Genomic DNA, 72,089 nt, shown 5'->3' on the forward strand with positions numbered 1-72,089 from the left:
ACAAGCTGTTTTCAGTTTCCTTTCACCTTCAATTCAATAATGAAAAATAATACTGAAAGAGCTAGAATGTGGCTGTTTTCCTTATCTGTGTGAAGAATCTGGCAAACTACAGGGTCTCAGGGCAGGTTTCAGGGTTTCCTCAATTGAAAGAGGAGCTTATATCAGGAGCCCTCATGAATATTTGAAAGCTATTTCTGCAGACAATATCTTTTTTATTTTTACCTGCTTGCTGGCCCATTCCTTGCTTAGTGAGGCTGAGGACAGCTCCCTGAAGTGGTGCTGATTTTTGTCCAGAAGGAATCTGCTTTGACACATCTCACTTGTTCAGTGGCCTGGGCAGGTGGGTGAATGGCACTTTGTGAGACTGTGGGAAGCTCAGTGGGAAGCACAGGGTGTGTGCAGGCATCAGATCTCAGCAGCTGAGCTTTGCCTGGGGCCAGAGACACTCAGGAAAGGTTCTGTGCTCCAGGAGGGACAGGGCTGGGAAGCAGTGGAGCAGTAATTGAGCCAAGGTGTGCCAGCACTGCCCACAAGGTGCTGCTCATGGGGATTTGGGATCAAAAGGTGTGATCAAAGCAGCCACAGCTCACATTAAATAAAAAGGAAATAAGCACTAAGAACCTTTCTGACAAGCAGTTATGTGCTTGCACAGGGTCTGAATGGAGAAACAGTGGGCAAGAAAGGAATCTAAAGGATGTAAGGAAGTACCCCAGTGATTGCATAATTTGCCACTTAACTGGCAATGTCTCAGCAGGAATGGTACAAAGGCAGCTCCATATTTTCAGTGGAGTTCAGCTGCAACCTTGCTGAGCATTTTAATTTGGCAAAATAAATTGTAAGGTTCTTCTGTTCTTCTGCATAGGGCTGGACTGCAAAATTCAGGGAGTAATTTACAAGACCTGTGTTGATATGCTTGGTTTCAGCAATATCTATGTGAAATTTTAAAAATAGCAAAAGAGTTTGCAGAAGCTAAATGGCTTCTAATGAACACTTGAATGGTATCTAGGGCCAGTGGTCCTTAGACTGTTTCTATAACCTCAGTGTCAGCATTTTAGAGAGGATGAAATCCAAGATTCTTTGCCTTGCTGCTTGGGCAGCACATAAAAACCAGTGTTGGACCAGTTGTTCTTATAAGTGAAACTGAAACAATGATATTACTTGGCTAAGTATTGTACTACAGAAAGAATGACAAGAAAAGCACAATCTCAGAGCTTAATATTGTGAACCACTAGCTTAACATGTTAAATGAAAAGGAAAAATTTTAAAAGCCAAGTTCTTAGAAGAAAAAAAGAAAAAAGACTTCCTTTACAAAGAACAACTATCAAAGAAATGAGTCATCTAGGGACCAAGAAGGAGTTTGGGAAACAGATGTTCTTACATTTAGGACAGATGTTTTATGATAACAGTGCTTTGATAGCAGTTGCAACAAGAACCTACTCTAATTGAAAAATGTTGTGGTATTTCACAAGAGGAAAGAAAAGGAAAAGAAAATCAGCAAGTTTCAAACAGATATAGGAAGACAGATTTTCACACTTCTGTGTTGTAGTGATTATGTCTCCAAAAGGGCAGAGAGCAGGGAAAGTCCTGTCACAGTCCTGAGGAGTGGAAAGATAAAGTAAGCACTGGTACAGTAGGAGAATGAGCTGGGCTCCCAGAAAAGGCTTGCAGAGGGTTAGGTGAGAGTTCAGAAAGTAGATTGAGACTTGTGAGGGCAGTGATAATAGTTATTGACCATGTTGTCAAAAGATTAAATGATAGGCACTTGTGGCCTATAAAATACTGTAAGGGATATGAGGATAAGGAGTGAGTGCTGCTCCAGGTGAGGCAGACAGCATCACCTCTGTCCCAGACGTTTGAAGTCACTGGAGAGACTGCTGGCTTTGAATCTGGCTCAGCTGCTTAAAAGTTTGAGTAGATGTTTGTGAATGTGATAAAATAGAGAGATGTCATTGTCATTGATTAATCTTTACTTGATCTTGCTCCTTGTTTAACATTCATTAAAACCTAAGTGTGTGTGTAGGGGTGGTCCTTGTCTCTCCTTTAGCTCTTTTAAAGCTAATGCAACAAAAAGGAGAGACCTTTGCCTGGCCCCAGTTTAATTGGGAAAGCCTCTACAGCCCCTGGAGAAAACTGACATTTTAACAAGTCAATCCCTAGATCACCTCCAAAGTCAAATAGGAGATTGGTTTCTTCTCAGACAATGTGTCTTGGAGAAGAGTTTTTGTATAGGAAAGAAGGACAAATAGATTGCCAGACTCTGTTACTAGGTCAACATCTCTGCTCTCTTCAATCAGCAAGAGAGATTTCATAGTTTGGGTGCAACCAAAAATGAAGACTCACAAGATTTCAAGTAATTTTATACAAAATTTGGGGGTTTGTTTGCATATGTTAGAATATATAATTCTTTTTATTCAAGGCTATAATGTTAGAACTGGTTGAATAAAGATAGAGCTTGTTTTGTTTTTCTGGAAGCAAAAACAACAACCATGAATGCAGCAGTGCAGCTGGCTTTTAAAACTTCCTTTGCAGGTGTTTATTTTTTTAGTGTCCATTCTTGTAACCAGACACCCTGTAAATACAGTCAAGGGACACTTTAAGTTCAAGTGACAAGGCTCATTTAAGGATTGTTTCTTACCTTTTTTGAGACCAGGAGAGATATTTCTTTTGGACTTGTCTGCCAATTTCTTGGCAAAACGTTTGCAACTATCAATTCCAGACAGTTCATTTTTTTCTGAGGAAAAATCTTTAGCAACAATTTCTGGCAATAGCCAAGAGCATCCCTCCCTAAACTGGGAAATCCCCTGTTACTCTTCTCCCTCAAAGCCTGGCATGCCAAAGTGAAAATTGACCTGGACTGAACCTCATTCCTAGGATGTAACTGCATAGAATCTATTCACTATTTATTCTCCATGGTTGGTACCAAGATCTCAGAATCTCTTATTTATCATCTCACATTTTTTCCCTATTGTATATTTCAGTTTTGTGATACACAACATCCACTTTTTTCCCAGCCTGCTGGCTTGTGAAGATTTGTCATTGAAAGTTTTCTTCTTGTTTGTGTGGGTGTGAGCACAGAGGACAGAGATTAGCTTTGCTCCACACTGTGATCAGACCTACAGCCCCAAACTGGCCAAAGGTTTTAAGGCAGGTACAGTAATTTACTGCTAGAATAGGCCAGCAGCAGGTGACACCTACCATGGGTTATCCTGGGCTTTCTAATGAGCTTTAAGATACTCCAAGCTTTTATCTTGCTTGACTTTGACAATTGGGTCTGCTTTTAAGGAAGCAGCCCTTTAGATTTACATCTAACACAAGGCAAATTATGGCATCTTAATTTTTCAGAATACTTTTAATTGGATGAGCCATGAAAAAATTGAGAAAAAACTAATGTTGTGAACAAATTTTCTACTAAATTAAATACCTTTTCTCATGAAGCATTAGATTAAATGTACATGTCAGAAGAGCTTTGTACTCCTTGGCTGTCACAATGTGATGAAACATTTAACAAAGGAAAGGAACAGGAGGCTATTGTAGAACAGGGAATTTGGGGACATTAAAAAACCTGGAGTCTAAAGACATAATCTTTTAAAGATTTTCTTTTTCTTTCTTTCTTTGTTTTTTTCTTGTATGTAGGTCTTTATAATAATTTCCAGGATCTCTCTGGAAGTTCTTTAGAAGTGACTAATGTTAGATTATTCTTGTTAATGACTAATTTTTGAATGCTCTTTGGCCAAAACACAATGGGACTGGAGACAGAAAGTTTTTGATTCAAACTTGTCAACATTTACCTCTAAACTAATTATTTCCTCTCACCTGGACTGGTTTTCTGCAGGCAAAATAGAAGACTTTGGGAAGATGAAGGACAATTCAGAGTTTGCTAACACAAATTCAGGGTTTGCTAATTGATTCACATTTACTGTAAAATGTCCCCATTAGCAAACAGTAGTTGAAATGAAAAGGAAGAGTTGAAGTATTCAATGTATTGCAACATATTGAGGACTTCAGAACATGGGCTACACCAGTTTAATAGTAAAGAACCTACTTTTTGATTCTAAATAATGCTTTTGCATTATACTTCTTATTAAATTAAAAAAAAAAAAAAAAAAAAAAAAGGAAAAGAAAAAGGAAAGATGTCTGGGCCAGAACAAAGTTCCCTTAAGAAAAAAAGCAATATGTGGAGAAGTATGCTAACCTCTGAAGCAAGCTCTTGTTTATAGTGGTGAGAATCCACAGTCATCTTTTGGGTCAAGTAGAAATAAGAGAAAAACTTGGCTTATAGATAAGAAAATGTTGTCATGCCTCTGGGTCACTAAGTCACAGAGATTCTGATCTGTGTCTGTGTGAACAGGAGGGGTGACATCCTGCACCACTGAAGCCAGTGGCAAAATTCCCATAAATTAATTGAGTCAGGATTTCTCTTCAAAAGCCTGGAACAAAATCCATTGAGTAAATGGAAACACTCCCCACAGGAAAGACTCTACATCTCTATGTGTTTCTCTCTCTGATCTCGTTTTTATGTCTTTCCCAACAATAAAATTATTCCTGGATTAGTAAGAAGGGCTCATGGACTTCTTGGAAGGAGAGACTTGCCAGCATGGGTTCCAGGTACTGCAAAGGCATTAATGACTTGTAGGAAGGCACAAAAATCATTGTTTTACCTCTATTGTTCTCTTCCACAGCTGGATTTGAAAATTGAATTGATTCAATGTACTTTGTTTTATCCTGTTATTGCTAAACACTGCTAAAACCCCACATCATTTAAACAAAATATTAGTATTTTTAATTCAAAGAGTTCTTTTGACAGTGGAAATGTTTCCTTTCATAAAAGGCTGATTAAAAATGAATAAGAAACAAGCTGGGGGAGATTTGTGTGTTTAATTGAGGAAGAGAAGTATTTATAAAAAATAAGCTGAGTTTTCCTCTGCTGATCAGGAAGAATGAAATAATAAAATAAATCCAAGGTATGCATCCACCAAGGGGATACATAACAAGATGGTGTAATAAACAATTTCTGACAGAGGTCAGAAAGGTTACCAACAGTTTGTGTGACTTGAGAATTTGGATAACAAGATTTAGTTTTACAGGATAAACTATGTATTGTCTGAGAAGAGGTAAGCATGTGCACAGGATTGGAAGATAATGCAAAATCAATAAGATCAGAAAAGGGGTTACTTAGTATAAGAAGCAGGGATCCTATGGTGTAGAAAGAAAAGCTGTGGAGATGTAAAAGACCATGAAATAAAGACTGAAGCTATCCCAAACCACTAGGTTGTAGAGGAAAGAAGTAAATCTAAGGTTATGTCAGTGACAGAATTACAGTAAATATTATATTAGTACTAATGGACAATGACAGAAAGGTCATATCATATTATTCTGGTGAAAGACCTTTGGAGGCTAGCAGGTATAACAGATGTCCTTAATTCAGAATAAATGTAAGAAATAAGTACACTCTTTAGGGAATTAGATAGCTGCAATGATGGGAAACATCATCCAAAACTAAGGGTTATGCAGGACTAGTAAGTAATCCAAGCTGGATGGAGGGTTTTCACCCTGAATTGAATTCAAACACAGAGTCCAGGCTTGTGCTTCCATGAATTGATGAAGATCTGAGTAGACAAGCCAAAAATACAAAGATGTTGACAAAAATCAGTCTGAAAGCCAAGAACATAAAAAGCCTGGGTACTGGGATTACAAACATGAGAAGAGCCACAGTGTGAAGTTTTGTTCATGGTAGCTGGAAAGTGCTGGAAACTGGCCCTACAGAATGACCTCAGGGCTCCAGAGGAGACCTTGGCAGCTGCTGGACACAGCCCCTGTCCTGGAGGCACCAGGGAGAGCAGCCTGCACAGCACTGCCTGGAGCTGCTGTGGGAGTGGGAGCGGGAGTGGGAGTGGGAGTGGGAGTGTGGCACTGTGTGAGTGTGAGTGTGAGTATGGCACTGTGTGAGTGTGAGTGGCACTGTGAGTGTGGGCACTGTGAGTGTGAGTGTGGCACTGTGTGAGTGTGTGGCACTGTGAGTGTGAGTGGGCACTGAGTGTGAGTGTGGCACTGTGAGTGTGAGTGTGGCACTGTGTGAGTGTGGCACTGTGTGAATGTGAGTGTGAGTGTGGCACTCTGTGAGTGTGAGTGGCACTGTGAGTGTGAGTGTGGCACTGAGTGTGAGTGTGGCACTGTGTGAGTGTGGGTGAGTGTGTGGCACTGTGAGTGTGAGTGTGGCACTGTGAGTGTGAGTGTGGCACTGTGAGTGGGCACTGTGTGAGTGTGAGTGTGGCACTCTGTGAGTGTGAGTGTGGCACTGTGTGAGTGTGTGTGGGCACTGTGAGTGTGAGTGTGGCACTGTGAGTGTGAGTGTGGCACTGTGTGAGTGTGAGTGTGGCACTGTGAGTGTGAGTGTGGCACTGTGTGAGTGTGAGTGTGGCACTCTGACATTGATACCTTGCTCCTCCTTGGGTAGGTGGAATTTGCTCCTCTGGAGCTGCGCCAGGGATGTAACAAAGCAGACAAGAGGCAGCCCCTTGCTGCTCTGTAAAATGAACAGGGACAGAAATCTGACCCAAAGAACACACAGTTTCCCCAGACCCTGAACAGCCTTGGCCCTGTGGCTGATTAGGTCAGTGAACTTTTACAAACCAAGCTTACACAAAATCCTTGGGTTTGTGAAACTGGAGGCTTGCAAACACTCCAGAGCACTGAGGGCTGTATTAGGCACACAGTTGTTTTTAGTTTCCCTGTTCAGAGAATTATGGTTCCATAACAAATTGTTGAACAGCTTGTATAGCCTTTAATTTAAGACTGGTAATATGTTTATATACTTCAAAAGTCAGGAGTCACCAGCTATTGAGAATGGCCACAGAGCCACACTTCAACTTATGTATCAATCCTTTGTATATCTTACTAAAAACCATGGAAAATTTCTGCTGAAAATGTTCAGACATGTCCATGAATTTACTGGGAATCTTGTTTTAATTATACATCCTCAAATGTCTATGATTTTAATTCAGCTCCCAGACATAAACCTTGTCCCCAAGGCTGTGGGTGCAGTGCCAGCTGACACAGAGTGGTTGCTTTCTTCATCATGTGAGGCTCTGCTGATATAAATGAGTTAAAATTTAGCATATTAAGCACTAGACTATGTGACTTTATTGTCCAGCTTCAAAACTACTAAATAAACTAGAAACCAATACCATGGGAATGCTGATAGCTGCTGCTTGAGATTTTGGTGAGTGTTTCCTGAAAAATACTGTTAGAAAAGGGACTAGAAAGCTGGAAATTAAGATAATATTACAGAAAATCCCACAAAGAAATGAATACAGTGAAAGGGAAACCACAGTAAAAGTGGGAGTATGTGGCTGCAATTCAATAAATAGGAAGAGAATCTCATTTAAAATGTTTTATTTATAATCATGAAGTCTTTGGGCGATTCCACCATGTCAAGAACAGACACTCACTGTCTATCAAAAGCAACAGCCTAAATTCAGTTTGTAGGATAAACACAAAATGGAAATGCAAGTGAGCCAGCAAGACCTTTAATGTGTTGAGAGAGGCAGTAGAAGACCACCCACAAAAATCTGCAAGTGCAGTCCTTTCAAAAGAGTTTCCAGGCCTTCTTCTGTGGCTCTTACTCCTGAAATAATTAAAATTTGGAAGAGATGCAGATGATCAGTATCACCCCATGTGGTATTTCAGAGAGAAACATCTTGTGACAGTTTAATTTCCTGGTCCCTTTCAGTGGTCCTCACTGTAGTCTTCTTCTTGCATAGATTTTTCTTTTTCCCTATAATCTTGACTTCATGAATGTGGCTCTTCAAATTTGGCAAAATCAAAGTTGCAGCTCTACCACAGTTATTTTGTAAGAGGCAGAACCACTTTTCCAGCTGGTAAAAATGTGTTGTATATTGCCTGAGGCTGAGAAAATAGCATCCTCTCACACTGTATCCTTTTTCTCTTTTCCATGGTAAATCCATTTTCACCTTCCCAAGAGGATTTTCCCTGAGTCTCAGTTCAAGGGGATGTGGGATTCCCTCTGCCTTCCTTCAATATTTATTATTGCTGGGACATGCTGTTTTTATTTCTGTGTAATATAATATTTAATACTGTTTAGTAAAATCTGTTTAAAGAACCTAGTTATTTGTAGATTCTACACACAGAGTTTCTCCAAAATGTTCACCTGAAGTAAATGAACCACAGAAGGAAAATGGTTTGCAATGTAAAAGTAGCAACAGGCTTTTTGTCACCATTCCTAACAAACAGAATTCTGTCTGGACAACCACTGGAATTTGGAATATGGGTCATCCCAGCTTCCTTTCCATACTTAATGCTGTGAGAACTGTTGCATTTCAAATGTAATATCACCAGGAGTGTACGTCAGCAATGCTGCTATAAAATATCTTCTTTACTCTTTCATTAGAACTAGATCTGGCCAAGGAAATGTCTGTAGACTTTCATGAACTGGTAAACTATTATAACTTCATCTAAATAGAGGATAATGAAAGGCAAACAACTGTAAATAGACGTGAACAGGAAATTCTTTTCCCAGAAATTAAAAATGCATCTACCTCTTGCTAAAATTAGATTCTGCCAAAATAAAATTAATAAAAGTGTTTGAATTTGGGGCTGGGAGTAAAATGCTGTTAATCATAGACCAATGGCTCTAAATGAAGCTGGCTGAAAAAGCCAGGAGCTGCTTAGGAAAGGTATTTCTTCTTTCTTTGCCATCACTGATTTTTTTTTGAATGAAATAATCATATCACAGCATTCCTGCATTTGTTCCTTCATCTAGACTTTCTCAGTGACCCTCAGGAAAAGTGTGCTAACTGATACAGTTAGTGGCATCCATACATACATTTTCTGAATAATGATTTGTATAAGACCAATGCCTGTGTAGGCAACTAGGGAAAAAGAAAAGGCATAATTGATGCTTAAGACTCAAAATTAAATAAAATTCAATTTTTATTTTTTTTTTTTTAATAGAGCCAGGATTTTTTTCCTCTGTGCTGCACAAACTGTCCTGTTGAATCCAACTGCCTATTATGTATAAAAGGATACTGCTGAATCCTGGAAACTCAGTTTGGAACCATTCTGTGACAGCACCACAATTTCCAGGCAGTGATTACTCAACAGTAATAGTTTCCCCCTGCTTCTAGCAGAATACTGTTAATGCTCAGGATCAAGAAATGCTTGACATTATCCCATCAAGAAACAGTGAAGAGCATCAATTTCATTTCATCTTATGGTAGTGCAAATCAACACATCCTTAAGGACATCACAGCTGGCTGTATAGTTTCTGTGGATTTCATATGTTCCCAGTCCCAAGCACCTGTCCATTTGCAAAACCTTGAGAACAAATATGTATCCAGCAGTGAAAGCACACACAGTTATACCCAGGCACCAGCCAGACTTGCTCTCTGCACTTTTGGTATTAAATGCCCAAATCATCTTGTGGATATGTGAGAATTAAGACCTTGTTTCTTGGGTCTCTCTGCTGCTTCTTGCAGAGTCTACACACAGAACACAATACAGATAATTTTATGATGTGAACAGCTTTATTTACCTACTTATAAAAGCAGCTGGATCTTTACTACTCCCCAGGCTGGAGGGCACAGTAAGAGCTGACTCTTCACATTTGAAGGGCCCTCTCAGCCTGGAACATCACCTAGTGATGTGATTTGTGCACCATTACATGTGGTTTGAAATGAAAGCTGTGGGCAAAGGCAAATCTCAGCTCCTATGGCAAATAGCAGGGTCTGTTACCCTTAACTGAGTAGATTGGTGCTGACAATCCTGAGCAGTTTTGAGCAGAGCAGAGATGTTCACAGCTTTGCTGGCTGAATCAGAGAAGGTAAAGCCCATTGTATTTGTGAAAATCCAGCAAGGAATAAAAACACTATAAGGAGTGAAAGCCATTTTTTTTCAACTGGACTGTTTAATGACATTTTGTTAGAAGTGACAAGCTCTGTCTGTGGGTAGCTAAAAGGAAGAGCTTTTGACTCCTGGGAAACAAAGCTGACAGTCAGCCAAGCTGGCTGGCTGCACAGATAGCAGGATCTGTCACAGAAGCACAGAATGATGGAAAGGTTTGGACTGGAAGGGACCTTAAACATCACCTAGTTCCAACCCCTGGCCTTGGGCAGGGGTGCCAACCATTGGGTCGGGTTGTTCAGGGGCCCATCCAACCTGATCTTAAACACTTCCAGAAGTGGACAATTCACAGCTTTTCTGGGTAGCCCAGGAAAGGTTTCAGTGCCTCTCTACCCTCACAGTAAAGAATTTCTTCCTAATAACTAATATAAACTCTCCCTTTGAAGCCACTCCCCCCTGTCCTGTCACTACATGCCCTTGTCAAAAGTCCCTCTCCAGGTCTCTTGTAGGTCTCCTTTAGGCACTGAAAGGCTGCTATTAGGTCTCTCCAGAGCCTTCTTTTCTTCAGGCTGAGCCACCCCAACTTTCTCAACCTGTCCAGAGATGCTCCTGCCATCCCCTCCCTGGCTTCAAGGCTGTCTTGCTGCAATGCAGGTTTTGGGCAGGGGACCCAGGCTGCCAGCACAGCAGCTGATGTTTCATGGTAGCCCTAGCTCCATATGAGTAGAAAACCCAGTAGTCTCTGTGAACTACAAAATGGTTGTGGATCAGCCTGCTACTTTACAACAAAGAAATGAAGAAAATGACTGAAAATAACTCCAAACTTGCATGTGGCCTGAGATCTGAAATTATATTTCCTAACTCAGACCTTAGAACAAATAATCCCACTGTTTTTGTTCTTTTTTATTGAATGAGTTTTCCCCACTATACTAACATGATTTAATTTTGTTTTACTTGGCAGTAAGTAGACAGTCTTTAATATGCTAATGTTATTAATAATATTTGGCACACAGCTAATTCCTTCCATTCTTCTCATGGCCCTTGGTGAATGAAAGCCTAAAATATTTCCCTGTAAAGGCAAGCTTTAGCTCAGTGCTGCACAGAGATGCTCTGTGGGTTCTGGGAACATAACTCTTATCAGGGATTCCCACAACTTACAGCTAGACTGCAAATTGGATTAAATGCTCATGCAAAAGAGAATAAGTAGGAATGGCCTTTGTGTCTCTGTCTGCACAATGGTCACTGCATGGTGGGTAATGATTTGCTGCTTTTTTGGGGCTTTAGTAAATTAATATCCTTCATCTGGCATGAGAAGGGAGAAGCAGAAAAGAAGTGAGAAACTTGTAAACCAGCATTCAATACTATTTCTGGTCTGAAAATCCAACTCTGACCCTGAAACCATGGCCCTCCCTATTCATAACTCTGCCATGCATTTAATAATGTATGTATTATACATAGTATATAAATAAAATAACAAATATATATAATGAATTCTAATAATAAAACCCAAATACTATTTAAATCCTTTTAACTAGGCCAGGAGGACTTGTGGGTACATGGACAAGTTACCACATTCCACCTGATCCAGAGCAACTCTGTGCACGTGTCTCTTGGCCATGGTGACTCAGATTCTGTAGCTCAGTTCTGGAATTGAGAAAACCTGGGTCAAGTTGTATCTTTGGGTTTTCAAAAGCTGCAGCCAGGTCACCGAAGCAAATGGCTTTATGAACTGAACTGGAACATAAGACCAGTGTTGCCCCTGGTAGTCTGAGGAAAATGTAACATGATTTTTTATTATAAGATTATCTTTTAATGAAACCAGTAATTTTATCTCATATTTTCACCAAATAAACTTATTCCAAAGAAGAGTTAGAGTGGTGTTTTTATCTGTGTGGGTACCTGCCTATTCACTGCATTAAAGCCTTCCTAGGTTTGATAGTACCAAAAACTGGGACAGAGCCATAAGTGCATCTGCACCCACACTTTGTGCAGCCTCATGGCCATAACCATGTCTCCTTCATGACTTGTTTAAAGTCAGGCAGTTGTCTCAATCTGTTTCTAAAGGTACAAGTGTCTACCCTGGGTAAATAAATAGCAGTGTAATTACAACAGAGAGGTGCATTTTGCATTGCTGTCGTCACAGCATTTCCTCTCCAGGGCTTTGGTACAGGAGCTATTGAGCCAGACAAACTCTGGGTCACACCCTCTGCAAATAGGGCAGCACATGCACAGAATGGCTCTGTGTGGATGTGGTTCAGGAATTAAATTTAGCCTCTACATTTACCCAGTGATTTGACAATAGCTTAATTTTTCTAGGAATCAAATCTGGTTAATTAATGTATAATTTAGGAAGAAGACTGGAGAGATTCATACCACAAGGTGGCTTCAAGATAGACATTTTATATACCTAGAGTCTAAATAAAATTGTATGGTGTTTAATGAAGACATGAAAAGGCATAACTATTTTAAACACCTGTTCTAGGAACTGGAGGGGCTTTCAATCCTTTTCATATAAGCACCTTTATTTTATGTTGCATCTCCAAAACAGCATCTTTAACCAGAACATCTTCTGTGTGATGTCCTCAGACTCCAACCCCTGTGAACTTGACAAATGGCTGCAGTGAAGTGGCATTTTAGCATATGTAGAACACATCATCTTGCTTATATCTTCTCAGGTGAGAATGCAAAAGGATCCCACAAATCTTCAGAATTCTCCAGAAGTCAGGAATAAGGTAGAGATATCTTTAGGTGTCTTCGATGTGGGTATTGCAGCCCTGAATCTGCAGTGGGTGCAGATCCAGTCAGATGAGCTGACAGAGTTCAGGCTGTGATTCATGTTCATCAAATATTGAAAACTAATTTAGGATAAGATGAATTGCTGCAAAACCAGCACTGACTTTACTGTCTGGCTCTGCACTGACAGCAGTGAAGGGCAGGGTGACCAACTCTTCATACACAGGGATCTGGGCATAGTCAGAAGGATCCCACTACTACTACAGGCTAATAAACTTAGTTTTGAAGTAATTGTTTCCTGAATTATTGCTAGATGTCAGTACTACTGCCCTAAATTATTCATGGTGAAAATACAGAAATCAGGCTTTTAAGGTTACTAAAGTTTTTATGCACATATATGCTTAAATCTCTTTAGACTCACTAAAGGAAATGCTTTTCAGTCTTATGGTTTACTGAAAATGTAAAATGATTTGCTGTTACCCCACCATAAAAACCAAACTGGAAAAACCCATAAAAAAGCAAACCAAAAAACCCCCAGAAAAGCCCCCTTAAAACAACAACAACTTCCCCCTCCACTCCCAACCAAACAAAACCAAAGAAAATTCCCCAAACCAACAAGAAAATAACTGGTAATTTTTCTATTGCTCTGTCCTGTCCTTTTAGGGTTTGATCCATGGCATTCAAAGTCACAGAGGCTTCATTACACTAATATTGATGAAACATGACTGACTGAGGATTATAGTTTCTTATTTTCTGGGCTTGTGTCTGAGATTTCATCCAAGGTTTCTCTGTGTGGTCTATTTATTCATAAAACATTAGGAGAGCTTGTGGGAAAATATCTCAAAGTGGAAAAAGGATATTTAAAAAATAAGAGTGCATGATGATGTCTGAAAATATCTCTTTTCCCTTATGGTGAGTATTTTCTTGTTCATCTCAGAGACCAATCTCTCAAAGACCCCTCTGTGCCTGTGTCAGTGGAATATGTGGGGACCAGAACAGTCATCTGGCTTTGTTCCAGCAAGACCTTGATGGAAACTCAAAAATACAATGCTGGGCTTAGTTATTCTATTTAATTTTTATTTCAGAGATAAGAGGTCACTGCTCACATAAATGCAAAGTGATGTACCTGAAGAGACTTAAAGACAATGAAGAAAATGCAAAGTTAAACAAAAATGTTGTAGCATTCATTTGTTTAGAGAAGACACAGTCATGGACATTGTTGCTACTATGAGATGGTTATTAAATGCACTTGGTGCCTCAGTATTTTATAAGGCTTCTCATTACTTTCCATTGACCCCAGTTAAAAATCTAATTTTCATAAAGTTTTGATAGCCATTTAACACCAATGCTTGTTATTATCACATAATTTTAATGTGAACTCATTTCTTTTTATTTGAAATTATAAGTGCAATGTTTTGGCATAGATAATCTTTGAAACCATGCCATTAAAATGACAGTAAAATTTCTGTGATGGGATATATTACTGTTCAATAACCATACTGATGTCACAGTTCAGGAGAATCACATATGCACATCCTCAACAATTCTATAAATACCTGTAAGACAACACTCCCAAGTGCACAGTGATCTTCATTAGTAATGCCCATGCCTTCCACAGGGGTAATGAGATTCTGCAGCACCTCCCCATTATTAGAGAAGAAAATAATACCATAATTCTCTGGAAACAATGCAAAAATAATGGCTTTGATTTGTTAATTCTAGTCTGTAAACTTGCTCTGATGAGTTTAATGAGGTAGCCAGCTGTTGCTAATAAGGCTGCAATGTTTAATGTAAAGATAGAGGAGATTTGTTAATGTGTGTTGTCATTCTGGCTCACGTTATCTGATGATTTTGACATTGTCTGGAAAAAGAAGCAGGGGTGATTTACTTTCCCAAGCTGGCAAGGATTATGTCTATGTAGTACAGAGGCTGAATGTCACCACCTCTTCTTCATGGGCTTATCTTGGGTCTGATCCAATGTGTATTTGAAATTTGCAGATTTTTAAAAAATGTCCTAGTGGGATCTGAATGAGGTTTCTTGTTTAGGGGAAAAAATCAGGCAACCTATTTAAACATTATAGAACAACTCTTGTCACTCAGATGGTATTAAATGGGTTTCTGGTGTCTATATTGGTGCCTAAATAGAAGTATCCAGAAAATTCATTCTTATATTTGTAAAAGGCAATGGTTAGCCAAAGGTTAGGAAGATTCTCAATTCATATCAAAGCTTCACAATAAAGTTTTTATGGAATAGGAGTGAATGCCTTGCTCGACCAAAGCATTTTAAACATATGATTAAATTTTAGGTATAGTAATGGTTTTACTGACATCAGTGAAGTATGCTTTCAATTTTATTAGAAGGAAAAAAAGAGAAATATAGAGTCTTTGGGCTAAATACAGCAACTATTTATTTGCTTGTCCTTGGTGCCTTAATACCATCACTGCATAAATGTATGGTGTGTGCTTGTGTATAACTTGTCAGTGGTGGAAGGAAGATTTTAATGCTCCTTGTCAGAGAGACAGAGTCTTCCCAGATGATGTGTCAGGAGATTTTCTTTGAAGACATGTATGGCAAGTAGATTTCCAGAGTAAGGATGTTCTTTCAGCATTGAAAAACTGACCTAGTCAGTATGTATGAGAGGCTAAAAGCAATTATCAAAATGGTGATACATGAAAGGACAAAACACAAGGTCTATGCCTTGTTCCCCATTTAACTCACACGAAGTGCTCTGGAACTGCTAGAAAAACCAATGCTGTTAGCTATATATTATTGCCTGAGTGTGACTGAACAAAATTACATGGTTAGAAAGTCTATAAACTGGCTTAGCTGCATTTTTTGTCACTAGATGGCAGAAAAAGATGAGTTATCTTGGATGATTAAACTAGTATTTTAACATAAGAACAGGGTAAACTAAATTTGTCTATTGTAGCAGACCAGAAACAGTGTAAAACCTGCTCACTAAACTCTGACTTCCCATTGCCATATTTAAAAAATACATTCTAACATCCTGTTGGTAACTTGGGATTATGGTGCCCTCTTCTAAACATGCCTCCCAGATAGGATCATTAATGCTAAACCAGAACAATGGAGATCCTTTAATGTAAAAAGTGGCAGAGAATAGAGGAAGCACATTTAATTACTAAGTGTGGGAAAGCCCATTGCTTGTATTTACTTTGTTGGTTAATACTGACACTGGGTAACTGAAGGACCAGGGCTCCTTCCTTGCACATCCAGACACCCTGCTGAGTTCAATGGGAGCACCAAGTGTGGAAGATTGTGCCTCTATCCCAAGCATCCTCAAGCCAAGGGGAAGGTTCCCATCGGTGCTTCAGGGCTGGGATTAGCCCTAGAGAGGAGCCATCCTTGGAATAATAAGCATTCAGCACTGAGTAGCCAGCACAGGGTGCTGGGGGTCTGCAAGGAACTAAACAAATAAATTACACACATTCCATTTGTTATTTGCCCCAGAGTCACACACACGTGCTGTACTAGGAAAAGATCAGAGCTTGTCCCTGGGAGGCCAGCCACACAGAGTGAGAAAAGCCACACCAGATAATCTCTGCTTGCCCTTTCCATCAAAAGAGCTCAGCTGTAAAAGCTTCTTCACATATGCAATAGATGAAACAACATTGTGGGACAAGCTTTATTTTGTGCCCATCGCCAGATTTCTCTGTGTTTGATCCTCCAGCTTGCCCTGCCAAGGTCAGTTCCCAGCAGACTAACCCAGTAAAGCTCATCCTGGCTGGCACACACAAACCAGCACAGGGCATTGTGGTTCTGTGCCTGCTTCAGCCCTCCAAAGAGATGCACTGTCCACATATTCCCAGAAGACTCTTGTAGGACCAAGGGCTCGTGGAATTACTCTTACTCCCTGGACTGCTCTGTCCCATCTGGCTTTGGTTGCATCATTCAGATAATTCTGTTAGTTTAGCTCCTAACAGGCTTTCAGTCAGGTTCAAAGTTCCTGGCAGGATAGCCAGGTTTGGTGGATGGCCAGTTGTGTGGGTCAGGGAGCTGCAGAGAAAAAAGTGACATCCCATGAAACTTCAGGTGCAACAAAAATACAGGAAGTTTTCACTGTACTAGTTGATAAATGGCTGGCCCTAACTAGATCCACAAGGCCAAGAATATAATGAACCTAGCTTTTTTTATTATTTTATATTGGAAGAAATGAACTTGCAATAAATGAGGAAGTTCACAATGTCAGTCAGCATATACTATTACTATTTTTTTCTTTTACTATGGTACTTGTGACATTTGGGCCCAGGTTAGTGCAAAACCAAACAAAAATCTTGCTTTTAATCTTTGACTAAGATAAAAGTGAAATCAGTACTTCAGGGAATGTGATGAGCCCCCAGCTGTGGAGCCCTACAAAAAGTGCCTGTTTGTAATGTCAAGCAATCCCAACTCAAAAATACATGTCCCTTTTTTTGGTACAGTGTTTTATAAAGAACTTAAAAAATATTGAATACAATTCTATGAAAGAAAGAACTAAAAAGAGGTAATGAAGGGAAGACAAAACAACTTTTTAACTAGAATTTATTATTTTTGGTCTACAGTTAGGGTAAACACTTTTTCATACTAAAACTTTTTTGCTAATTACATTTTTCCCATCTGTTTCAGCAGCTGCAATAATCAAACAAATGAAACATAAAAGCAGCCAGTTCCCAGGGCTTAGATGTGGAAGGGCACAAGAGAAGCTCATGGCTGGTAGTGAGGATGTGGTTGATGCTGGAAATCACAGTTTCTGGAAACCTGCACTGTCACTAGGTAGGGATGTTGTAGGTGTCTTAGAACTGATATTACAGCAGCTCATTGGAAAAAGACAACTATTTCATTGAATATAATTCCTGTGGTGCTTAAACCAGGCAATTCTAGTACAGAGAATAATCAGTCTTACTACTGTTTGCACCCATTGTGTCCTAAAACACTCAAAATTCAACATTCAAACAAAACATTCAAAACTGACATCCTTTACATGTCTGCTGTGTAGAGCTGTTTTAGAAGTGTGGTTAGAAGTAATCTGCTGATGTAAACAAGCTGATATGTTGCCCACAAAGTAATGCTGATGTAATTTTATAAACATGAGGAAAGATTTGGTGGAGTTGCCTTTGCCTGCCATGGAAAAGGAAAAAAAAAGGTTAATTTAGCAGGGTGCTACACTGTTCTTTAGGAGCTGAGGAGGATCCAACTGGAAGTGCTGGAGGCTGGCATGGTTCTGTGAAGCAAACAGAAGCTGGAACTGCTGTGGTGCATCTGCACTGCACACTGCCTGTTGTCTCCATTCATGGGTTTCTTTGCTCTCTTCCAGTGTGGATTAATTTTGGAAATGACAGTCACAAACCACTTAAGTACCTTCTCCTAACTGCAAGGACACCTTTGGAAGCTTTTCCAAAGAGAATGGGACATACCTTACAAATCATAGATTTAAGGAAAACATCTAGTCCTCCTGCAAGCCAGATCCTTCTTTTGTGTCCTGTTCTGCCATTGTCCCAGCAGAGAGCAGTCACAGGGTGTGAAAAGCTGGCAGCTTTGAGCTCTTTGAAGCATCCCTAGAGCAAAGCACAGACTGGAGTGGTGACACTGCTCAGCTGATCACATCAACCAACACCACACTTATGAAACTTGCCATTGTGGAAAATGAGAAATAGATCACTGCCCCCCAGCTCAGTGAGCTTTGGTAACTGTATTATCTTCCAGGCAGTGATTGGAAATCACTAATCTCTGGGTCACTGATAAAGACAATTCTTTGACCTGACCTATCATTCAGTGAGGGCAGAGATACATAACTCAGATGAGGATATAAAGCCTTTTTTAACACTTGCTAAAGGTCTGTTAAGATGAAGTCATAATAAAAAGCAGTAGTGAAAAATCTTGTTTTGTTTCTTGATTCAAGTGCTATTCTGGTCTGCTCTCTCAGGGTGTTTGAAGCTGAAGTACAGATTTCTGCACTGAAACTGTGGGAGAGCAAATGCAGCTTTACTGCTCTCAACACAGATGTTAACAATCAGTTTATACTTATTGGCATTAATTGCTGTAGTAGATGCAAGGAGAGGGTACATTATACGTTTTATGGGATTCTGTTTAAAGATTTTGCAACCCTTTTAGTCATACTCAAGCTACTCTGTCCAAAGGCTGGAATCCCTGGTGGAGGGCAAGCTCTCTGCCAGGGTGCAGAAGTGTGTTACAGGGCAATGCACACTGTGCCTCTTCAGAGAGTTAAAGAAAAGATGACTTTTACTCAGGCTGCTACATTTGATAGAAATCATGTGATTTTACTCTTGCTTGCTAGAAAGGCATGCAGGTAAAGGAGTATTCTGCTTTTCTGTGGGCTGTCTATTATGCTTCTGATTGTCACATGCTGGCAGTTCAAAGTGATATCTTGTCTAAATAATTTATTGATTTATAAAGCAGGCAGAAATTTCACCACTAATTGCTCCAGAGGGTGTAGAAATAATGGGAAAGTCAGACTACAGTCACAACAGTAATTTAGATAAATAACTTTTGTTTTAAAACAAACTCCAATTACTGAGACACAAACTCAGAGCCAGACAAAAGAAATAAGTTTTGCAGACATTTAATGAAAGGACTGGCTTGTGTCAGCTTCAGAAGGGTTGAACCTTGACTGTGTTTGTAGTGAGACTTCCTAAGAAACATATACATGACCAAAAGCATTGCTATTGATTTAGAACATTATGTTTTCCTCACTGAATCCTAGTGTATCCCCAGCTTGAGCCTGGTAAGCTGTGAGGAGGAAAACCAGAAACAACCAGAAACTTCTGGGTGTTTAGAGCTCTGCAGTCTCTTTGTCACATTCCCATCTTCTTTGGCCACATCCTAGCATAGGCAGTTTACTGACTCCCTCTTCTTTCCTCCAGATTTTTACTTCAAAGCTTCTGTGCCATCTCTCATTGTGTACAATCTCTTTTCTTGAGAAATCATCTTTTGTGTATGGCAAAGTCAGGGTGTACACTCAGACAGCAGGTCCAGATAACTCTGTTTTCAAATACAGGTGTTCTCTGCTTTTTTGTGTTTGGTTTTGTTTTGGTTTGGTTTGGTTTCCCCTGGTGGGATATTTCCAAATAATGACATAGCATTTTTCTAATTCTTTTTCACACATGGTCATTACAAAATTCAGCTATGAGTCAACTGTTGGTGGCTCTCACACTGCCTGACACTGCCCATAGTTACTTCACCTTTTCCAAACTCTTTTATCTGAATGTAGGATAAATATATTAATACTTAAAAGTAGGCTCTAACTTCTAGTTTTTATTTGTGTTTGCAATATGGCAGGAAAGTTTCCCATCCTTGAACTAGGTATCAGAAGAAATTCACAACCCTAATTAACTGAATGCAAACCCACAAGAATGAAAATATTCTGTATAAGCAGTAGGATATAAATGGCCCATGCATCTACTTAAATATGGAATGGAAAGAAGTTCTTACAATTTGAGCAGATAGACTCTGGAAGAGCTTTCAGCTCAGGAGATGAGTTTAAAAGAGAAAGATGTATATTTTTACAATGGTGATTCTGATGCTTGCAATGGAAGTGTCTGACCTCAGCAGTCTCTTCCAGATATGTTTTAACAGATATATGTTGCTACTCCTTGACTTGCACATGTCTAAATATATATATATGTGTGTGTGTGTGTGTGTGTGTGTGTGTGTGTGTGTGTGTGTGTAGTCTCACATTTACTCATTTTCTTTCTTTTGCTTGCAAACAGTGGATGTGTCTGAAGGCAGACCTGGGCTTCTGCACCCATGTGAGAGTTGTGTAGCTGGAGCTGCATGGGAGGCAGGATATACTGCCCAGAGGACAAACTCCATGGGAAGTCACACAGAAGCTATAAAGCTTCCAGGCTGGGTTTTGTTCCCCTCTGACCAACTCTGATCATGGGCAGGGTAGCTCATGTCTGCCTGTCTTCACCCATTCCCATGCTCAAATTGCAAATGCACATACAGCATCCCTTTCTGCTGTGTTGCCAACAGGGCACTTGCTCCTGTGAATATTGGTATACATCAGGTCCAATCTCTCTTTTCCATCAGTTCATGTTACAGTGCTTGGCCACCAACCAGATCTTGCTCTATTGTCTCACTGAGCCCTGTGTATAAACAAACTGCATTAGGAAAAGGACTTGCTGCAGGACTGTTTTCTGCCTATTGGAAAGCATCAAAGCAAAAATGTTCAGAAGCTTATTTCTGTTCAAAAGAACAAATTGCTCTTAATGTTTTTCAGCTTTTGATCAACTAATGAGGCATTTCTCAAATGAACCCCTTATGGTAGATATTCAGAGCAGTTCTCTTGCTCTCTGGTGTGTTTTCTGAGCACACCTGACATGGGACAGTCAGGAGTCACAGGTGGACAGCACTGAGACTTTCCAGGTGTTTTGGAATAACTTCTCTCCTGAGAAATGAAGAAGCAACATAAGTTCAGAGCTTAGCAGAGGATCATTAGAATGAGACCTACATGTATTGGATACCTTGTGAGCTCCCCATGTGGCAGAGCAGAAGGTAATACAGCACATAATTATTTACAGTTCTTCAATGGTTCTGAAAAAGACCATTAAGCCTTCTCAATAACTTTGTTTAATTAGGAGAGTTTTCTTTTGCCTGGCAGGTAAATAACTTCAAATACAAGATCATCTTAGGACAAACTGTAATGATTAATGTCTTCTTTCTGTAGAAGAAGAAGTTTACTAAACCAATGAAGTAGAGAAAGTCTACACCACAGAGGCATTATAATGAAATACTTATCTCAGTGAAAAGCATTTGCTCCCAATCTACTTTGGCCAGTCAGGAAATCTTATTTTTCATTCTCTTGTAAAAGATCAATGTGGTCTGTCTGAAATAAAAGGGAAAAAAAAGTATGAACTTGGAATGAATGCAGCCCAAGGAAACCAGACTTAATAGTCTCACCAGGGTCTGCCTTTGCTCTCTGTTACTCCTGCGTGGGCTGTTCTGGAGACAGTGATTTTCCTACAAAATGCCAGTGAAACAACACATGGCATTTCTCCTGTGGGCTCACCTGTTTGCCAGCTAGCTGGTGGACATCTGGAGGTGACTTTGGCTGCACGAGTGCCATGTACCTTGGCTGAAGTGGAAATCACCATGTGGAAGATGTGTAAGGAGCAAGCCAGAAGTCCTCCATGCTCACATTCGGGGTGGATCCGTGCCTGTTGATACCCCCACTCGAGGTCCTGGGGGTATATCCTAATTTCCTTCACAGGAATTGCTGCACTGCAAACAGGAGGCAAAATTGTGTCATAGTTCTAATAGCTTACACATGCTGGACTCCTTCACACATACAGAGCCTTTTCTTGAGCCTCATGTAGGGAAATGTAAGAAGCCAAGAGTTGACAAAAGCCCCAGATGTACGAGGCACAAACTAGCTGCATTTGTACTTCCTTTGAAACTTTCTCTTAACTCATTTAAATAAGGCTTCAGAGAGATCTCACTGAGATGTGTGATTATCCAGGTTTATTTTCAATTCTATTTTAAACACTATATCAACATCTAATTATAACTTTTCCTAGGTGTGTAATATTTGAATTCAGAAATATCTAGAATACTTTTATATTGCTATTTTCTTTGAACTACTTTGTACTCATTACTAATTTATAAAGGTCTCATTCTCTGTGTGCGTGTATCTAGAAAAGAGGATTACTCTGCATTATTACATCCACAACACATGACAAAATAGCCACAAGCATTTTAAAGAGTATCAGAGCATTTAGTACCAGCAATTATATTGCACAATTTTAGGGAGAGGATATAAAGGACTCAGATGGCCTCTCTGGAATTGCAAAGACTCAAACCAGCCAATGAAGAGGAAAATTAATTCCTCCTCATTACGCAGAGTCATATGAACATCACAATTTCCAAGAAACAGAACTTGTAACTGAGGAAGCTAAAATGCCCAAATTGTATTGGATGGAATAGGAATTTATTCCATGTTATTCCAGGAAATTAAGAGTGGTTTTTGATTTTTTTAGAGTTTTAGTCATCATACTTCAAAGAGGAACATTGCAACATGGTAGTCATTAACATCAGTGTTTATGGGTTAAACTTAATCATTCAGTTATGGGTCATTACATTTTTTTCCCCATATGGAGTCTAAGCTAATATAATGCTTGAGAGTCAACAATGACATGATAGGAAGAGATTTTGATTAGGCAAAGAATTGGATATTATCCAGCTCTGAAGGTATATGATCAATAAGCTAACTGAGGAATGAAGCTTATAAACTCTATGAATGATATTTAGTGCTTGATAAATGCTGCAAGATGCAATCAGTGTTATTACAGAGTTGGTCTCATGTAGTGCCATTGCATAAAAATTTCTTACAGGCATTTTCACCTTTACCTGTGGGAATGCATTGATCATTACTGAAGTGGTGGCAGAGCACAGGAAGCTCCAAAATACTCATTGGGAAGAATGAGAATTTCCACAGTTTGGAAGAGAAAATGTAAACTGTGGTACTGCCACAAAACCCACATTATGAAGTGAAGACCATTATGTGCTCATGATAAGCCTGCAAATGAAAGAGATAAAGCAGGAAAAAGAAGAAATGTGAGATTGTTGCTCTCAGAATAAGTGAGAGAAGTTCTCAGTGCAGTTCTCAGTGAGCTAGATCTTATCCAGAAAAGTTAATCTCTGTTTTTCTTACCCACTCTGCGTTTTCAGTGGGGTCAGAACCCCAACCCTCTGAGCAAATATTAACATTTGACTGTGAATTATCAATCTTCAGTTGAATCTTTTTGGCTTTGGCAGGTCTCAGCTTGCAACATTCACCTTTGCCTTTGTGACCCAGCACTGCACTTGAGATGTCCTAAAAGGAAAGGGAAGGTGTGTGCTTTAACACACCCAAGTTAGGAGTGCAGCAGTGCCACACCTTTCCCTGCACAGGACAAGGTGACAATTGGAGCACAGTGACATTTACAGGCAGTGAATGCATTGCATGGAAACAGTGAAAGGGAAATTAAATTAGTAGTGGCCCCCTGTAGAGGCCTTTGTGTCTGCTCTTTACAACAGAAATAGTTCCTCCATGATGGTGTACAGTTTTCTCTTCTGGGAAACATTAGAAATTAATTTTCCCTCAGCAAATGTGAAGTCTGAGAAGCTCTGGACACACAACCAGCTGAGAGCTGATGGAGACAGAGGCAATACTGTAATTCCTCTGATTTCTGGCTGATTAAATTACTGACTCTTCATCTTATCTTACTAACTCTGGAGTGCCATGAAAGCAAAAAGCTAATTTCCAAACTTACTGTGGATCTGTGGGACTTTCTTGTGCTGAATGAGAAACCAACTCCAAGTTCAATGAATATCTAGTTGTTATCCTAGGGTAAGGTGCTGTTCAGTCTTTACACCAGGTTACAACCACTCAAAGACCAGACTTTATTTCCATCTGAAGTTTTTAGTTGCTGCCAAAGCTTGATTAGATAAAGTTAGGACTGACATGGTGCATCACTCTAAGTTTCCTTTGAATTCTCAACACAGCTCCTGTTATTCTTATCCCTAAGATTTCATTTTCATCTTTTAATCAAGACAGAGAACATAGATGAGGTAAAATCTTCCAGAAGAAAGGTTGGGTAGATGTTGGAAGATCTGATTAGAGCCTAGGGCACCCACAGAGTTTACTTTGACCCATGAACCTCTATGAAAGCCTTCAACTACTTTGTCTTCATTAGGGCTAAACACTGTGGTAGCTAATTCAAGTTAAGAATATATCTTTTTTCCTAGGGAAGACACAACCTTAACATCTCTGACTTGCTGCTGATTTATAACTCCTTTGCCATCCAGGACTCTGCTGCTTGCCTGCCTACAGGGGATCACTGTTAATATAGTGCTCAGTGAGGATTAGCAAAAAAGGTTTAAATGTGCACACTTCAAGCAACTTGTTTATTCTGTGTTATTAATTGTTTGAAACAACAGTTTGGATCTGAGCATAGCTGAGTTCTTGGGTTTTGTTTTTGTCCCTTTGTATCTGCAGTTTTTCTGTTTGCATCTCTGTGGTAGATTTGCAGAGCACACAGAGAAAAATTCACATTAAATAGAGATTTTGGCAGGAGTGAGGGAATCATGACCAATGCAGCACTGAATTTATGTTTTTAATCACTGGACTGTAGACAATCCAAACCCTTTAGCAATCTGTCTTCCTTATCATGTTTTTGGCATTTTTTAATGTTCAGTATTCTGTGAAGCCAACATTTGTTACACTAAAAAAGAGATGTATAACACACCAAAAAGCAACGTATTTTTTAAATATAAGATTTAAATTCAAGTAATTATGATGAATTCTAGAGAAAAAGTCTTTGACCAGTTCAGAAAGGGTAAAACTTAACATCCAACCTTCCCCAAAATACAGTAGCAAAAATGCCTTTTGGGAAAAAAGTGAGCATAAATCTATGGTAAAATTTAAATCTCAGTTTAGCCCAAATTCAACAGTTTAAGAGGGATGAAGTAAGTGAGTGGGAGTTAGCTATCCCTTTGCCTGGGGTGAGCATCATGTCCTGCCCAAGCAAGGTGAACATGTAACATTTCTTTTTCATAACTTATCAAATCCTAGTTTTTGCCTCTGATTTTGCATCAGAAATATCCAGCAACCTGGTGGCCCAGTGATTCTAAGAACAGGTGAAGCTGGTTCAATCAGCTGGGGTCCATGTCAGGTGTTTCCTCCTCTTGGACCATTTAGGAAACAACCCATTCAGTATTATTTATTATTATAATTTATCAGATTTTCCAATTTTTCTGTTTCACCACATTTTACAACTCAATTACAGCTCAGTTGTTAGAGCCACCAATAGAACATTACCTGGTGTTTATACATCCAGGAAAAAACTGTGTTCTCCAGGACTAGAAGGAAGCAGAGATGATTGTGTGACCTTTCAACTTCTTTATTTTTAAGCAGAGAAGTTAAATAAGTGGATTTATTAAAAGAATTCCTCACCTCCAAAAGAAGTGTGAGGCTGGGAACATGAGCCACCAGCGTTTGGCTGTTTATTTGTCAGAGACCTGGCTGCTCATGAGGCCAGTGACCGCCCGGAGCTCTCACCCCAGGTGTGCAGCTCTCTGCAGCTGCAGAGCTTCCCTGGGCTGAGGGGTGAGGGGAGCCCTGGGTGGCACAGGCAGCAGGCTGCCCACAGATCACTCCTCCCCCAGTGGGACACATGCAGGTTTCTTTATCATAGACTTTTGGATCATCTATATATACAGCTTTATTGGAAATGCCTACAATAAAGTGGGAAGGAACTTTGATAGGCTGTCTTGTGCCTGGTGATGATTTTGGGCTGTGGTCCATGACATCCTGGCAAATGGGAGCATAGATTATTTTTGTGTGGACTGTGAAAGGTCAGATGGCATCATTGTCATTGGGCCTAAATTTGCCCTAAATAAAGTACACTTCCTTGGCTGTTTGTTCACACATCTGTTCATACAGAAAAGTGGAAAACAGGTTGTTTAGTCCATTCTCCTGCTCTGAGGTAGGTTGCACTGTATGAGGATAATTCCTGACAGGTTTATCAAATTCAGAGCAAGTCTTGTGCACAGAACAGCCACATGAATTGTTTAGGGATGTCATTTTATTCCTTACTGAGTCATAAAGGTAGAAAGGAACAGTTTTCAAAATGTTAATTTCTTGTAGCAAGAAATTCTGGCACTGACAAATATAAGAAAAATGAGTATAAAGTCTAACAACAGAAACTTGACATGGCTGTGCTTGTACTTGCAGGAGAAGGGCAGTGTGACTGCACTGAGGGAAGCTGGACTATTTGGGGACAGTAACCCAGAGCAGTGACCAGCTCACTGAGATGTGCATGTGGAGGCCTGGAGCAAACCCAGCCTTGTGACAGCTTTTGTTTAGTCAGCAATCAGAGTAGGTAATTAACCTGGCAAGGCACAGGAGAAGGGCAGAACACATCTCCTTGTCTCAGGGGCTCCTGTATTTGCTGTGGTTTCTCTGAACAAATAGATTTCTTCTTTCCATTGTGTCAACTCAGCCTGGATATTCCTGGCTGCAATCAGTTGCACAGTTCTTGATGCTGGAGCTTGTATGGTCTAATAATAACTAGAGAGCAGTGCAAAAGAGATCCAACAATTATTTCTGGCTTGTGGAGTGACTTTGTGGCTCCTTTTTACCTCTCCATGTATCAACTGAAGGGGAACCCACTCTTGTTACAAAGGGGTTTGTTTCATCTACTCCAAATTGCAGAATTGTGTCATCACATACAGACTCTCACTTATAGTAAGTAGGATTTTTGCTAATTGTACCCTTCTTCAAAAAAAATTTTCAACTTGTGTCTGAAAAACATGCTTCATTTCTTTCTCACAGTTTAGAGAAGGGTAAAACCTTCCTGTTCCCTAGCACAGGAAAACAAACAAAACTTCCAGTGTGATTGATTAGAGAAACACAATTAGCTGTCATGGCTATAATTACTACATAAACACAGTCCTGGGGTAGAGAACAAGTGTGCTGGAGATCCCAGTAAACTGAGGTAACCTCTACAGACTACTCAGTGAGTGATAAATGGGGAAGGGGTAATGCATGGGGGTCCCTTTCTGTGGGGTCTCCAGGCCCTGATACTCAGTGTGAGTTCCTTAACAGAGGCTTTAAATCACTGCTTAAAAAATCCCAAAGGGCAAAAATGTTTGTAGTAATTTCTTCAATCAGTTCTTATTTTTCCCCCCTGAGAAAATCCCTTCATCCTTTGGATCTCAGCTCTCTTCTTGAAGTAGACTTTGTTTCCTGAGAATATTAGAAAGCAAAAGTTAGGCTTCTGAGAACAAATTCTACATTTAAAGGGAGCTGGCTGCTTTTGTAGTGTTAAATACTAAGTAAAAAACCCACAGTTTTGGAACCCTTCCTTCCTTCCTTCCTTCCTTCCTTCCTTCCTTCCTTCCTTCCTTCCTTCCTTCCTTCCTTCCTTCCTTCCTTCCTTCCTTCCTTCCTTCCTTCCTTCCTTCCTTCCTTCCTTCCTTCCTTCCTTCCTTCCTTCCTTCCCTCCCTCCCTCCCTCCCTGCATTGAGGCAGCCCCACCTGCCAGATTGGAAACCCCTCTTTACTAGGTGCTACCTGTTCACTGAGTTTATCAGCCTTAGAGCAGGTCCTAAGCAGCATAGAGCACCTAAGAGCAATTGTGAGATGACAGAGTTCCAGTGCTATTTTGGAAATATTGTCCAAGAAGATAAACTTAGCACGGTGCTGCACACGATAGGGGGGGTGGGCTGTACTAGGAGGTGTCTGTGGCAGAGGGGCTGCTACACAGATTTGCAGGTAGCCCCCACTGAAGTGCCTGCTGAGGTCAGTGGTGTGAGCCACCAATTCCCCTGCAGCATGTGCAGGGTGCTGCCATCGTTGCATTTGATGCCGAGGTTGTGGAATTTCTCAGGCTGGCATCTCTGTGATGCACCACAAATAACAGTGCAGAAGATTACCCTGACTGATGGAACAGAGGACTAACTTCCTTGTAACTGGGATGTAACTTACTGTAGCATATCAGAAAGCACAGAAAGCAAAGCACAGCTGCTCTCAAGACATAACTCTTTCCAAGGTTACATGAAACCACAGTTGATTTTGTTTATTTTTCAGTTCAGACTCCAAATGCAGGTTAGCTTTGAATTTCCAGATGTGCAACGTGGTAAAAAATGCCACATGTTTTCCTCTAGCATGCAGCTGTGCAGTGAGCACAGACATGATGTTAGAAATCGTGGTCACTGATGTGATTGTTCACTGATGACAAATGACACCATTTAATTGCCTGACAATCAACTGGTCTGGTCACTGCTGAGCTCACCAGCCAGAAGATCACCATCCTTTGTGATTCAGAAATCTAGAAAGAGTCACAACGTGTCCAAACTGAGCTCTGGACTCCAAATCTCATTCACCCTGAATAAACCCTGCTTTAGCTCTGTGCCTGGACAATAAAACCTTTTAATGTCAATATTCTTGAAGGACACAGCCAGGGGTGGGAGCTGGGGCACCAGGGGAATGGTGCCTGACTCCCTCCAGGCTCCCCAGGGGCTCAGGGTGCACTGGGGCACAGGATCTGGGCAGCCCATCCAGGAGCCACAGCTGAAACAACTCAGTTAGATAAAGACAGTCTGCAGAGCTTCTTGTGGCTGGTGCCTCACTTTTCCCAATGAGTACTTTGCAACTTGAGTTTTAAGATGTTGTGGATGTACTGAACAGTAGGCTGACTGTCATGGTAGCACCTTTCTTGGGATGGGCACTGCATTCCTTATGTGGCTCAAACAAAATCACCCACTCTCTAAATAATGCACTGATTTATAATCAGGCATTTTGTCCCAAAGGCAGACTCCCATCTCCTTCCCCTCCTGAAATACTCTCTGCAATCCAGAATCCCCCCTAAATTTTCCACTTCAGATTTCACATTTGGGAGCTGTACAGTCACTCTACATTTAAGCAGAGAAATCATCACAACAGTTGAGAGTTATTAACACAGGGAATTCACAACCCCTTGCAAATGCTGAGGGTAGGAGGGAATAAACACAGCCTTTCCAGTTTCCATAAAGAACAAACAGCTCACATGTTCAAAAACTGTGTCTCTACAGCTGTGTTAGCTGAACTAATTGCATATATTCCTTTTCTTTGCAAATCCTGAGAATACAACAGTTGTTTAGGTGATGTGGGAAAGACTATTTGTTTTTGCTGCTTATTTAGTTTATTTGCACTATGGTCACTAGTTAAAGTAAACTGAAACAGGAAAGGGAGGGGAGTTTCTCTTTCCTATTCTTTTTCTTAAGACTCCAATGTATGTCAACTTTTTCAACTTGTTACAATTTCTTGGTATCAAGTGTTTAAGGCAGAACATGAAGATTTGATTCTTTTTCCACTGCAACTGATGTGACTACACACTTTAGATGAGACATTTAGTAATGTGAACTGGAGTATGCTGAAAAAGAATAAGCCATTAGGGTCAATGTTTTCAAAATATCTAGTGATTTTAGGTGGTGCCATTTTCCATACTCAACTCACAACACTTGAAAGTGTCCAGACTTTCAGCAGACAGCAGTGAATGTGTTGTGGCCTCCATTTCTGATGTCTGTATTTGAGGACTGATGCTGCAAAATTGGAGAAGATTCCTGTGAAGAGTTTAATAAGGAAAGCAAAATTCAAGCATGCAAGCAGAGAAAAACAAGGAATCCCTTAATCCCTTCCCATTGGCATGCAGGTTTTCATACATCTCCAGTAAAGCAAGGTTCTGTCATGTTTAATGGTGACTTGGGAAGACAAACACCATCACTCTGAATGCCCTCCCTTTCCTCTTTCCCCAGCCTTATGTGCTCAGCATGGTGCTATATGGTGTGGGATGTTCCTTGGATTAGTTAAGGTCAGCAGTCATGGGTGTGTCCCCTCCCAAATCCTTGTGCATCCCCAAACATCACTGGTGGGGTTGTGTGAGGAAAGGCTTTGACTCTGTGTCAGCACTGCTCAGCAATGACTAAGAAATCCTTGAATTATCAACTGTTTACAGAAAAAGTCCAAACCACTGCTCCATACCAGCTACTATCAAGAAAAAGCCTATCCCAGACCAAAGCATGACAGTTCAAGAGGACTCTACTTTTGCTTTTGAGAATCAAGTCAAAACCACTGGAAAAACTCAGCAGTGTGAAGTGTCTCAGATGTTTTTAAAAACCAGAACTATCTGGTGTTTCTCAATGGGATACATGTTAGTACATTCATACCTATGGGATCTGAAGTAAATAAATTAGGAAAGGTACTCAAGAGGTGAGATTAAGCACATAGCACTGCAAGTTCATATCCTTTTTATCCCATCATAACTGGTTCATTATTTTTTATCTTTTTTATGTTATAAACAGAAGAATCTCATCCTGTAGAGTTTTAATAACATCAGTGAGAAGCTAAGTACTCCAGGATTTGGCTGTGGTTTATATTTACACAGGTAAAAGTCTTCAAGTGCTGCATTTCCAAAATGACAATTCTGAATGGCAAAACCACATAAAAGCACTAGGAGTAGTTTGTGACTTGGAGGGGAAAATGCATTCAGCAATTTTCCAGGCTGGAATTGCTAGTGTTGCAAACGAGCATTTATTCAAATCCAACTAAAACACCTTGGCAATTGCAGAGGGTAAACAAAATTTTTATCACCCTTAGAAAAATGGATACTATTTAAGTAACTATTAGCAATTTTTTTATGATCACTCTGTGGGACAACAGGAAACAGAAAATAACTAAGTTAACTTTACACGAGTGATCAGAGTGAAGAACATTGTGTGACTTTATAAGCACAGCAGGGAGGCTTCACTAGATTCTTCATCTTTGGCTAATAACAAAAATTAAGCAATTTTTTACTAGCAGGTGTCCTTGACCTCAATGAGCCTTAATTTGTAAACATCCTTTCTACAGCTGTGTGAGCTTTGAAATATCCAGCTTCTCATCACTATCCAAGATTTGACTTCAGAGTTTTCTCCTGTTCATCTTTGCACTCATCCAGCAGCACTGAAGTGCCAGTCAAATTCTGTGTTCTTGACTTGGCATCCTTATCACTGGATTTGTGCTACAAAAAGGAGTGATTTTTCAGGGATTTCAGATTCTAGAAGGCAGAGATGATATGAGATACTTAGATTTGCTGCAGTGTGTAATGTGAAAGTGGTTTACAAATTGTTGTATTTAGTGTGTGCCATTCATGCCATTCAATGATGTCCTTCACTTCTATGATCTAATTCATGTTTGTCTCTTTTTCATGTCTTTTATACCACTGGGAGCAGCCCCAATGTATTCCAAATTCTTCTGCTTGCTCTGAACCACTTTTATTCCCAAATTCCATTATGAATTAAGAGTGAGGAGGCATTACCATTGTGCCTGATGAGGTAGATGTATTCCATGCCAGCAGCTAGATAGCTGAAAGAGTTCTACATGAATATCTGCTTGATAGATGCACTTCCTTGAGTTTGGGAGCAAAGAACAAGTAGATTTTCTTCTGTAATGCAGGTATTGTGTTGAGAGTGATACATACCCAGATCAGGAAGATATTGAATACATTTTTCCTGCATCAGTCTTCTGTCTTTTCCACTTTCTTCAGAACTGGAGATATAGAGAAAACCTTGTGAGCCTCATCACTATCACTTGTGTCACCAGTGTATTCCTCCATGAGGTGAAATGTATTTTGAGGAACATATATTTCTATACAATGTTTTTTGGGCTGCTCAAGACTGGGTTAACCAGTGCAATCAATTACAAAGAAAATGGATCTGCCAACACAATGGACTTCTACAATAAATTAATTTCTCCTCAAGTACATATTGTAGCAGGTCTCAAAGTGGCTACTGAAGCAAAAACAGACTTATAGTTTTAACAGTTGTATTTTTGTCTAGTTGTATTTTTATCTTTTGTGAGCAGCAGAACTTATTCTGTATCCAGAAGCCACCTGCTGTAGAGCTAATAGGTCCTGTTGTTCCACCAGGACACAAAGTAGTTTTTGAGCCACTTTGGGGGTTTGAATAGTTGTTGTTTTTGAAATGTGACAGCCCTCCAATCTCACATCTATTTGCCAGTCTAAAGGAAGGGACATGGAAATTGAAACATGGAGTCATTGGGATTGGTTTTATCACCTGTCTCAGATCCTGTTGTCTCACCATTCTCCACATTGTCTTCAAGAAGCATAATCTCAGTGGAAATCAGTATTGCATAGGATATAGTAAATTTGCAGCTTTACCATGTGCTTGTTTTCTCACTCTTTTCTTTTTAACCTGTCTTGGTAATAGATACTAAAATCCTCATCACTTGGCTTGCCAGAACTCTGTTGCATAGTTGATCAGAAAAAAAAATAAAAAAAAAATAGCACAGAATCCCAGAGCCATCCAGATTAGAAGAGGCATTCAAAATCATCCAGTCCAACATCCACCCAGCACCACCACAATCACCCCAAACCACATCCCCAGGTGCCACATCCAGATGCCTTTTGAACTCTTCATGAGACAGAGACTCCAGCACTTCCCTGGCACCTAATTAGTCTTGTAGTGAGAATGCCTAACTCACCAATGCCTAACCAGCCTTGAAGTGAAAAGATTTTTCCTAACATCTAATCTGAACCTCCCTGGTTGGACTATCTAGCTTGGTCTAGATAGTTTGGAATGTCTAAGTGTGACAGATTAGGCAATACCTATGATATATCAATTTATGTCACATCACAACTGGGACAGATTTGGCCTGCATCAGTAGAATTTCCTCATAAAACCATAAGCAATTATGAAATCACTTGGTAGAAACTGCTGCCAGAAAATTCATCTATTACCAGTGCTGGATCACAGCCACATGCACCCCGACAGAAGTTTCCTCTTTCTCCCTCCCTCCCTGCCCAGTCACAGATCTAGAGGTCTGGGCTGTGATCAGGGAATCCTGATCAGCACAAGCAGATGTGCTGATCCTGCTCTGGCATCGTGTTTTCTGGCCTGGATGACATCTGTTGGGGTGCACAGCTCTGATTTTGATTTGGATTATTCTGATGGAAAACAACGAAATCTGTTGATGGGTTTTATACTTGGAGCTCTTGGGAAGAAAATTTTAGACTTGAAATTTGTGGGATGAGTTTTTGAAAAGGAAAAATTAGTCTTACTTTCTTCCCAGTTATGTTATTTCATGTTCTTGCTAATTCAACATACAATAAATGAAACTGGGGCACACTCATATCTCAAATCAGTTACATTTGTAAAATGTCTATAGACATATATTTCTGTGCAGAAAATCAAGTGTGAATCTAAATGATATAACACATTTTGCATTATGGACTGCATGAACAGATCTGAGCTGCCTGGAGATACACAACTGACAGTTCCACTTTATACTATAAAAGTTCAGTTCCACTTTCAAATGGACAGATTCTTCTGATTTACCCCTTCTTGGAGCATGTGTGGGGATCCTCCCTTGAGTGGGGATACCTCAAAGTTACACCTCAAGTTTGAGTGAAAGAGATTTTGTCCACAGCCATTGGTATCTGTGGCTTATATAAATATCTAATAATTGTTTCTCTTTTCTAGCTTTAATAGAATTGCTTTGCTATAGTGCCTTATCCTGTCTTATACTATGTTATAGTTTTAGCTTCTGAACTCTAGCAAATAATTCTGAAAAAGATATTTTGTCTAATCATTGTCATAATTAATAATCATTTTTATATAAATTTATCTTGTTTGCCATCCTTAAACCTGCTGGAATAAGTTGTACAAAGGATCAATCATACCTCTAGAATTCCTTTAACCAGTGACAGTCTGGGGCTAAGATTGGATCCAGCTGCCCCCAGGCTCTCTGAGCAGGAGTTTAGAAAGCAAGGGACTCCATTCTGCACTGTGTGACTCAACAGGAGGGCTTCCCTAATAAACTTTGTCTGAAGCTCCCACTTCACCCATGACAATTGTGTAGATGTGAGGTTCTAGTAGTCTGTTAAATATTTGAGATAAAAAAAAATGTTTAAATGTAATTGCCCTGTTGATTTTTCTATACAAATTTTCAATGTATTTCAGATGTAATGTAAAAAAATATGGAGAAGGATATTAACATGAAGATTTGAGAGGTTTTAACACTATAAAAAAAAGAAAAGCTGTAGGCTACTACAGTGTAGTGAAGGTTCATCCTTCAGTTCATGAAGTTCTGTGGGAAAATGAGTCTGTGAGTACAAAGACCATATATCTCTAAGTCCATGTTCCAGAAAACACGTGTTGGTATTTTAGTAATTCTGGCAGAAACCATGACATCATTCTTGCAGGGCAAAGAAATATTTATAACCTCTTCACACAGGCTGTCCCTGGAGATTCAATTTTCTTCCTTATTTAATTTTAACAGAATACATTATACCAAATTATTATTTTTTTTTTCATCTTTCAGCTGGGCTGAATTTGGCTTTCACTTTCTACTGAACAAGCATCACTGAAGTTTTGTCTGTACTATAGCCCCATCTGCCCCTGGTTCTGCATGACTGGAAATTTGTACTCAGGTGAAGTAATGCTGGTAACAAGAGTTTTCCCAGTGGATACAACCCATTATGTATTTCATAGTGACTAATTTCATCCATATAAAAGTTTGTTGTCTAATTGGAGTTTCTGCTACAATCAGTGAAGACTCTGATGCTCCTTTAGAGAACAATTTATCCTATCATAATGTTGAAGTGTCTGAGATAGGGTGGGTACTGACTGTACTTCTCTGCATTCACTCAGTGTGAAGGACATCCAGAGGGCTGGTTTTATCTGAGCATCCACATTTAAATGACTGAAATTAAGTCAGGAGTTGTGAGGGCTGGCAGGTCAGCCTGTATGACTGGCTCAGTCCATGACTAAACAGCAGCAGTGTATGTTTGTTAAGATGCATTCAGTACCTGTGAAAGCCACGTTCTGCTCTGCAGGTCCTGCTTGCAGCTGGTTGTCCCCAGCTGAGCTGGAGAGGAGGTGCTGGGAAGGCTCTGTGTGTGCCACAGGATCCCTGCTCGGTGCTGGCTCTGCCCTGTGCCTCACTGAGGCCAGGCAGGGGAAGCCAGTGTGGACTCTCTTTGATGGGGACACACCAAACCTGCAGGTGCAGCCCAGCCTGCACCACGTTCTTTTATTACATGGGCTCCAACATGTGCAGCACCACAGCCCTTCAGTGTCAAATGTACTCAGCTTCCAGGCAGCCCTTGGATGGTGCACCATGGCTGATTAGTGTAAGCCTTGCCTTTGCATCTCCTTGAAACATGTTCTTACTTACTAGGCTGGAATGAAAGGCAGGCCCAGCCTTCACATATGGGGTACATATGCTGCAAAAAGGGCAATTTTGCTGAATGGGCTTAGCTGAGTAAATTGCAAAGGCATGACGCGGATTATCTGAACGGGAACGCCAGCCTGAAAATTAATAATGTAACTTTACAGGCTCATTTGCTGCCCAGGTGAATTTCACTAGAGGGGCTTCAAGCAGTGAAAGTGCACGTGCATGTGATATATAAAATACACCTGTTCAAATAATGTTTCTTTTCCTAGATGTTGTACGACTGGGGCATGGAATAATTTCACATTTAAAAATCCTACCCTAATTTTAATGCCTCCCCCCTGCACCCTGCTCTCCTGTTGATCTTAATAAAAATGTCTTCATTGAGGGAACTGGTTATTAGGGGAACAAATAAACTGCCCATAGTCAGAAGTGCATATAAAGCACTTTTCATCCATACATCTCAAAGCAATTTGCAGTAAGAGGGCATATATCATATTTTGCACATGGTGAAACCAGGAATTTGGAGATTCAAGAAGAAAGTCATCACAAAAGATGAAAAGTGCTGCATTTTTTTCCTAGCATTTATTTTATATAGTAGGTGTAATGTCTATGGACAAATGCAGTTGTGTAAAGAGTCTCTTTAATGTGTACAGCCAGTACTGGGAGGGGTAAGTAACACAGGAAAGAGGGAATGGTTTCTGCTCAAGTTTTGATTACTGTGAGTTCATTGATACAATCTGTTCCCTCCTCCTTCAATTCCTCTTTATGATCCTCACACAAAACTAGTAAGAACAAATATATTGCTGTAAGCAGCCCATAGGAATGAAAGGGTGGGAGAACAAATTATTATTCCTCCTGATCTTCAAAAATAACTAATGCTAAAGTTTTATTGCTGTATGTTCTTGCATTCTTTGTTGGAATTTGGAATGCATCATGTACAGTTTGAATGACAGATGCTCATCCATTGCATTAACATTTTTATTGTTTTCCTCCTCAGGGCTGATACCTCACATTTCTGAAAGTTCAAGGATCATGTCTGCATGCTGAAAAGGCCCAATCTTATTGCCTATCCCAGGCTGGTAAAATAGCAGGGACAAGTTAGTGAATCCATCTGTGGGAGGATAGAAAAGGGGAGTCTCTGCTGTTCTTGTACAATGATTTGTTTCAGTTGCAAAGTGCTGTTAAATAAACTGCCAGTGCACCAAGCAGGAATTTCACTTGTACAAGGAGGCTTTTCTTTGAACCCTTCCAGGTGGGAATGTTTTCTAGTACAAGGCTCTTACTTAATGTTCACATTGCCCAAAGGCCTCAGCACCTCTGTGCAAAGTTCATGAGACATAATCCCTGCCTTAAACACCTCATGGTGTGAGCACACAGCAGGGCTGGGCATGGGGTGAGCCAGGGGATGTCACCAGGGGGACAGCTGCCTGTCCAGTCCCTTCTTTCATTAATTCAGTGATTTACCTATTTAGTTTGGTCTCTGGTGTCTGTCAGGGAAAGGGCAGGAGGCTCAGCCCAGCTCAGCTCAGCCCAACTCAGCCCAGCCCAGCTCAGCCCTGCCCAGCTCAGCCCAGCCCAGCTCAGCTCAGCCCAGCCCAGCCCAGCTCAGCTCAGCTCAGCTCAGCTCAGCTCAGCTCAGCCCAGCTCAGCCCAGCCCAGCCCAGCCCAGCCCAGCCCAGCTCAGCTCAGCTCAGCTCAGCCCAGCCCAGCCCAGCTCAGCCCAGCCCAGCTCAGCTCAGCCCAGCCCAGCCCAGCCCAGCCCAGCCCAGCCCAGCCCAGCTCAGCCCAGCCCAGCTCAGCTCAGCCCAGCCCAGCCCAGCTCAGCTCAGCTCAGCTCAGCTCAGCTCAGCCCAGCTCAGCCCAGCCCAGCTCAGCTCAGCCCAGCTCAGCTCAGCCCAGCCCAGCCAAGCCCAGCTCAGCCCAGCCCAGCTCAGCTCAGCTCAGCTCAGCTCAGCCCAGCCCAGCTCAGCCCAGCTCAGCCCAGCTCAGCTCAGCCCAGCTCAGCTCAGCTCAGCTCAGCTCAGCTCAGCCCAGCCCAGCCCAGCCCAGCCAAGCCCAGCTCAGCCAAGCCCAGCTCAGCCCAGCCCAGCCAAGCCCAGCTCAGCCCAGCCCAGCTCAGCTCAGCCCAGCCCAGCCCAGCTCAGCTCAGCTCAGCCCAGCTCAGCTCAGCTCAGCCCAGCTCAGCCCAGCTCAGCCCAGCCCAGCCCAGCCCAGCCAAGCCCAGCTCAGCCCAGCCCAGCCAAGCCCAGCTCAGCCCAGCCCAGCTCAGCTCAGCCCAGCCCAGCCCAGCTCAGCTCAGCTCAGCCCAGCTCAGCTCAGCCCAGCCCAGCTCAGCCCAGCTCAGCCCAGCATTATCTCTCAGATTTACACTGAGACCTGTGAGACCCGGTTGCGGTCCCCAGGCTCAGCCTGTGCTCCCAGATGATGTTGGTGCCTTGAGGGTGATCTCTGCTGCCTCTGCACTCCCACTGCACAGCAGAGCACAGCTTGGAATCATCTGCTTCAGGCCCTGATGGGAAGCCAGAGTAACTGGGATTTGGCCTGGGAAAACAGTTCCTCTATTGGGTTTCTCTTTTTTCACTTTTTCTCTCTCCCTGGGCAGGGATTTTATTGGAGGCAAGTAAGGGGGGAGGGAAAATAGTGAGGGCAGTGCAGTGGCTGACATAAGGAGCTCCTTCATTATGGCATTGCTGAAAAATGTTACTGAAGTGGTGCACTCCAGGGGGTACACAAGGATAAGGATCTTAGCTGGAAGTCTGCTTCCTTACTGCTTCCCAGAAACTAACAGAATTCATGCAATAATCAAGTACATTCAGTACCATATGTCAGAGAAGGGAGCCTTGTTATGCTTCATGCTGCAGCGTCTGAGGCATTTCAGTCCAACACCTTTCTTTGCTTATTCACATCACATCAGAGAAGGAGCAAAATTCTATGTCAGCCCGGGGCCAAAAGTTACTGGCATTGGTTTCTGTACAGTTCTTTCATGTGGGAAGGGTGTGGTGACCTCTTGGTGGAAACACCCTGACAAACCTTGAAGAAATGAGTTCAGCCTTGGGCACAGATTCCATTTTCCCCTCCCCTTTCCCCTGTGCATGAGTCGAGTGTGAAAGAGTACCTGGGCACTGTGGGGTAAGCTGGTGGCTGAGCACTGCTGGCTTCTGAAACTGCCTTGGGTGTCCTGACAGTCTGCCTGGGCTCTGTCAAACCTTTGACTCTCCTGTTGTGCAGCACAGTTTTTAGAAAGTGCTGTGCAGTCTCCAGTGGCCAGGAGGCCTTTAGCTTCTCTGATATTTTCATGGCTATTAAAGAAGCTGTTTTGTCAGGAAACTCCAAACACCCAATACAAAGGGAGTTATAATTAGGCTGCTCTTTGCTGGTAGCAGTTCTGGTGGTGGGATCACATCTGGGTTATGCCATGGTGAGACAGTGTAAGTTGGTTTTATGGGGTTTATGTACTGTTAATCTGTAAAAGCATATCTCTGTGCTACACAACCAGCAAACCACCAGGGAATCTGTCTAGAACTGGCTTTTACATCACAGAGACTGAGTTCATTGTGGCCAGGAAGAAGAGGCTGAAGGTAGTGACTGTCACAGACAGCTTCTGGATGATCCTCTACTTCATTTGGCATACAAAGTTTTTTATGTGGAAACATATTTTACTTCAAAAATTACTTGTGTCCTTGTTGGAAACACCACCTACTTAAATTCTGTTAATTAGTTCCCCTCCATGATATGATCTGTGCTCCTCAGGCCAAGACGTTTCTGCTGAGACTGCTCTGGCCATTTGTTTCTTCCAGAGCACCATCCCCTCTGTTTGCACTTGACAATGTGTCTCCTGTAGGCTGCATGTTGTGTCCTGTAGGACAAAATAATGATTTTTTTTTCTCCTTTTTTTTTTTTCCTTTTCCTGCTCCTAGTGTGAAGTTTCCATGACAGTGAGGCATGTGCTGCAACTTACAAGAAATATGTTAAGGGATGCTCTGAGATGTGACATGAAGGTGCCCAGCCAACAGAAGAGCTCTGCAGACCTTGTAAGGCTCAGGGAAATGAACCTGCTGCAGCCTCATCCCCTGTAGAGCCATGATTCAGAAGGATCCTCAGTTTCAACTATGTCTGTATCTACAAAGTTCCATGCTTTTTTCCCTGGCTGCTTAATTGTAAAAGAGTAATCCAGCATTTAGGCATTTTGTAGGCTTGGCAGTTTGAAATCCAACAAGGAGCTGGGGAGCTCTTAGTTACCTGAAGAGCAATGTGGGGTGACATGGGTACATCTGTCCTGTTCAGGGTCTCAGATGTTCTGCAGAATGAGCTGGCCTGAGCTGCCACATTCTTGTGCCTGGAAATCCCCTTGAAAGTCAAATGTGAGTGGCAGGTTCCCTTAGCTCAGCCCCACTGCCCTGGCAGCCTGGTGCCTGCACTCAGGGCAGCTCTGGTGCTCCCAGCATAACTGGGTGTTCAGCCACAGTATAAAGATATAAAACTGGTATACTGGGCCAGAGCAAATAGCATTCTAGCCTCGAATTCTGTCTTGAATTTTGCCATATGGGTGCACCTAGAAAACTGCAAAATATGACAAAAATTGAGAGATAATGTCTCAAATATCACTCCAGTCTTCTCCAATTTGTTCATCATCTGTATAATTAATTGCCCTGAGATATTTCTTTTCTATGAATCTCTGCAGCCTCCTTTTAAAAAGCTGAGGTCTTCTGGCACCTGTGAGGAGAATGGTGAGAAGCTTCACAGATTAAACAGATTTTGGTGTGAGTAAAAATGTTCTTTGCTCTGAGCCTGCTTCCAGCTAATTGCATTTTAGATCTTCTATGTCCTGTCTGTGTTCAGCAGTGGATGTATATTCAACCTGTCTTCATCCTCTCCTGATTTTGTAGAGCCCCATCAAATCCCGTTTTGACTATTTCCAGGGCAGACTATTGCCTCTTAGGCACAGAAGCTGTCCTGTGCAGCTTGAATGCCTTTCATTATCCTTTTTATCCTTTTCTGAGCATCCCCCAGTCTCTTATACCTTTCTGTGGCTGGAGACCACGACACAGCTTTTAGAAAACATAAACACACACAGTGCCAGACTGATGAATTCTGTGCTTTCCTTTTCCATCATAATTCTGAAAACTTGGTTTTATTTACAACAGACCATGGCACTGAGATAATACTTCCATGGAACTATCCAATTATGAAGTAAGTTGCTGTTTGCTTCTAAGAATTTTGAGATTTCTGCCACCAGTTCTAATTATTTTAAAATCTTAATTACAAAAAGACATTTCGACACAGGAAATATGAGATAGTTCTCTAATAAATTCACATTTCTTGTACAGTAGAACAAGGTAACTCAGGTAGAAAAGAAAATGACCAAGTGTAATCAGCCATAAATAAAAAACTACAAATTGCTGGAGTGCAGATACCTCAAGCAAGGTTAATCAGGCAGTAGTTAATCAAAATGGATTTCCCTAATCATATTTCTGTCTTCTTTTTCTATGAATATATATTTTTGAAATGATTTGACTTGAAAAGAGGTGGTCTTTGTGGTGTTAAGATGTCAACTTATGACACATGGTTTTCCAACAAAGGCTCTTTATTTTAAACAGATGTACAGAAAGTAGAGAAAAATAAACTCACAGGCACTGGTCATAGAAATGGGTAAAATATCTCTTTGGGACTGTGTGTCAGAAATCCTGAACTCAGAAGCCTTTTTTCTGCTATTACTGCCTTTCACCCTCCTGCCATGTCAGGCTATATGAGGATACTTGATGGTGGGCCTTGTTTCCCTGTATTTTAAAGAAACTTTCATTTCTTGGTGATGGGAATACCTTCCCTGCACATTTTATGACAAGAAACCTGGCTTCAAGGGTGGCCATGCTGCTCTATTTGTCACAGATGCTGAAGACAGAAATAGTTTTGGAGGTAACCATGATCCAGCAGCAATTATTTGTGCTCAGGACAAAAGTACCAGAGCTAGATTTCACTCATGAGCTGAAGACTTAAAAACCTCTAGTGGTTCAAGCTTCCCTGGGAGCTGCACAAGATAACTGAGGGTGTTTGCCAGGGGGGAGTTTGCTGGAGTTGCTTGGTTGATGCTGGTGCCAGGGGCAGCGTGCTGCCCTCAGTCCTGGGCTCTGCCCTGGGGACACCCCTGTGCTGCATTTTGGCTATAGGAGAGTGGTGAAAAGGATAATGCAACATAGTTCCTCGTGCAATGGAGGAACAAAAGAGAGAGAGCTTTATTTAAAGAGACACTAGACTTACATTTAGGGTAATACGTGCAAAACAGAATAGACTCATTGGTCCAAGAAGGCAACACCTCTTTGAAAACATGCTTTCTGCAAAGCATCACAAGACACTCCCACGGCTCTCACACACCCTGCAGGTGCATTATCATGGTTATAACTTCTTGTCCTTGAGCAGGCTGAGAAAGGCAAAGCTTCAAGGCTGCTTTTCCCTGGTTCCCAGCAGTATCCAACAACACCCCTGTACCCCAGAGCCCCGTGGGTACATCCATCCACCTGTGCAGGCTCAGCTTGCTCTGCCCCTGCTCTCTGCCAGCTGGGGACAGAGCAGGAAGCTGAGGCCACATTAGCAGGATGCTGAATCTGGAGCAGCAGTGCCCTGCTAGAGATGAGGTGTAATAACTGTGAGGATTAGGATAATGCAGCCGTGGGGCTGTGGTGCAGCTGGCTGGCAGCACGCACGGGGCAGACACAGCTGCTGCCTTTCTTTGCATGTCACTCGTATGAAAGGATCTCCAAAGGGCTCAAAATTAGCTAAAGCTCTTTGTAAGTGCTCTAATCACTGCTAATTATGGTCTGGCTTTCAAAGAGCTCTGCTAGTTTTACCTCAGAATCTCTGGACACTGGGACTCCACCTGTTCAGAAAATTTCAACCTTTACTAGGGATACAGGGTCCTGTTATCTTTTACCCATGGGACAAAGTTGTGCTGAGGATTTATGGGTCATGTCTGTATGTGGGCTAAGTCCATAGCTATCTGCTTCAAGCATCAGTTTGTGCCATAAGAACTCTGCTCTCTTCCCTGTTAGGTACTATTTCCAGTGCAAGAACAATAAACTGAGGCAGGAGGGAGTAGCTGGAATGGGGAATTATTCTGACAAAAGATGAATTTATCTTGGATAACCCTGACTTTTATCTTTCATGCTTTTTACTGAACGTAAGAATAATAAAACTGTTAAATGGAACACTTGAAAGCCTTGATCATTAATATTGCTATTAATGTACATTAGTACCTCAGGGGTCATCTCAGGATCTGTTTAGTTATGAAAAGCAAAGTCCCTGTTAAAAAACATCTCACAGTCTCAGTCCCAGTTCTGCCTGAGAACCTGCACAGGGGCAGGCAGTGCCTGCCTGGGAGCTGCACTGACCTGGGAATGGGCACACATGGACTCAGAGAAGAACTGGTTGGTGGGTACAGCCCCATCAGGAAGATCTTGGAAGACAAGTGCTGAGAAGAGGCAAACACTGCCTGTGAAGAGAAATTAGTAGGAAATGTGTTGGCAAGTGGAGAGCATCTGCACATCTGACACAGCTACAGCAGCCTGCTCTGTGGCTCCTCAGTGCTCTTTGTGCAGAGTTTCTGAGCAGTCTGGAATATCCCTAGGTGCTAAATTTGTTCTACAGATAAGTATGCAATCTATAAAATACTGTGTGGTTTCCTGGGTATTTGGAAAAAAGAATTGGTAGGTTTAAACATTTATAAAAAGTTCTTTAATTTGAGGCATCTTCAGTTCTGGTGGCTTTCTACAGAAAACTCATGTTGAAAGCCCAGAAAGTATGGTAGTATCCAAAATTATCACTCATATTTGAAATAATGGCTTAGGAAGTTCTGGTTATGGTTACATGGCAAGTCAGTGGTCAAGGATAGAACCTGTCTTTGGTGTAAGCAGCAAACTGACTTTCTATATGGGACATGTCCTGCAAAGAGCAATTGCCATTTTGCTTCCCTCCTTGGAACCTGGATTCTTAGGGGAAAAGAGACTTGGAGGCTTGTAGACCCTGTTTCACTTCTCCCCATTCCTGGGGGGAGGGTCCCATCACACCACTGCTCCTTTGCACACCTGAGGGACCTTCATCCCAGCTGCTGAGACCTGAGGCCAGGCTTCTTGTGGGTCCAGCCTTGTTCCTCTCACCTGTGCAAACCTTGGATGAGGCAGAGCTGAGAAATGTGGCACACAGGGGACAGGAGGAGCGAGGATGACATGCCCAGGACATGACCTTCCTGCCAGCAAGTGCCAGCCAGGTGTGTCACACCTTCCTGGAGATAAGGAAATGCCCAGCTGGAGTCTAGGCTGGTAAGATTGTCCCCAAGCAAATGTGTAGGAATGAGAGGGATCATGTAGAGCACGTTTGTAATTGATCCAGTACTGTTGTGTGACAAAACACAATAGCTTTGTATGAGGCTTTAATATAAATCTCTTGCACTAGCAGAGCCTAGTAATTGAATCAATATACAAGCAAGGCTGGGGAAGCATGATGAAAAGGTTTGGTTCCAGGTTAAATGTGAAACAGATGTTCCTCAGCCTTCTCCCCTTCCCACCCTGCTGCCTCCCCCTTTGTCCCTGCCAACTGCAGGCATGGAGTGCTCCTAGTCTAAAATGAATGAGAAGTAGAAAAAAAGGAAAACCAGAAAGAGATTGCATGATCCTTTGGCAGTGATAGCAACAAGCTGTTGGTTTTGAGAGCAAGGCGTTGCATTTGTCAGGGGAAATGGCAGTGACTTTAAAAATATTGGGAGGGGTTGGGTGTCCCTGGATGTGAGGTGATGAAGGAGGCAGGCACAGCCCCAGGAGTTGTTCCAATCACCCAAAATTTCAGAAGGGGCTTGAGGAGCCAGTGAAGGCTGTGTCCAGCATCTCAGCAGCAGCATGAAGAGACTCTACAGAGCAAACTCCCCAGAGTCCAGGATAGCACCAGCCCATGGAAGAGGAGCCAAAGTGGAGTCTGGCATGAAGATCTCCTGCTGTGGATCTTCCAGGAGCACCAGGGAGCTGGGCTCTCCCCACAGGGGATGGATTCTGGCACGAGTCTGGTAATGTCCCCGCCCAAAACAGAGGCAGAGGCATTGAAGGTGGTAGACATCAGTGATTTTGGGGATTTTTGGGTGGGTGTAAGCAGGTGAAACTGACCTCCTTGTCTGCATCCAGGGTGTGAGTAGGAAACCTGAGTGTCATCTTTCGAGAACCTAAACATCACTTTCCAGAACAACCTGTGTTTTATCAGTTATCTACATCTTGAAAATGTTTAATTAATCTCATTATTTGGATTAAAATACCCTACATGACAATGTACACATTAGTCTTCTGGTATTAATGATATTTGTATTTTCTTCAGCTAGAAAATCAGCCATTTTACTGAATAAAAATATCAGATTTGGGTTTTAAGTTCAATCTTTCATTGAAGCATACTGATTTCATCTTTCAGTCACTTAGATAGCTTTTCTTCATGTTTTTCCCCCATAAGCACAACATACCACTGAAGTCAGAGTAACAAATCTATAATTTTTTAGACCATATGTCTTCTATTTTTGAGCACTTGCAAGAGGTTTCCTTCTCTCACTTTCAGTGTCCTTAATCTGTTAACTCTCCTTGATGGTGGACCAGTACTTTGTTTGCTAAATTTCTGTGTTTGAGACTACCTGCCTTCTAACCTAACTGGAGTTTATCAAGATGTTTGAACTAAGGGTCTGTTTTTGATATAGATCTTCCCTTTCCCATCCAAGTGCTTCATCAGGTATTCTGACTTTGTCATCCTGCTTTGTATTAACAATCATACTGAAAATTGAGGCAAAGTTTCATTTAATTTTCCAGAGTTGCTAAAATTATCTGGTCTCAATCTCTAGCCGTGCTACTACCCTGTTTCTCATTTTTATTACCTTATTTTAATTTTTAAAAAAATCTGTATGGAAAATAAAGCTTTTATTTTTGTTTTTAGCATGTCTGGAAGATCTGGGTTACCTTGTGTTTTAGCAAAAGTTGTTGCACTTTTAGAGCTATGATCCTACCATCCTGCACACACACAAAAAAAAGTGTGAACCAGTTAACAGGAGACTTGAAGTCATGAAACCACAGTTTCTAAAATCCAAGGACACAGAAAAATCCAATTCAGTGTATTTTAGATACAAGCTTGAAAACCAAAGCACGTCTCAAATTGGAGTTTACAATAATCCCGTGAAAATCACACAAGTACTTCAAGCATGCACTGCAATAGCTTCACAGAGTGCTTCCCCATATGACCAGTGAAGGTTGATTTTTTACCCAAATAAATCCATAAATAATCCTTTTTATCCTTGGGGTATATTTAGATGAACATCAAGCCTCTCATTCAAAATATCCATTTCCATTTTCTGCCTCATTTTCTAGGGGAGAGCAGAATTTGCCTGCCACCAGAGGTGGTCTTGAGTTAGAGAAATAGTTCATTTGAAGTGACCTGTCTTGAATTATTTCTAATGGCCTTCTCTATATCATAATGCAATTACAGATGGGCCATGTACTGTGTGAGAATCAGTGATTACATAGTGCTCAGTGCAGGGTTTTTGTGAACAAACACTCTCCAGAAAGCTTCATTACTGTAATGTTAGGGCACTGTAATTTTTGGAAAGCCATGAAAATTAGAAGTCCATCAAGACAGGATCAGCAGCTCTAGGCCTTCACTGTATACAGTCTGATAACAAGATCCAACTCTGCCTTAATTGCTGCTGCAAGATCTGTTTGAATAACTTTTCAAGTTCATTCCCTTTGCTTGTGCTGAGAGAAGGGACTCACTGTTTGTATAATGATCATGTAATCAAAAAGCTATGGCCTTTTCTGCCTCCTGGAGAAAAGTTCAGTATCAGCTTTCCATCAATCAAATGGACAGTGCTAAACCAAATTAGCTTTCAAAAGGCATTCTCCAACTGTTGGTTGCCAACACAGAGAAGGTCTCAGAAGATGTGCCATTTTAGAAAACTGGAAATAAGGAATTAAAATGCCATATTCCTTCCAAACCTCCATTAGATTCAACATGTTCCAATGCAATGAAACTAGAAATTGTTTTACTTTTCCATTATTTACTTTCCAGCTGGCTTTAAAACATCTGCACAGTCTATCCAGGGCTTGTTTTTCTATAAACAGGAAAGCACTGTCCCTTTATATTATAAGTTTTGTTGATGTATACATGTATTCACACACACATGCAGAACCATTGAATCAGAATTGTTAGGTTGGAAAAGACCCTTAAGATCATTGTGTACAATCATTAATCCAGCATTAATCCAGCATCCACCACTGAGCTGTGTCCCCAAGTGCCTCATCTTCACATCTTTTGAACAGCTCTAGGGAGGGTGGCCCAATCATTTCCCTGGAAAGCCTATTCCAATGCTTGACAACTATTTCCAAGGAGAAATTTTTCCTAATATTCAATCTAAACCTCTCCTGGCACAATTTGAGGCCATTTTCACTTGTCCTGTCACTTGTCACTTGGAAGAAAAGCCCAACCCCACCTGTCTGCAGCCTCCTTTTAGGGAGCTGGAGAGAGGGATAAGGTCTCGCCTGAGCCTCCTTTTCTCCAGGGTAAACAGCCCCAGCTCCCTCAGCTGCTCCTCATCAGACTTGTGCTCCAGACCCTTCCCCAGCTCCACTGCCCTCCTCTGGATGTGCTCCAGCCCCTCCAAGTCCTCCTTGTAGTGACAGACCCAGAACTGGACACAGGATTTGAGGTGCAGCCTCCCCAGTGCTGAGCACAGGGGACAATCCCTGCCCTGGTCCTGCCCACACTATTTCTGATAAAAGCCAGGATGCCTTCTTGGCCAAGTTCCTCCCCCTGTTTTTAGCATCCAACAAAGCCTCTTTCATTCAGATGTCTAAAATTTAAACCTTAAAATCCTGATCAGTACCTGCTACCAGTTTTTAGACGTCTTCAGAGAATATAACATAATTTCTTAGTGAACAGATATTTAACACGTACAAAATCTGCTGCAAACACCATTGATATATGTGATGTTTGAAATACTCTGAGTAACTTTCAGGCAAAAGCTGTTAATTAGAAACCCAGCTGCTGTTCCTAAGATGGATATCTCATGAGGTTTCTTATAGCAGCTACATGGCTCTGCTTCAGCACAGAGTACTACATGTACTACAGAGTAGTGCATGTCTTTTTACACAGAGTACTGCACGTTATTTTTTTCCTTAGAGATGAATTTTTAGACTGAACCATGCTGCCCTAATATTTTCTGCCAGTCTGGGCTCTACAGAGCTAAGGAAAATGACATCTCTCCAAAACATTTGCATTCCCATCAGAGATGAAGGGATTCCCTTCATCCAGTCCCTTCCCAGCCTTTGTCTGGTGTCAGGTAGGTTGTCAGGGTTGTGGAAGCAGAAATCTCTACCCCATATCAGGACTAACAAGTTCTTCCCAACAAGCACATGTCTTCCTCTTGTGTGTGGTGTGTTTAACCTCCACATTCTTTTAAGATCCTCTGTCCCATCCTCTGACCCTTACTCTAGTTTGTGTGCTTGTGGGAGGGCAGCAAACACTTCAGTACCTCGTGTGTGTGTTGCAAGCATCACTTAAGAGTTTCATATTTCCAGGCTGTTACAGCAAAACACTCTAGGAATTGACCCAGATTGTAAATCAAATGGAAGAAATTTCCCATGGTGCCACTTCTGGAGGACTCATTTCTCACTTACCTCCTGAGAAAAGCACATTACTGGGTATGTTCTCCATCTCAACACAACCTGCTTGCTTGACTTAACTTTCAACCTGGCTAACAAAGCACAGCAAGTGAGCCTTATAGGATTCACACAGTGCTTTTCCAAGCATCTGTAAATCACTTATTGAGAGTCTGAGACATGGCTCAAAGTGGCAAGGTGGCAGCCAGAATTACATCTCACTAATTAATTGGCTCAAAGCTCAGGGGTGGATGTGAAGTCATTCACGTGCAGCATTTTTCAGAGCTTTTATGTCTGTGTGTTTTCCAGACTTGACCTAAAAGGATCAACAGGAAAAGCAAATGCAGCAGACACCACTCTCAGCACAGCCCCACACAGCTCTGCACAGTGGTACCAACCCAGAGAGAGAATCTGTGCTGGGACACTGACTTTTCCTGAGCTATTGGAAAAGCTGATCATTGCCAAGAGATATGGAAAACAGCATTTTTTGTCAGCTCCAAGCAGGCATGGAGTAAGAACAATTGGGAATCTTTGTATCTGGCATTTCCCATGTAAAGTTGGTGCTCCTGCTTCAGACTGTTAACATTGCCACCAAGCTGGGACAAGGAAACCCCCTTGGTATCAGCCTCAGAACTGACCTATGAACCACAGGACCCAGGACCTCTGGTCTCCTTTCACTTGATCTGCAGCCGCTGCAGCACTGGGATTCCTCATGACTATCAGGGAAACTTTCAGAGCTTTTTCCTGTGAAATTTTTCATTGTTGAAATCTCTAGAACTCAAGTTAGATAGCAACTAAAGTGCCTTCCTATACATGTAGTCTGACAACTTCCATCAGATGACCCATAAGGATTTTCAAAATCTTATGTTACATGTGTGGATCCAAGTAAAAATTATAAATATAATTGATTTATATATATATATATATATCATATATATATATATATCATATATATATATATATGATTTTCAATGGCACGATACAGCAACTGGGAAAAATATTTAAATTAATAGTGTTTGTATAATTTTAAAGCCTCTGCTCCTCTTTCAGGAAATGAGCGCACCTGTATAAACATTTGATCTAGAGAAGTTAAAGGTCACATTACCACTACCTAGTCCATGGCCTCTGAAGGTTAAAATATCTTTTTACAAAAAAAATATCCCTGCCTTGAAGAGGTTGGGCAGGTATTCCCTTGGCTGCTGTTTCAACCTTTGGCCTCAGTCCTACAAGCACTTACACACATGCTCAACTGAGAGCATGCAAGTGTCTCTACTGTACACTCAGAGGGGTGTTATGAGGTTCCACTTATTGTGGGGTAGTCTGATGTTGTGATGTTGGACACTTGATGCTTCCCTGTTTTACTGGAATAACCATTTATTGGGATTGCTGTAGACCCAGCACAAAGATCATAAAAAGACTCCTGCTTTGACAAACAACAATATAACAAAATAAACTTTTCGTGTAAAATTCCTGAGTATTGTTTCTCACATTTATTCACACAGGTGAAATGAACTTTTTAAAGATCCTGTTGGCAGGCTATAAAGTTGCTGGCTTGGCTGGAGTGTCTCCATACAGAGGCTGCTGAAGCAGCAGGGCTATCAGGTGTTGGATGCTGCAGGTTTTGGGCTCTCAGTGCTGAATGCTGCAGTTGCACTGCTGGAGTGTGAAGTGACATGACAGTCTTAAATGGTAATGAAATGCTTCTGGGTGGGAAGGAGAGGAAAGGCAGCTGCTCTTAGCTCAGCTGGCAATCTGCCTCTGGCTAATGCTCTCCCTGCTCCCTCTGCCATTAACATCTGCATAATTTCTAAAGGACTGATATATCTGCAGTATAAAATGTACTGGTGGTGTGAATTCAGCTTGCACCTGTTACTCACTTCAGGAATGATCTTACTGTCTCTTTTGTGGTGTCTCTGCCGCCTCATACTCATTGCCAAAAAAAGTAATTGCTGACTGCAAACATCTGCCTATTCAGTGTTTCACTGAGCAGTTGACCTTTACAGCTTCACATTCAGTGTGTTGCTGCAGTGAGGATCATGCTGGTTTCTTCTTTGATATCTGGAAGGGGTAAAATCAATTTTTTTACCCTTTGGTCATAGTTACATTATTTGCATGGTGATTCCCTTCAGCAAGTGGAACAGTATGTCCCCAAAGAAGTCATCAGTTACAGCATGAGCTGAGTTTTCTGCTTGGTAAGAGTCTGGCCATGAAGATTTCCTGTAATGTGACAATTTGTATCTCAAATGATGCCAGGTTTTACTGCCACATGCATATCTCAGTTTGGAAGGCATAGGCATTCCAAATCACAATGTAACATAGAGAACTATTTTTAGTCATCAGTACACATATTTCTCACATTTTTCTGAGTTTCAGGCATGAGCTAATAAGGTTCAAATTCTTAGAAGACAACAGTCCTCTCCTGAATATGATGGTTTAGAAAGGATCTCCAAATATCTAGTTCACATCTCTAAAATCTTAACTTGTTTGGTTTGTTAGTGTTTTATCTGCTTACAGGTCTTTTTACTTTCTTTTAGAGAGGCAGAATTAAAGAATGGAATTAAGCTGTTCATTTCATGAGAGTATGAGTCCCTTTTTAATATATATATATAAAAGAAAACATTAAGGGAAAAAAGGCACATTTTTAACCTTCAGGTTTAGTACAACCAACAAAAAAACACATGAACTTCTGAATCTTGAAAAACCTTGGCCAGACTTCAGAAGTTCAGTATGAGCAGGTCTATTGGAGTTTCTTATCTGCAGAATTTAACTAGTGTATCTATCATTGTGAAACCACTGAACCATCTAGCATCAGTTTTCAACAGTACTGAGACTAAAAAGGAGAAAATAAGTACAAGATTGTACTTGCAACTTTATGTCTGTTAACATTTATCTCAGTGGTGACAGATCTTCTCTTTCTTTTGTGAGGGATTGATAACAACCATGGGGTTGATAATAATCAGACAGATCAGGCTGTTAAGCATTATGGAAACCTGCTGGGATTCTTTATTCACAGCAGTCTCTCAATTGGTGACTGTCATCTGGTGGACAGGGCCACAGGGAGTAATTTCTGACACAGTAATTGAGGGGAAGAACCTGCCCTTCATTAAAGTGATGTGGAATGAATTTCGTAGGCAATAATATATTTTTGTTGGTAGCTTCAGGAGCTTTTTTTGCCATGTAATAATAGTGGTGCCTTGAATAGTTCCCTGAGCCACAAAGCCCTTGATTTAACCCACAGCAGCACCTGCTGCTCCAGAGCATCTTTCCAGGTGCACTGAATACCTCTCACTAATATCTGGGCACTGCTGCACTTCATTTTCCTGGTTATGTTGTCTGTGTACAATTTCCTCACAGAGGTCAGGGCAAAATTTATTCCATTAGTGGAAGCACAGTCACTGAGCTGGAAATGCTGGTTAAGAAGGAGCAGTGCACTTTGTTTTCATGGGCTTTGCAAAAGGGGGCAAGTTTTCACAAATGCTAAGCATAAATTATCTTGTAAACTGAGCCTTTCAGAAAGTCCTTGCTCTTGAAGCTCTCAACTCATTCCTGTTTTTGAAAGTAAAAACCGGCCCTTGGTTCTGTGCTTCTGAATCTTGGACATAATATAAAAAATTAGTTAGCACCTGATGCTATCATGTGAGACCACCCTGACCTGCAAACCCATGTAATTTCAGGCACACCAGGACATCCAGTTGGCCAAATTTCACATCTGTGCAGAGGCCAAGCTGTCCCAGAAAACCAGATACACATTTTCATGGCTCATAAAGCTTCACTTTGAGTGTCTGTGTGGTAGCAGATCTGGGCTTGTTCATGAAACAGCTCCAAAGGGTACAGATAAAGTGAAACTGGATTTAAAAGAAACATTTCCAAATTATGCATTTGTCATATCCCAGATGGCTGGAACCATGCATTTGTCTCAGTAGCATGTTGGACCCTATCTAGCAAAGGACAATGACAGACTAACAGCAATAATAAAACTGATGAAAAGCACATGCCCCAAGGGGTGACAATTGATTAAAGAAGATAATTTTGCAGATGTCTGAGAAAGCTGAAACTTTAACACAGTTTTAGTGTAAGAAAGTGGTAATTCTTCCAGTTACATGATTCCACATGGATGCATCTGGAGAAATATTTCCTGATGTCCAGAAGAGCAGATTCTTTGGAGCATCTCCAGCAGGGCTCCATTCAGGGGAGAGAAGCCAATTCACAGCACACTGGCAGTGCTGAACAGGCAGCCAGAAGTTAACAGCAGATAAATCACTGTTGGTAATTATCAGTTTGTACTCCCAATTGCTGGCTGCAGGTGGTTTGCCTAACCCTGCTTCCATTCACATCGGGGAGAACAGATTTGATCCTTTTACTTCCAGTGGAACTGCAATTTACTGGGGCTGGAGGGCTCAGCCCTTCTCAGCAGGGCCTCCCTCCTTCATCACAGCAGTACCTTTGTCTCATAAAAGGCTCAGCTAACCTTGCTGATCCTTAAAGGATGAACTGTGTGACTCTAGGGTTTGTCAGACAACTACTGAAATGTTGCAAAATGTGGAGCTTTGGAAAATGTTCTCCTAACTATGCAATTGTAGTGATGACAGCTTCCTAGAGATATACTTTACAACATTGTGATGTCTCAGTGCTTTGTAACAATTTTTTATGTGTAGCTAAGCAAATTGTGGTGGAAGAGGTTTGTTCACTGGAGAATAGGTCATTATAAGCACATCCATATTTATGATCAAGATGTATAGGACTACAATGTTTCTGACTGCATAGCAATTATTTGTCTATAATTGCCAAAATACAGCCTGACAGTTTTTCATTTCACTTACAAACTTTAATGGAGCAACTAATCTGATTTACCTTTGAACAGCTGGGAACTCAAGAGTTGCATTAAATGATTTCTGCTAAATGCTTTTCTGTTGGAAATGCTTTTTCAAGACAGTGACTTTTCTGTAGATCTCTGACAGAATATGAATTTTGAACTATTTTTTTCAATTACCAAATTATGCTCACTTCAGGAGTTCTTTTTTAAAATTTGATTGAATGCATAAATAAATGAATTATATATTAATAGAAAACATCTCTTTTTATCTGTCATCTGAAAACCTGTATATTATTCAAAATGCTTCAGTAGTTAAGCTCAAAAGTGCGAATGCGAATATTATTTGAATTCCTAAATTCATAACCTATTTCTGTTTGGTTCAGGTGCACAGTACATGTAGCCATAGTTTCTGAGTCCTGGAGAGATCTGTCAAGCCAAGTGTGAAGATGTTTAGCAGCTGATTTTGACATTAGGAGGATGTACTCTCAACTAGTTTGAAACAGGCAAGTTAGTGTTTTATGAGGATTCAAACTGATTGAACACTTTAAATGTCAGACATAAATCTGAAGGGAACTGATAGATATAATATAAAAGCCTTAAATTTAAGATCAATCCTTTCCTTCACATTAAATTATTAGATATAACAAAGCTGTATGCCTCTTAGAGCCACCCACTGCCATTCATCCAGAGAGCTACAGAACCTGGGTCACACATGACATATCTGCTGCTTATTTCATGTACCACAGGAGTGGTGAAATAAATTACATGCATCCCTATACCTATATATATATACACACATATAAAAATATATTTAAAAAAATACATATTTATATATATATTTATTTTATGTATATATATATGCATATATAGGCTGTGTGTGGCTGTGTGTGTCTGTGTGTGTGTGTATGTGTGTGTATTGATGTTAATAGTCATTACACTTCAATAGTATTTCAACTAGTGGTAATTGTTAATGCTAACTAAAGGCCAACTTTATGATAATGAGCTGTAGATCATGTGGTGCCTTTTAAAATGCAGGAGTGCAATAACCACTGTATGTGCATGTGGTGTTAGATCTGTGGAGGTGACAGAAGCAAAACTCGCAAGGAAATTGTTGAAAATTTCAACATTGAATGGGTGGAGTAACCAGTTTCTAGTTAAGAGATTGTGACACTTCCCGACACACTAGAAACGTCCAAATATTTCATTTCATTCATGCTGAAAAATGGAGCAGAGGGTTATTCCATGCTGGCTGCTTTGTGGCTGCTAATCTTTTAGGGGAGACATGGACTCTAAAATCATCTAATGCAGACAGTGGGATTGAGAGGAAATTACAAAGTCTATGATCTTAAGTTAAATTTCATCTGCCATCCACTTCAAGAAGAATTTCTTTGGACCACTGAGCTTGTGAAATAAGCACTGATACTTGGAATCAGCCAGGAAATGTCAGCAGTGTCCTAGAAGGCACGGGAGCTGACTGGTTTGAAGTGGTATCAAAGAACTGGTTACTCTCTGAATTCCTTTTGAAATCTTGCAAGATACACTTGCAAAACTGTTCTGTTTAAGAGTAACTGTGCTGTACCATTTACAAAATCCAGAAAAAAAAGGAAATCACAAGTCATATCACAGCAGTCTCATATTTCCTCTGAGACACAGATTCCCAGGAGAGGGACTTCTCTAACTCATACAACTCATACAAAAGAAATTTCCATAAAAAGAGGGAAAATCTACAAATTGTCCTCTGCCAAGTTTGAGCAATCACTGGAAGCTCCCACAGGGTGTGCAATAATGAACCCTGAGAAAAAAACCCTTAAGGCTAGAGCCAGAGGAATTCCTCATTTTGGAAAAAAATTGCATGGAAAGTCCCTTCAGTGATGGGACAGGAAAAATGAATCTTCAGTGAGGAACTGTGACTGAATTTCACTGTGACAGTAAAATCCTTCCCATTTATGCTAATTCAAACAAGTTTCCAGCTGGAGTCCATCAGATTGGAAAATTGATATAATTCTGAAGAAGTTGAGGAATTATGGGATTTACAATTTTCTTTCCTGAAAATTCTAAAAACTTTTTTTCACCTCAAGAACTCGGTTTTTTTCCCTTTTGTTAGATGATAAAATTTGAAACAAAAATACATAAGAAAAAAACAAGGGGAGAAGGATAAGTTGGAAAAAAGTAATCTCAAGATAAATTATGTCTGCTGTTTTCCAGACTGGTATTGGGAAATTTTGAATTTGCTCATTCTGCCAAAGTGATCACTTGCATATCTTTGAAAAGAGATTTGCACATGTACTTAGAAGAGGCATTTCTCAAAAGAGTCATGAACAACTCTTTCCTCCATGGAATTGCTGTTGCATGAGCGTGCACACACAGCAGGCAGTTCCCAAGTAGTTGCAGTGTCCATCTGTTTGGGAGATGGTTATCTGCCACTCTGGTACTCTCTCCTTGTGTGCTTTGCTCTGTGCTTTTGCTTATGGAAAATTCACAGTACTGACAAACATTGTTCTGTTTATCTGCATGACATAACACAAGATAAGCAAGAGGATGGGATTCCTCATTGTGTAATACAGAGGAAAAACTGGGAAAAACTGACCTCATGTACCAACTAATTCTTGAGTAGCTGAGCAGTCTGGAAGCTCCTGCAATGGCTCAGGGCAGTGCCAGCTGCAGTGGAGTGTGTACACTGTAATAAAAGGGTTGTGTGTGTCTGTGTGTGCAAACAGGTGTGGGTGTGTGTAACCATCCATCTGCTACTAGGGAATATCTATTGGATGCCAGGATTGAGCTTTGGTTGCCTTAGCACGGGCATTTAATCTGATCTGAAATACTCCTCAATGTCCTGACATCTGGATGTGATTGGCAGAAGGACAAGCATCCTCTGGACACTCAGCATCCTTCTGGCCAGCAGGTGGAAGTCAGATTGGAAACCTGTGACCATATAAACCATATAAAACAACATGTTTGGTTGACTGAATTATTCAGAATTTGATTGTAGAAAAGACACAGATCTAATTTTGTCATTACTGTAATAAACCTCCTAAAATCAGTGATGCTTCTCTAGCAAGTACAGATTTTTGTTTCCACCTTCCACTTCATGGTGTTACATTCTCTGTCACTGAACTCTACATTTGATAGAACAAATTCAGGAACTTGCATTTAAATACTATTTCTGCCAAAATCCTTATAGAGGACTGAGGAAAAATGTAGGTTTATCCCAGTTCCAAACAAGAGAAAAGGAAAGTGAATAATATTAGGAAAAATTTCTCAGGACAAAAGTTTTTAACCATTTACCAACAATAAAATAGATAGATAAACAAATACAAGAGTTTAGATCAAATTGTTTTCAAATAAGTATACAGTACCACACCTGCACATTACTGTTAAGTTACTGTAGACGGATTAACTACACCAGCTAATTAGTGACTTGTCATTTTCTTCTGTCTTCACTCAGAGTCAGGATTAAAAAACAAAGGAGATGAATTTCTCATGTTTGGACTTGGTTGTTTATTAAATCTTATCTAAAGTACAGAGAGCTCTGCAACACTTCTAGCTACCAGCTAAAAATGAGCAAAATGGAGCTGAACCTAGCTAGTTACAAGGTCTTTAAAAGCTGAACAGTCCAATAAAGAACTAACATCTATATTATCTATACTTTTTGACCCAGTAAGCAAACTGTGATCCACAGTGCAGCACTAACTATCCAAACAGAAACTATTACCTGAAATCATGAAGAAGAAGAAGACAGAAAGAGACAACACCCAAAAAACTCCATCTCATCCCATACCTATTACTATATTCTAAAATCCTCAAATTCAAAACCCCTCACCATGTGAAATCACACACTTCTATTCTAGCTGCACACCCATGACTCTAACTCCATCACTCAAATTTGGAAGCCTTCCCCAAGGCCTCAAGTCTAGTGAAGTGCTCCCCTGGGGGTCAGTGCCAGAAAGCACAGAAAGCTGAAACTCCAGGCTTGTGGATTCCAGCAAGTTACCATACCCATGAACACTGGGGTAGCTTGGAGAATTTTTAATTTCAGAATTGTGCCTTGGAAGCCAATCAGGCTGAGGGAAATGTTCTTGTTGCTGCTGAGTGTGAAGGGCCAATGTGTCATCTCAGCCCTGGTAGCTGCCAGCTCTGCTCCAGCAAGACAACTATTGAGAATCCTTCCTGACAGTGCTATGTGAAGGTGAGGAACTACCTCTGTGACTTATCTACTTACCAATTATTACTTTAGGAACTCTAATCAAGGCTTTGTGACCTGAGATTGACTCAGAAGTGCTTAGCTAAGGAAATAAGACCTCAGAGAGGGTGAGAGTTGAGCTATGGCTGTGGTGACAGCTGTGTAACTCAGGATGTTCTTTATTCTGTCAGAGATGTGCAGACACTTCTATTCACACAGCTACTGCCACTGTCAAGCAATGGAAGGTGAAAAAGAAAATAAAGCTTTAAAGGTGCTTGAATGGTCCAGGAGAACTGAATTGTAATTCTGTATTTCTGAGAAGAGTTTCCCACCCTCTATTTTTTTCAGAGTGGTTTCAGGAACCATAGCATCTGTCACTCCCAAATCTGCAGTGTTCATGGGGTCCAAAACTGCTCAAAACTTTCATGGGCTTGTGTTGGTGCTACCAATGAAATGGGCAGCACTGGTCATTCACTCCAGATGAACACCCACTGGTTCTGTTATCTCTCATGCAAATTGTGGCACTGGGGAGTAAGGAAGGGTTACCAAGTGCAGTCTTATGATACTGTTCATATCATTAAAAGTCATTGCAGCTGTGATGGGAAACCCTAGAAGAAGTACAACATATCAGAGGAGGAGTCACTGTAAGTGCTGCATGCCAGACAATTTGATATTTCCTCCCCAGCTGTTCAAGCCACCTGGATGTTTCCATGCAGAATAGCAAGATTTACTGGCAGTCTGTTGTCACATCACCCAAGAATTTAATCTCTGAAAAAATCCCCTGTGTAAGTTCTAGGCAACCTCAATTCTCAGATTTTTTTTTTTCCTGGAGCATTATAAGAGGATATCTGAAGATTTATGACTTTGCAGACAGAAGATAAAAGGAGATTCCAGCAAGCACTTAAATATAATCTGTTTAAACTCAGGAGTAGTGGACTCAAATAGATTAGCCATGATAGTTAAATCCAGAGCCTCCCAAGAGGGTGACATATTTACAGAATTCCTAAACATTGACTCTGATGGACTTCAAGGAAAGCTTGTTTTTTCTTTATTAAAATATCTCTAAATTTGCCCTTCTTTTAAAGCCAACTGTAACAGGGCCTGGTGCTGAGTGATGCCAGGAACTGACCACCTGCTCCCCAGCTCTCTGTGTGGCAACTGGAAAAAAATTACTTTGTCTACCAGACCTGTAGAGTTTAGGATATGGTAAACTGGACACATCTGAATAACAAAAAGATGCTTAAAATTAAGATTCAAAGCCTGTACTTTAAGCCTACAGAGACTGTGAGATTGCAGAACTAGATGCTACTGCATCTTGACAGTGTATGAAGATCAAAGGCAATTACTTAAACAACCAAAAAGGGATTTAGAAATCCACCTTTTAGCATGTATTTCTGAAAAATCTTGGCCTGTGTTAAGTATAACTGAAAGGAATGCAGCTTTGCATCCTCTCACATGGGAATATTGCTTTCCACATGCAAACAATGTGTGTGCACAGACTGGTGTATAGTTACTTGATCAATGCAGGGCTTTTTTTTGTGGGTTGCTTGGTTGGTTGGGGTTTTTTGGTCAGAGCATCAGTAAATTTCTTCATGGATTATCCTATGAATTGTGTGTTAGACACCAGGGGTAATTATTTTTTATTCTTTTTGCCTCCAGTCATCTCCCAGTTGAACTTCTACATCCAGTTTCCAAGTGCATGTTTCTATGAAGTGGACAAATTGTAGATACTCCAGAGAAGAGGGGCAAGAATGACAATAGTCCTTGAAAACATGATCTTTGAAGGAAGGTTTAGGGACAGAGTTTGTTTAGTCTAGAGGAGCAGAGCCTACTGGTGACACGATAACAGCTCTCTGGTTTATTTAAAGCTATTAGGAAGAGGCCAGGGATAAATTGTTCACTGAACATTTGGAAACTGGACAAGAAACAATTGACCTTTCAGCAAAGAAGATTCAGGTGGTATTTTTAAGAGAGAAAAAAATTTATAAGCACAATTAAGCATTGCAACATGCTACTGAAAGAAGCAGTGAAATCTCCTGCAGATTTCATGACAAACATCTGTCAGACACAGTCTTGGCCAATGGGAGATTTGGCATCCAAGTGAGGGGATTGTCTAAACCCCTTTGAAGTCTTGCTCTAGTTTACTTTCCTGTGCCTATAAATTTTGTGTGTGTGTGTCATTTGCTTGCACACTGTAAGAAATCTGGTGGTGTAAAAGTTGGTGATGTGAAGGTGTGTCTTTGGGTAGCTTCAATATTGATGTGTTCAACCCCTGATGTGTTTCCTTGTCTGGTATTGAAGCCATCAGGGGACAAGGTGACCTGGCAGGAGCCTCCTGGTGTCTCAAACCCTGGAGCTCTGTGTGTCAGCTCCTGAACCACCAGAGCCCTTAGGGCTGGGTGCCAACAGGTCCCTTAAGGCAGTTTAAAGCAGTATTTAAAAGCCATCCTCTGCTTTCTGGTGTGCTCCTTACAGCCTGGTGTAACAGAATGAGTCTGTGGAGAATGAGAAACAGAGCTACTGCAGGTTTTACTGCACTGAAAGAAAGCCAAAACATTTCATTTCTTCTTGTAGGAGACTGTGATTTGAGAAGATGGGGGCTCAGATGCATAATGCTGAGGATGTGTGGGGCTTTTTTACCTCCATTAGGCTTCAGTGGCTCTGGGACTTGCTAACAGCAGAATGCTAATGCAAACTGCTTTTTAGCTTGCTGTGGGATGGGAATAATAGGGGAAGATCAGTACTTATGTTGCTTTGACACTCCAGATGATCCTTTGAGGCTCTGAAAAGGTCAATGACAAACAAATGCTGCTGGTTTGGTTTCACTTGAAGCTTCTGCAGAATTTGAGCAGGGTAAGTCAACAAAACAACACATGTTTTACATAAAAAATATGTTGCTCATAATAGTTTATTTTTAATAAGAAAAATTACCCATTCAGGAAAAATTTCTGACATTGTCATGCCTTCTGAAATTTTACTTAAAAATTGTAATTTTCTCAATTTATTGTTTGTGAATTCCTTCCCCCAGCTTCCCTATTCCTTCATATTGTATATCTGAAAAGCAGGGGCTTTTTAGACCCTGCAGTACCCCAGCAATGGCTGGTGTGAAAGCACATGTGCACAGAGCTGGTGTTTATAAGGATGCCACCTAATCCACTTGGTCCTTTAACTTTTTGGGCATGTTCTTAACCTCTCAACTCCTCTCTTATATCTTGTTTCTGTTGTTACTCCTGGTGTAGAGCTGGATCACATAATTTTTTTCTGTTTTTGTTCTTTTGGAGTATTACTGGCTGAGGACAATGTATCTTTTGCTCCAGTGGATTTTATTTCCTTTGATGACAGCAGCTCTGTGCCATTTGGTCTGATCAGCCCAGAGAAGAGGAGGCTGAGGGGAGACCACAATGCAGTCTGCAGTTTCTTCTGAGGGGAGGGGAAGGACAGACACTGATCTCTTCTCTGTGCTGACCAGTGACAGGGACATAGGGAATGGCCTGAAGCTGTGCCAGGGGATGTTTAGGTTGAATATCAGGAAGAGGTTCCTCACCCAGAGCGTGTTTGAACACTGGGCAGGCTCCCCAGGGGAGAGGCAAGGAGCACCAAACCTACCAGAGCTCAAGAGGGGTTTGAAAAATGTTCTCAGGCACATTGTGTCACTCTTAGGGGTGTCACTGGGCAGGGCTGGAGTTGGTATTGATGACCCTTGTGGTGCCTTCCAGCCCAGCTTATTCTGTGAATTTGTAATCCTGAGATTCTGTCTCAGTCCTGGGTCTGATCCTGGCTTTGTCTGATTCCTCAAGTGCTGTGCTTAGACTTACCCCTATCAAAGGAGCATTTTCCCTGAATGGCACATGGCAGTGTGACACCTTTTCTCTGTAGCTGTGTGAGCCAGGATTCAGAAACACAGGCTGTGTGTTTGCCTCAGACCTGAGTCACCTGCACCATCCCATCATCCCAAATTGTGATATGTACTGTCAGGGCACTGTAAAACCTGACTGTCAGGTACTGGGGAGGGTACCCAGCAATACAAAACAGCTTTGTGAGGTTTTGTCTTTTGTTTTTTGTTTTTCTCCTGTGTTTTATCTTTGCACTCAGATTTTTTACTATGCTTTCTTCTTTCCAATAGCTTTGTTAGCCTTGCTTTGTGCTGAAATTCCCACTTGGCACTAGTGGGTTTAGTTTTTCAGTGTTCTGTGGCCTCTTGCTGTTACAAAATAAGTTTACAAAACTTGCTCTCAGTTTCCTGGCCACAGCTGATTCCTGCAGGCTGCCAGCAGACCACTTTTCCCAACCAGAGCTGTAATCCACTGTGGCAGTAGTGCTTCCTGACACACAGACAGAGTATTCCAATTCTGATATTTTCTCACAATATCTGTTTGAGATTTCAGAAATCTGTCAAATCTTTGCTTTTACTGCAAACCCTCTTAGTAAATGCCTGACGTGTATGTGGTTTGCTTTAAGCTGAGTATTCAGAACTACTGAGTGCACACATTCCTCTATTTAATGATGCCAAATCTTAAATTTGGTGAGATTACTGCTAAGCCACCATGGAATGAAATCCTGTCTTGCACATACATCCTGGCATGGGGTAAAATATAATATCTCAGAGTAGGTTTTCTTGTAATAGGCTTAGGCCAGGCTTAGACATTGAATTTTTTCAGTTTGTAGAGCCTTGTTCTGGACAGAGCCTTTCTGGTTGCCCTAAATCTCTCAGCAGCAGCAGCTCTCAAAGGCACAAACCTCAATTCCAATCCTGGCTCCACAGTCTGCATAAAATGTGTTTGCCTGAGCATTCTTGTGGTTGGCTTTTATACAGTATTTAATAAAAGTTATGCCATCCACCCAAAGGTGAGTAGAAGGAATCTGTCCATTCTAAATAGGGCCATGGATATCCTTATCCCAGTGTCTCTCTGAGTGTATGTCCTTTGTCTCTTGGTGGATGCCATAGCCTGACTTTATTTAGCCCCTGACCCTACACTCCATGTTCATTCAGGCTGTTCTCTAAGGCTGTGGTGTTCCATGATAAATGCTTTCCTTTTGGTCAGTTTTACTCTTCCAAGTATCACTTCTGTGGTCTATGACTTTCAGCCCATTTCTTCACTTTGCTTTAACTGTGTGAAAGCACCTGCACTTTTGATAAATGGGCACAAAGTCCATACAGCTGGCTGCTCCTGCTGGTTGCTTGATGTGTTTCACAGTTTCTTATCCATCACAGTTTCCTATCTTATTGCTTGTGTCTTTCAGAATTCCCTCAGTTTTAGTCCTTGATGACCTTAGTCCTGGTGGACCCCAGGCCATTGCTCTTTATCCTGTTATTTGCTCTCTGGCAGCTGCTGTGGGTTTGTCAGCCTGGTCTCCCCTTGCCATGTCATACACACAGGCCAGCTGTGAAATCCAACTGGCCCCCACAGGTTGTGCAATGTTTTCTCATTCTTTCACTCTTCTGGAAAAGCCCTTGATGGAATCTGGATTTTCAGTATCACTCTCTTTTAATGGGGATTGCTCACCTGGGGTCTGTGCAGACCCTTTACTGTCCCAACATTGTCCCTTGGTTGATTTTGGTTTACAGGACCTTGGAGACTAATTCTGCTTGCTTTCCCAATTTCTCCAGTAAAATAGATTGTGTCTTGTCTCTTAAAAGGGAGGGGTTTATAACTAATTTTTATAACATTTCACTAGGTACGACCATAACAATTATTTCCTCTTTTAAGCACAAGTAAGTCTCTAATTCTGTTCTGCTCTGTCTCAGGACTAAAGTTTAACTTACTGGAATGCTGCAGCCTTGATGGGCTTTGTTCTCATATGCACACTTCCTTCTTCCTCCAACAGCTACTCCTTTTCCCAGTTTCCATGCAGGGGCTTAGCCTGTCCTGTTCACTTACAGCCAATGACTTCTGTAGTGGATGTAAATAAACCCTTTCCTAAAGAATGTTCTGTGTTTGTTTTATGGAAAATAAAATCCATAATAACCTATTGCATCAGGAATACAGGAGCCTCTGGAAAGCAAAGAATCAAAGTTACACTGAGTTCTGAATTGTCCCTTCATTTGAACATGATAATGCCCAGCTTCTCAGTCTTCCCTCCTGAATTCAGTGTATCCTTCCACCCACTCTCTTGTCCCTCAAAAGATGACCCTGTGCCATTTATTTCCTCTTTCTTTTTATTTCCCTTTCAAATCTTCATGATGAGAATGAAAACAAAGACTTTTTAAAAACAAGAATGTTTTCCAGCAATTACACTTGGGCTTGAGTTTGTCTCATTTCATTTGTATTTCAATCCCAGAAAACTCCTGTGACTTCAGATGTCACTTGTGATTTTGCTTAAATCTGAGCACAGATTTAAGTGCCTTCTCAGAAAATCCAGTTTTAAATGAGACATGTATGTATTGACTGCAGAGAGGAGACACAGGTTCAAGGAAAATACTCAGAGATGCAGACATGCCTCTGAAGGAGCTTCTGGCAGCAGGTCCCAGGGCCAAGTGAGGAACCCCTGTAGTCAGAGGTGTTTAAGTGGGGGGATTCCCCATAAAACATTTTATGCAGGATTAGGACCTACATAAACAGCAGGATGTTTTTTCTGCATTTATGTCTCATGACAATGTGTTCCCAGCAATGGTTTCAGAGAGTGAACAGAGGCAAACAATGAGACAAAGTCTGCACTTGATGGCTCTTTGCTGGCTGGAGACAAAGGCATGGATGTTGATATCTGGGAGACTGTCAAGCTTCCTAACCTGAATTGCTCCCTGATTCCTGTGTCATCAGAAATAACCAACCAGATCTTCTCTGCTGGTGCTTCACTGGTATTTAAATTACTGAAAATGTGCAGGATGGTTTGAATTATCTCTGAACAATGGAGCCTATTCAGGCTTTTGGTGAATCCACTAAATCCTTTATGTCTGGTTATATGGAGGCTATATTTGTAAATGAGTTGATTTTTCTGCTATTTCTGAAATGTTAATAACTGAAAATATTTTATAAGACTTTATTTTACTACCAGATTGTGGGGGTTTTGTTCCAATTGCAAACTCTCCATTAAATATTTTTCCTAGAATTGTTTGCCTTATTCTACCTTCATGCTAATGAAATAAAATCTCAGAAGTGCCAGCTGCTAAAGAGGCAGATATACATTGGTGGAACAAAGTCTGACATTATGCTGGCCAGAATATGAATTCCTGACTGGAGTTTGTGTACTTCTGTTGCTCTGCAGGCTGCAGTGAGTGACTGCCTGTTCTGACTCAGTGGTATGAAAGGTAAGAAATGGGAAGATTTCCTTTACTATGGGTTCATTTCCTTAGCCTCTCTCCTAGCTGAAGTGTAAGAAATGTGTACCACATGTTAGAGAAAAGTGGGATCCTGTCCAGCACAAGTATTGTCACACTGATAATGCCAACACCTTATTGAAGAAAACTGACCAGTGTGAAAGGCAGTGGCTATGTGACAATTTAACACAGGAAATCTCAGAAGTCAAGGATACTTACACACAATGGATAATTCTTCATGCCAATTGCCAGCTTGTCATTTGAATAATTGTTTTTATGTGCAATTATTTGAGCAATTTTAACTGAATTGAAAATAAAATGTTTTAATTCTTTTTTTCCCCTGGTCTTTTTGTCCTGTTCAGTGGACAGCTGTGCCTTGTTGTCCTTTGCCCCAAAGCTGACTATATTTCTGCTCTTGTTGGTTATATCTGGATAATCCAGAGCTGAAGATATCAGATTGGTACTTAGGACAGCTATTTGTATAGCAGTGAAAAAGACTAGCAACAATTTTTTGTTTTACATCTTTTGTTAGAGAAACCTATTGTGTCTGGTGTGAGTGCAGGAACATGGAGTGAGAGCCCACATGGAGGTTGCATGGATATGAAATAGAGCCCCAGAAAATTTGGGAGGACCAACCAAATGTCAAAGGTTCTTTATACACCTGTAATTTCACTGAGTTAGAAATATATTTTATACCACTAGAACACCCACTGCTTTCTGTCATGCTTTGAGCATGACCTGAAAATCATTACCTACAGTTTGAGGGACTCCCAGATGCTTCTGAGGAGGTCCCACTTTCTCTTTTACTCTTCCTTCATTTGCTGCTGCTGCTCTGAGAAGGCAATCTTTCAAAGTGCAGGTTTCATCACTCCTATTGTAACCACAGTGGGAGGTTTTTAGTGGCTGGTGCTGCTGAAACCATCAGTCTCTTTGAGAAGACCTTGGAGCTCTTTGCAGCTGTGGGCAGAAAGCAGCTGCTGCTGCAGAGGGTAGGGATGGATGGATGGATGGATGGATGGATGGATGGATGGATGGATGGATGGATGCTCCTGCCCAGCAGCTGGCTGCAGCAGCCAATACTGCTGTAAATCCTTACTCTGCCAGCAAAGCCTCCTGCTGGAGATGTGGCTTATGTCAGCAAAATTTGTTCTAGGATGCACTTGTCACCTCCATAAATACATTTGCTATGCTACCATAATGGCATAGATTTGGGAAGAGGGAGAGATTAAATTTACAGGTGAGGATTTGCTGGTATAAATGTATTGGGTTGAAGTGGTGAATGCCTTTGCACTCCTAAGTGAGGGAATTAAGCTGGCAAAAGCACAATTTCACTGTCAGAAGCAGAAGGCATTAGTAGTGCAGGAGCTTTGATTTCAGGACTGGAAATAAATATCCATACATATGTGCATACATGTAGATATGTTTTGTAATATTGATATGTGTATAAACACTTTATGTAATATATATATATATGTATGTGTTCTAAACAATATCTATACCAAAGTTCATCTTTTGCTGTGACTTCCTTGAAACCCTCCAGAAAAACCAACCTATCATGAAAGCAGAGAAATGGCATAAAACATTGATATAAGTAATATCTACATTACAGCTTCATATCATGTCTAAATCCTGGAGGTGCAGTTAAGCACTGTGCTCATGCTCCACAGGTCAAGCACAAAGACAAAACTATTGCCTGCAAGAGCAAATGCTGAGCCTAGCCCCATTCTTGATAGAAAGGATAAGTTGCAAGGACAGTTATTTTTTTCTTAGTTGAAGTTAGCCAACTGGGTCAATTCATATTCAGATACCAAAGAAAGAGAAAACAAATCAGAATTGTTTGGGAAATCTATTTATATGTGCTATAGTTGGAATCTGCCTTGGAGTTTTTTGGACTTTATTTAGGTTGACTTTCTAGTGTGGTCTTCTGGGATTCTGAATGACCATGAGAAATATGTATTTTTTAGTGACCCCTTCTGATCCAAAAGACCATGTCATGTCAGATTTTGACATGGGTGCCTTGTTACAGAGGCCAGGAATGAAGGGGATTTTTGCTTAGAGAGGACAGGGTGAGATTTTAAATACTGCTGCAATTAGTTTCTGTTTGTTGCGTGCTCTGGCTGGGAACATTTACAGTTGTCTGAGCTGCAGTGTCACTCAGTGGGACCAGGAGATGTTTCATCTTCCCACCATCACCACTTCTTTGACACTGACTGACACCCTGAAACAAGGAGCAGGATGGCCAGACAAGAAAGTTGCTTATTGAAACAATGAGTTTCCTGAAATAAACAGAGCAGTTTTGCCTCAGCAGGCCTGTTCCCTCCCTGGAACAATGCTGGCCATTTGCATCAGCTAAATGAGGTTTGTGTTTTGCAGTCTTACAGAAGCCTGTGTGTCACTATGGGCACTGGCAGATAAAGCCAGCACGATAATCACTGAGGTCATGGGGAGGAAAAGGGAAGGAAAGGGAGATCTGAACCAGATATTTCAACTGCTGCAATAGGGAATTAAAATGATGTAATTGCTCCAATATTAATTTCCCTTTCCTTTGCCCTGATATTTACTTCCTAACAACTTTTTGCTATCTAGTGCCTTTAGTCATTTTCTCATACCAACAGAGTAGCTGCACTCACACTCTGAGGCTACTCCAGCTGTCCTCAGAGTGGAGAGACACTCTTTAAAAAGAAAGCCAGAGGCATGGCAGGGGAAAGAAAAACATGAACTGGGAGAACCTTGTTGGATTCTTTCCACAGACGATCCCCAAACTGAAATTGTTTTATGAAAAAAGTGTGGCAGAGACATGATAAAGCTTTTTTGTTTTGTTTCATGGCTGGGTTGTTCCTTGATGGCTTCCAGAAGACAACCTTGAGTTACTTTCAAGAAAGAATAAATTTAATTTCGTTTTCTTCATTTGTCAAATAATAATGAAATTTGGTCTCCTTTTTCTTCCATTGTTTTTATTGCTGATGGCTGCTGAAGGGTGGTACATGTGCATGTGAAAAAGTATATTAGTACTCTTTGCAGATTGGTCACAGTTATCCCAGGCTAATGGTGCTTCAGCAGTGCTTTGGTGGTACAGGTTTCCCCTTTGTGCCCTGCTCCCCCTGTCCTGTGTGCACAAGCACAGACAAGCACATCCTGATGTAAGCTGCTGCCCTTCTGGACAGTCTCACCAGCCAAGGCATTCCCCCTCATCCATCAAGCAGGAGAAGTCAGGAAAAGCCCTGAGACACATCTCCCCAGAGCTGGAAGGGAAGGTCTGCAGGTTTGAATTCTGAACACTTCTATCTCTCTCATTTCCATGACATGAGCAAAGATTTGATTTGGTGTTTGGGCTCTGGGCTGTCCTTCCCAAAGGCCAAGCACATTTGGCATTGCATCCACAGCTGGAATGTCCCTCCCCTGTGCCAAAGCTGGGAGCTGGTGATATTGGGTAATGTGTAAACTGCATTAGCCTAGAGAAGTCAGCACATACAGTGTGTAAACACAGTTTAAATAGTTTGATAAATCTCTGGGGATTTTTTTTTTCGCTTGTTTGTTTGTTTTGTTTCTTTAATGTAAAAGGTGGATGTGAGAGTTGAGAAAGTGCAACAGTGTCAGGAATTAATTCGCTGTCTTCAAGAGACAATTGGCCTTAATTACCATATCCAAAGAAATGAAGTTAATGTGATGCAACAAGGAAATGCCATGCCCCATTAGCAAAAGATGTTTTCAGTTAAATCAATGTTGTGGTGGCACAGTTGTGTGGGCTTACATGAATAAGCCCTGCTCTGGAGAAAAATATGGTTATAAAATAAAAATCTCAAATCTGAAATCCTTGCTGGAACAAATGCTGTTACACTGGTCTACAGTGTTCCTAAGAGTAAGATTTTTGCAAGTATCTGTGACTGAGAGGTGGTATTTGGGTAGTCTGCTGGAGTTCAGGTAGTAACAGCAACTTTAAACCCTGATTCTGTATTTCATCATTATTAACCAGAGAATTTTGGCAAATGGTTCTCTTCAGATTCACATGTAGAATATCTTGAAGTGATTGCATGATAAAACACAAAGCTATGCACAAACTCTCTTGCAGGCTGGGTAAGTATTGTTCTAAATGTACTTAAATGCCTTTTCACAAATAAATGAATAAATAAATAAATAAATAAATAAATAAACAAATTAATTAATTAATTAATTAATACTGGTAGTTAATACCATATAGTGTGGACATGATCATTGTAGACTTTTATATAAGTAAACATAAATATTATTGATACTTATGTATGTATTTTAAAATATGGGAAGTTCGTATTTCTTTTATGATGAAAAAACAATGAGTGATATAAATGAATCATGTTTTGCCAAGCCATTGAATTCCATAAATGATTCCAATTTAATTATCCTTAATCTTTTGCTCCGAGCTACAGGAATTTAATAAAAATTAAATACTATAAATATGTAAATAATGGTCATCATCAGGCTATAGAGTTAGAGCAGAAAATATATTCCATTAATTGGGCATCTTTTCTTCCTATTTAGCTGTACAGCATATGAGATTGCAAAATTGGTGTCTTCCAAACATATTTGAATAGTCTATAAAAAGCATGTGGAGAACTTTAGGCCAGTCAGCCTCACCTCTTTCCCTTGGAAGGTGATGGAGTAAATTATTCTGGACACCATTTCTGAAGCTATAAAGGCCAGGATGATTGAGAGGAGTCCCTGGGGGTTACTGACTGGGAGGAGGAATCCTGCTGGATCCATCTGATAACCTGTGGTGAGATCACTCACTCAGGGGGTGAGGGGAGAGCAGGGGATGCTTAAATTGACATTAGCCAGACTTTTCATGTCTCTCATAACATCCTCATAGGCCAGCTGATGAGGCACAGGGTAGAGAGCTGCACAGTGAGGTAGTTCAAAAACTAGCTGAGTTTCCAGGATCAAAGGGCTGTGATCAGCAGCAAGTCCAGATGGAGGCCAGACACAGGTGATGGACCCCAGCACTGCCAGTGTTCTCTGACTTTGGGGGATAGGACAGCACACACCCTCAGCAAATTCACAGATAACACAAGGGAGAGAGAGGCTCCCTCACCAGAGCTGTGCTGCCACTCAGGGTCCTGAGTATTCCAGAGAAATGGGCTGTCAGGAAACACAGCAGGTTCAGCAAAGGAAAAAACCATGTCCTGTCCCTGGAGACATGTCCCATGTCCCTCCTCAGGCCAGCTGGAAGCAGCTTTGCAGAGCAGGTCTGAGGGTCTTGGGCAGCAGGTTGAGCAGCAATGGGTCCTTGTGCCTAAAGCTGCCAACAGCCAGAGGTGGCCATTCCCCACCCTTGGAGACATTTAAAATGTGCTTTGAGCAGAGGGTTGGACTGGTTGATGTCCAGAGCTGCCTTCCAATCTCAAAGGTTCTGTAAATCTTAATGTGGGAAGAAAAGCTGTGAAGCTGAACACAGAGAATACACAAAGTGCTCCATAACTGTGGTGGAACAGTGATGATAGAAAATCTCACTTTCCATCTGAGCACTAAGAAAATTCCACTCCAAGGAGTCTATTGAATAGAATCCTTGAGCTGATATGACAGCATTGTGCAGGATAGATTTTTATTTCTCTTAAAGCATTTGTTGCAGTTCAAACCACCTGAACCTGTACATGTGGAGGACAGTGGTTAATGTGCAGCTTCTGTATTTGTCCTGCATGTTACTTTTCTTGCACAAACTGTATAGGAAATAGGTGTATGTCCTAGCTATGGCTGGGAGAGAGCTGATTTTGCTTTTAGGAGCTGGTACAGTGCTGTGGTTTAGATGTAGTATAAGAATAAGGTTGATAACCCTCTGATATTCAGTTGTTGCTGAACAGTTCTTACACTGTAAAGGACTTTTCAGGTTCTTACACCAGTGAGGAGACTAAGGGTGCATGAGAATTTGGGAGGGGTTACAGCCAGGACAGCTGACCCCAAAGGGATATTCCATACCATGCTGTAGAATAAAATGGGGAAATTGTTTGGGGAATGGTGATCTGCTGCTCGGGGATTGGCTGGGCATTGGTCAGTGGGTGGCAAACAATTGCACTGTGCTTCACTTATTTTGTATATTCTAATTTATGATTATGATTAATATTATGATTATGATTATGATTATTATTATTATTCTTCCTCCTTCATTTTCTGTCCTATTAAATTGTCTCAACCCAAGAGTTTTACCCTTTTTTCTATTCCCTCCCCCATCTCACTTGGGTAGTGAGCCAATGGCCGTGGGGTTGCCTGCCAGGTTAAACCTCAAGAGCATCATCCCTCATGTTCCAGTCTGGTCTTTAAGAAAGAAGGGTTTATCATGCTAAGGTATAAATACACTTCCCTGAGTCTACAGTCTATCCACAGAAACTGGTGCTGTAAAATAAAAACCACAGAGTTTACCTTTTCTGTAAGGACCTGCTCTGTTCCACTGGCTGGTCACACCAGAGTAATGTTTACTGTTTACTTCATTGCTTGCCTAATGCACCAGGTCAAGCATAAGCCTGAGAAGGTAATAGGTTAAAATTTCTTTTCCAATAAAAGCAATGAGACCTTTCCTATTTACTTCAGTAAAGCCAAAATTTTACTGTCTATGGCATAACAATCTACAGGACCTTTAAAGGGATTCTCTCTAAAACAGCAGTGATATCAACAGGACTCTAAATATTAGAGGAGATTCAGAGTTAATTTATGCAAACAGTATTTTAGTGTAATTCTATAGCCAGTGACAGAGCTCTTTCATAAGCACAATAACTTGGTCATCTCATTTTTCCCTTTGCTTATTTTATGTTTATGGATGTGGGCAGTTAGGAAAAAAAATTTAGACTATAACAAAGCTGTTTTCAGTTAGTGAAACAGCAAAAACTTACACCTCTAAAAAGGGCACTGTAGTGTCTTATTTATTTATTCCCTGGCTAAAGTGTGGCTCCATCACTTTTTTTTTTTTTTATTTTTTTTTTTTGTTCTGGCGGGATTTTTTTTTGGTACTCATTTTGTGAAATAAAGTTGGCTGTATGCTGAGAATACACACATTAATTTCAAACCAAAGTGAATTTATTCAGCTTATTTATAAATCTGTCAGGATCAAAAACTATGGAGAAAAAGTTATTTATCTGATGCTACATACTGTATAGCTTTAGGCAAAACAGAATCCATAGGACTGCAATCAGATTTGGGGGGGATGTGTGCTGTGTCCTTGGATTTTCTTCTTCCCATTGACCTTTCCTGCAAGTAGATATTTATCCTTTTTAAATAGAGTCCCTGCCACAATCTCCAGCTTAGCTGTAACTCTATCTCTTTTAGAGTCTTCAAGGGTGTCAGAGGAGCCTTGGGTTTTTGGCTGCAGTTCTTCCCTGCAGTTTTCTTCCTTCAGACCTGTTCCCTAGGCTGTTTCCTTGCTGCAGAGGGTTTAAATTTGTCCTAACAGCTGCAGCTCTTTTCTCCAAGGTCAAATGAGGGCTAACCAATTCGTTTTAGGTTGGGAATCATGAACTCAGAATAAAAGCATTTGAGAGAAAATGTGGATCAAAGAATAAGTGCTAAGCACAGTTGGCTCCCCAGGTAGTCACCCAGCTCTGCCCAAACAAGCTACCATGTGCAACCAAGTGCTTGCCAGCAATCCCCTGGAATTTCTGAGATAGCAGCATTTGGGGTAATTTATATTTGACTGACTGTAGGAAAAAATTCAGTTCCCTATCCTTTGGGAAAGTATTCAGTGGCAGGCAAAGAACCCTCTAGCAAAAATCACGAGTTAATTTTAGCTCTTTAATCTTAACTCTCTAGGAGTTAAGAGTTTCCATGTGCTTGTTCCATGCTCTCAGCCTTGGTGCAGGCTCTGCCTTTCCAGGACAGTGTTATCTTGTGTCACCACTCGGTTCCTGGTGACTCAGGG

The 72,089-nt window shown here is 41.0% G+C and overlaps 1 long non-coding RNA gene across 3 annotated transcripts; it reads left to right on the plus strand.

Annotated features, from left to right (window-relative positions):
* The first annotated feature begins 7,137 nt into the window (after window positions 1–7,137).
* Window positions 7,138–48,836, plus strand: LOC130250174 (uncharacterized). Of its 3 annotated transcripts, XR_008839929.1 has the most exons (5): window positions 7,138–7,219; window positions 34,449–34,557; window positions 39,221–39,334; window positions 39,985–40,063; window positions 48,275–48,836. It is a non-coding gene; the product is annotated as an uncharacterized LOC130250174 (long non-coding RNA). The 3 variants fall into 3 exon arrangements; XR_008839928.1 differs by lacking the exon at window positions 48,275–48,836 and having other exon boundaries at window positions 34,449–34,607; window positions 39,985–40,526; XR_008839927.1 differs by lacking the exon at window positions 48,275–48,836 and having other exon boundaries at window positions 39,985–40,526.
* The last annotated feature ends 23,253 nt before the right edge of the window (window positions 48,837–72,089 follow it).

Source organism: Oenanthe melanoleuca, chromosome 2 (genome assembly GCF_029582105.1).
Source record: "Oenanthe melanoleuca isolate GR-GAL-2019-014 chromosome 2, OMel1.0, whole genome shotgun sequence".
In the NCBI taxonomy this organism is placed as follows: Eukaryota; Metazoa; Chordata; class Aves; order Passeriformes; family Muscicapidae; genus Oenanthe; species Oenanthe melanoleuca.